The sequence below is a fragment of the Amblyomma maculatum genome, chromosome 2 (genome assembly GCF_055883805.1).
Source record: "Amblyomma maculatum isolate TAMU_Amacu chromosome 2, ASM5588380v1, whole genome shotgun sequence".
Taxonomy (NCBI): Eukaryota; Metazoa; Arthropoda; class Arachnida; order Ixodida; family Ixodidae; genus Amblyomma; species Amblyomma maculatum.
In genome coordinates, this window is record NC_139345.1 from 111,724,029 (window position 1) to 111,781,528 (window position 57,500).

The 57,500-nt window shown below is 44.5% G+C and overlaps 1 protein-coding gene across 1 annotated transcript; it reads right to left on the reverse strand.

Moving 5' to 3' along the window:
- Nucleotides 1-19,651: 19,651 nt before the first annotated feature.
- Nucleotides 19,652-47,098, reverse strand: LOC146199565 (cytochrome P450 2M1-like). Its single transcript, XM_084595077.1, has 10 exons — nucleotides 46,968-47,098; nucleotides 44,255-44,468; nucleotides 43,333-43,512; nucleotides 39,424-39,517; nucleotides 38,499-38,654; nucleotides 31,638-31,846; nucleotides 31,354-31,479; nucleotides 25,172-25,276; nucleotides 22,774-22,905; nucleotides 19,652-20,944 (listed from the first exon to the last, which is right to left on the reverse strand). The coding sequence occupies exons 2-10, from the start codon at nucleotides 44,415-44,417 to the stop codon at nucleotides 20,592-20,594; spliced, it is 1,518 nt and encodes a 505-aa protein (XP_084451203.1). The 5' UTR covers nucleotides 44,418-44,468; nucleotides 46,968-47,098; the 3' UTR covers nucleotides 19,652-20,591.
- Between the last annotated feature and the right edge of the window lie 10,402 nt (nucleotides 47,099-57,500).

Consider the following 57,500-nt stretch of genomic DNA (forward strand, 5'->3'; position numbering starts at 1 on the left):
AGCCGGAATGTATGAGCGTTGTTCATTTGCGGCGGCTGTGTGCACACAGGACAGCGTAAAAAAAAATAAAGATGGCTGCTATGCCTGGATATACGTAGCGAAAAGCACTGAATACCTCGGGATCAGAAGAAGTTAAACTCTGCAATCTTCTGCGCCATTCTCCAGTGTGAAGATGACGACGTCGAGGCACTATATGCAGAATTATTGATTGGCTTCCTGTGTCCAAAATGTCGTGACCATCAGTGGCCCTGTTGTTAAAGGTCTGCTTCTTACGTCCGTAGTTATAATCAGTCCCGTGGAACGTCTGTACAGATGAACCAATCTGAAATAGGATTAGGCATATACAAACTGCAAACTTACCCGTTCTGACAAGAAGGTTAACAGCACCCCTCTAGGAACCTCCGCTATACCCAGTTATGTTGTTCATAACGGATGTAAGTGTAGTTCATTATGGGAAAGCTTCCTCTCTTGTTCATTTTTGTTTGAGATGGGAAAATGGAGTGAATAAGCTCGGCTCACCTGCAAAATATTTGGTCGCCGAACCTAAGCTGGACATAACTAAGAAGAATGGGCCATTAATGTGGCCTAGTTTAACGTGTAACTACTAAGACCGATGCAGCGCTTACCAAATCACTACCGCAAGGTTGGTTGGGTCAGCATAAGCTAGCCGTGTAAGCTAAATATATGCTGGAATGCCGTTCTGTGGGCATTCCGTGCCAAAGCAGTCTCCTAACCATGTGTACGGCAGTATGCAGTTTCGACGCTACTGAGGCCTGATGGCTTGGAATAAACAAAGTAGCTGAAAAGATGCGCGAATGCATCTGAAGAGGAGTACGCAAACAAAAGGGTGTCAAGTATTGGCCTTTGACGAATCTAGCTGGCCTCGCAGGAAATGTCATGTACGTCCTAAATTATAGCCCAGCATCGTGTTCAGAAAGGAACTGGGCGCTCGCGGACACAGCAGCATAATAACAGTAAAAACTAGACTTAAGACTTATAGGAATTCGTGGAAAATAAATTTTTAAACCGCCTTTTACGACCGCATTTTCATACCGCGATTTATTCGGATTGTTTTGTTAAGTTGCTTAATGGAGAAAGGAAGGCACAATATCTATATCATTTTGAAACGGAAGCTTTGCTAGGCTAGGTAGAGCGGGTCTTCGCGTGGGCTTCAATGGCGTTCATTTCACCATCAACGAGCAGTCTTCATCCTCTTAGCACGTGTCACGCGCGGAGCCGGCGGCGCTCTCCCTCCCCTATCTCCATTGAATGCGGGCGCGCGAATGTGCACCTACATTAGAGCATTTCTCAATAACCGCATGGCTGAGATATACTTAGGACCTCTCTCTTCCTTCTCCTCCTACACGCTTCAAAGTGTCCGCAAGGCGCACGTTAAAGATCCCCAGGTGGTCGAAATTGCTTCGTAGCCCTTAACTACAGCTCCTGTTTCTCTCTTTCCACTTTCACTCCCACCTTCCTCCCTTCCCTTACGGCGCGGTTGAGGTGTCCACAGAAAACAAGTGTGACAGTTACCGCGCCTTTCTCTTCCTAAGAATCAATTTTAACCCGCAAGTTTCCATCCCTTACCCCTTGTTGTTTAATGTCAACCTAATCCCGCTCTCCCGAAAACTCGGACATCCCCCGTTTGAAAGACACCTTCTATGCCGACGACATCACGCTGTGGAACACTCATGACAGTGATGGCGGCATAGAAGACACCTTATAGAAAGCAGCTACCCCCACGCAAATAATTCAAGGAGCATCGCACTGTCCTGCTCCCCAGATAAGTCCGAACTGCTGCTCATCGGCCTGAAGAACCGCCACTCCATCAGCTCCCCCATTACAATTGAAATGAATGAAAGCCCAGTACCGGAGCGTGAAACCCTCCTCGTATTGGGCCTACACATCCAGAGCGATGATAAAAATCACATTGCCCTCAAGAAGCTCATACAGGTTGCAGGTGCGTATCGCACTTCATCTGCAGGGCCAACATAGGGGAATGAAGGAACGCTACCTTTCTTGCCTCATCCTTCCTAGCCGTGTGATTTACACTACTCCGTACCTGCAACTGTCCAAAAACGACATAAACGCTTTCGATGCTTTGATCCATAAGGCATAGAAAGTCACACTTCACTTTCCCCTCAACACACCAACGGAAAGATTACTAGGCTGGGGTCTCGACAACATCGTTGGGGAGCTCGGGTAGCCCACCGGCAGGCCCAATACACAAGACTCACGCAAACCTCCACTGGATGGTATATCCTAGACTCTCTCGTTTTTTTATTTAAAGCGTATCATGGAAATACAAAGAAACGTTTTGGACCCATAGCCAATGACTAGTTGTGAGTCTAAATGAAAAGTGATTCAATTTTTTTAAACAGTAGCGAACAGCACAACAAAAATTATACACAAGAAGTATCCCATGCCAGGTCGAGCGCATCAACAGAACAAAAAACGTCATTGCAGAATGTTTCTTTTTCAATGCGCAAGCGATTTCAAAACATTTTACAACATACAATAGTCCCGGAGCTTTGCCGGCCCCTCAAAACAGACAGTGATTACATTTTGAATAAAACTCCATTTGCTGAAGACAGAGATTGCATTCATCTTGCAGTACATTAAGTTAAGCTATGTATATTCAATATTTGTTAAAAGATGCGTCTCAGTATACAGGTTAACAGCCCAACCCTTCTCTCCATCTCTCGACACATCCGTTAAAAACTCCTTATCAAGCTACTTCCAAAAATATGCATCCATCCTATCATGACCAGCGTCGTAGAGAGCTCGTGCAAAGCCATTTCACCAATATTATGGAAGTGAGTCGGACGCCATATGCATAGACGCTGCATGCACGGGTGATGAAGTGACCGCAGCCGGGGTGGGTTCTCCTCACCCACCTCATCACACTGCCTTCCCCCAAGACATCTCCCGAAGCTGCAGGAATCTAAAGCGCCATTGCAATAACCATAACCCGCACGGACGCCCAGTGCACGTTAACTGATTCGAAAACTGCGATTCTGAATTTTGCAAGAGGCCGAGTCCTTGTTCCTGCTTTTAACATTCTGAACTTGCACGATGCACCCCCAACCCGCCATGTGCAGCTTATTATGAGGTTGGTTGGTTGGTTGGTTGGTTCACAGGAAGGAAAGGGCGCAGTATCTGTCACACATGCTCTGTGGACACCTGAACCGCTCCGTAAGGGAAGGGATGTAGGTGAGAGTGAAAGTGGATAGAGAGAAAGGGGAGCCATAGTGGAGGGCTACGGAGTAATTTCGACCACCTGGGGATCTTTAACGTGCGCTGACATCGCACAGCACACGGACGCCACTTCGTTTCGCCTCCATCGAAACTCAGCCGCCATGGTCGGGTTCGAACCCTGGAACTCCGGCACAGTAGTCGGGCGTCTTACCACTGCACCACTCCGGCGGGGCATAGCTTATGACGAGGACGCCAATCTTTTAGCGCAAGGTTCTTTAAACCGGGCTCAGGTGGCCTCTAATACCGGATTCAAGAAATATATCATGCACTCGTTCAGCGAGCTGATACAGGCCTACGCAGCCTCGTGTCAGCTCTACCCTAAGCTCTATGCCTCTCTAGACAATAAACATGCAACAGGTGACACCGTCCCCCACACTGCAAACATTTTTTCTTCACCTTTTACCTTATTTCACAACCATCCATCCTTCCCTACTTCTGTCTGTACCCCTATAGCCTTTTGCCTCTTCCCTCTACTAGTTTCCTTCGGTCCGGCAAAGTGTCCGCAAGGCGCAAGTTTCCCCAGGTGGTCGAAATTACTCCGTAGCCCTTACCTACGGCTTCTCCTTCTCTTTCCACTTTCACTCCCACCTTCCTCCCTTCCCTTACGGCGTGGTTGAGGTGTCCACAGAAAACGAGTGAGACAGTTACCGCGCCTTTCCCTTCCTATAAATCAATCATTTAATCCTCAGGTGTTTGCGAGGTGTCTGAGGGATACTGCGATTTCCCTTACTTATAAATATTAATTAATAATGATTAGTTCACAATTAATTTTATTATGGTTTGGCTTGGGATGCAAGGAATGGAGTTTCGATCCCCGGTGGAGACAAGGTTTATTCATTTATTTTTACCACTCGCTGTCGACAGTGTGACAGACACCGTCTGCCGACAGCCTCGGCCGACAGCTCCTGCTGACAATGATGAGAGCTTAATGTCTATTGGGTTCGAGATGGCGTAGCATAGTTTAACAAAATCGTCTAGCAGGGGAAAGATGTTTTGTCAATTTTGTTTTCACGTGTTTCGACTAGCTCGCAACACCTGCTCCTTACGTTTTGTAGTGTATTAAATGTACTTACGCTTTAAAGTTACATTTCATACTTTCGCAATCTTTTCTTAAAAGTTTATTGCTATGCACCAAGAGAACATATCACACATGTACTCGTTGAAGTTAGAAAACATTTCAAATTATTAGAGCGCAGCTCTTTGACGCCCGTTCCTGGATTTCGCGTCGTTGTCGGCCTCGTAGTCGGCGTCGACCGCGCTGGCCTCGTAACGAGCTCCGCCCCCCTTTCATCCCCCACTTCGAGCCATCGCTTCGGCAACCGGAGCTTCGCAGGAAAAGGGAAGGGGGGAAGACTCAGTTGTGAACGATGGGAGCACGAGCGCGCGCAGCAACCGCAGAACACGAGGAAAGGAAGGGGGTGGGTACCCGGAGGCAGCGCTAGCAGCGACTGACTGATGCCGCTGCCGCCGCTAGCGAGTCAAGACAACATGACTGCATAGATTGATTGGTTGATTGATTGATTTATAGGAAGGGAAAGCCGCGGTAACTGTCTCACGTATTTTCTGTGGACACCTCAACCGCGCCGTAAGAGAAGGGAGGAAGGTGGGAGTGAAAGTGAAAAGAGAGAAAGAGGAGCCGTAGTGGAGGGCTACGCAGTAATTTTGACCACCTGGGGATCTTTAACGTGCGCCGCCATGCAGAAAGAGGAGGCCTGCGTGATGGTGAGGGTGCTCTCCGGTGTCCGAAACGCCGGCTCGCTATCAGCGGATCCCGGTGTCTCTTCCCCACGGCGGATCGGTGCCACTCCGGACATGGGAAGACTGGGAGACCACACTACGCTCCAAGGACCCGGCGAAGCAAAAGATCGCAGTTCGCCGGGCTGCCGGCGTCATGGACAGATTGACCTTGAACGTCTGAGTGCGGTGGGGTTGTGCGGGGACCCAGGGGGCCAGGGGGGCCCCGAATACTCTTGCGAAAATAAATGTTTTGCCCACCTCTTCCTCCTCTTCGCGGAGCGTGCATCCCAATCACAGTCGCTTCACTCGCTAGCGGCGTCAGCGGCATCAGTCAGTCGCTGCTATCTGTTCGTCGCGCAACGTTCCTATGGGCCCACGCGCTCCTTCCCGCAACCTCCCGATAACTCAATTGCTTTCTTCATTTCTCCGACCACATACCTTCTTTCATGACAGCCAAAAACTGTTCGTGGTGTGTTGCTTGAAGGAATACGTGTGAAAAATTATAAAATGTTGTCTGCAGTTGTACATAAGTGTTTTGCTCGAAATCTTTGCCTCAATCTATTGAAAAGGTAAAACAGGTGATGCGCTGCGCTCAAGTTTCGCATTAGGAAGTAAAGTAATCATGGGTAATTTTTTGTTTAAATCTGATCCCATGGGCGCCATCGTAGCGCCATCGCATGTTGCTAACGTTATAGATTGGGGTTGGTCTATTCCTACCTCCGTGTTCTACGCCATGTCTTTCTTCCTTAATTAAGAAATATGCGAGCATGAATAATGTTTCTGAAAATAGAGGAAGGAAGGAGGAGTGTAAGGTGCTTAATGGACTTAAGATCTCAGCTGACCAGATTGCATTAGTGATACAATGTCTACCTACCTTCCTCACCAATATTCCCATTTTTCCGGACCATTTACCTCTGGAGGGCTAAACACCATACGTTTCTTCGGCAGGCTCCACGAGATTGGCGATGTTGTGCGGTGGAACAACGTTCATGGTGGTAATTGTATGTCACAGAGATACGATCTGTTTTGGAGCTTCTGAGCTATATGCGATCGTCGTAGGCGATTGACTTATTGCTCTGTGAATTGAGTACATTGCACAGGCCAATTTATTTCTGCACGATGATGCGTTTCCATGAACCACACCTCACGCAGGCTGTGAATGGCGTTTGCTCTGCGTGCAATATTTCTCCTTTAAATACGTTTAACTTTGTAATAGATTGCAATAATTTTTTTTTTCAATTATATTAACCTGATTACTGTTAGCAATAGTTGTATCGCCAAAAACGTGATGGAAGTGACTATAATTTTAGCACAATCCTTATGTAATTCTGATCTCTGCATACAAGAAAAGCAACTGAAATACGTTCGCTGCATTTACCCTACGGAGAAAGTAAAAACAAGCTTTACATATTTAAAATTTAACTGCGTTGGTTGAATTTGCACAATCGCTGCCGCTTTCTTTCTTTGCATCTTTTTATTGTAAGACATGCACTGTGCCAAATCTTTCCAAGCCTATAAACGGATGTAGTCTGCAAATTCAGCGCCGTATGCAACTGAAATCTTCTGTTCTCGAAATTTACCTAGGATTTGATAAATTGAAGAAATGAATCACACACTTGAAATAGTGAACTGAAATGAATATATTCTAGTTCACTATACTTCAAATCCAAGGCTTATGCCATGAGCATCACTAATCGACCGGTGATTCCAAAAAATACCGTTCGGTTCTCTTCCCTCTTGGCATCTAAATATGGCAAAATGCATATTCATAAAATGAAAAACGAAAGAAACGGAACTGCAAGCAACTCTAAGCGGGAATGTTTTGAGCATTTACCTGGATCCCCGCTTAACAGTACATTTGTAAGAAAATGTGAGAATCTCGGCAATCGCAGCAGATGTCACGGCTTGAAGGCTTTCTTTGTGGGTGTGAAATTAAAAAAAAATTATTCCGGCGTCCCTCACATCTTTTTTTCTAATTGTTGTTGCTGTTGTTGTGGCTGTAGGAAGAAGGAAAAGAAAATGCAAGGGCCTGATACTGGCTTTGTAGCTGAGCCACCTCCGCTGCCTGATTTATTTATTTATAGGAAGGCGCTGTAACTGTCTCACTTGTATTTTGTGGACACCGCAACCACACCGTAAGGGAAGGGAGGAAGGTGGGAGTGAAAGTGGAAAGAGAGAAAGAGAGGCCGTAGTGGAGGGCTACGGAGTAATTTAGACCACCAGGGGATCTTTAACGTGCGCTGACATCGCACAGCACACGGACGCCTCTTCGTTTCCCCTCCATCGAAACGCAGCCGCCGAGGTCGGGCTCGAACCCGGGTACTCCGGCACAGTAGTCGGGCGTCTTACCACTGCACCAGCCCGGCGGGGCCACCTCCGCTGCCTCGTGCGGACAGAAGAGAAAATAGAAAAGAAAGGAAAAAAGGTGAGAGAGAGAAAGACGCGCGCCGCAACAGCTGTTGTCCACCGCCGAAGCTGTGGCGGGTGCAATGACGGCCTACAACAGATAAAAATTCAGTGGAAGGCTAGCGCCCGCCGCAAGCGGCGGGGACCTACCTGTCCCAGCCCCATCAGGGCCGGGATCAGCCATCCTTCCGGCACCTGGGGATCTGTAACGTGCGCTGACATCGCACAGCACACGGATGCCCCTTCGCCTCCATCAAAACGCAGCTGCCGGCGGTCGGGATCGTTTCGATGGAGGATAAGATTGAGAGAAATTTGGCTGCTTAAAAAACGTTATGGGAACAGTTCTTATTCACATTGAATCAGTAACTGAACGTGCATGTAGATCATGTTCTAATTAGTTGTAAAATTATAATATACAGTCAAAAATTGCAAACATTTCACAAATTAGGCTTTTGGAAATAGGCGCAGTGAATGGGAAAATTCCTCAACGTGTAATGACTTACCGAACAGTGCAGATGAATGACTATGATTCGGCTTGAGATGAGAGCCAGGCCTCAAGAACGTTTTTAGCAATAGAGCTTGCTTTCCTATGTTGCTTTCGGAGCCATATTCAGTCAAACTACACTCTAAATTCTGATTTCTGTGTTCACTCCAGACATTCACTCCAGGTTAAAATATTTGCTTCATTAAAGTGGCTTAGATCCAGACAAGGCAGTAATTTACTTACAGTAATGATATTACTGTAATATAATTACTTTTTCCAGTAATTTGTAATGTAATGAATTATTTTTTTGATTTGGTAATTTAGCAATCTAAAGGATTACCTTTTGGTAGTAATTTCGTAGCAAAATTAAATCATTCCTTTCGAAATTACTTTTACTAAAGTGCGCCGCTACTCCTTCAATAGACAGCAAAGTAGAGTGCCGCGAAAGCAGGAACAACGTGCGGCAAGCCGAAGCCAGCGTAAGGGATCCGCAAAAAGAGACGGAATTGAGCAGAACAGTGCGTCTGAGACCTTGTGTGTAGCAGGCTCGCTTAGTGCGGCTATCCCATGGCAAACATTCTCCAAGCAGTAGGATACTAGGCGTTAAGGAAATGCCGAAGGGAGAGATGGTGCAAGAAGGCTGGTTGAAAACTAGTTGGGAGCGCGGCGCAGTGGCACACTCTGTTGCGTCGGCTAGGGCACAGTGGCCCTTGGTTACACTCGTCGCTAGGGGGCGAGGGAGCATTGGGGTTGGGGAGATAGGTGGAAGGGTCCGTGGCGTGAGCCACCGTGGTTTGAGCATTACTGAGCAGTGAGCACAATGCCGACGTCTATTCCTGGGACTGCGGAAGCAATAAATAACCTAGCGTCTTCGGGCCCTTCAAATGGCGGAGACAGCTCCGTGCCAGCAAGAAGCTGGGTTCGCCGGTCATTTCATGATCGTTCGCCGTGCCTCTGTTTTTGCTGTAGTTCTTTTTTTTTTCTGTTGTCTTGTTTTTGTAATGACAAGACCTGTAGGAAAGAGGGAAGGAATAGCTCTCTGGGACGAAATTTGGCGGGAAGACGAAATAATGTGCGTGCTTCGCGTCTGGAGAACAAGTTGTTCTTTTGTTTACTAGCTTTACTTAGTTTTTGCATGAATGTAAACTAGGAAGTAATTTAAAAGTAATTGAATCACTCAGTCGAAGTCATTGCAACGTAATTACATTACTTTCTGGGAGCAGTAATGAGTAATGTAATTTTATTACTTTTTTGCGCTTTTCAGCAAAGTAATTCGAAAATGTAATTTATATCCTTTTCAAAAGTAATTTAGTCATGTATGTAAATTAGATCATTGATGTGCTTTGCGATATATAATTTTGGTGCTTTCTAATAAAATTGTAGACACAAAGGGACAAATTCGTGAGAAACTAGTGGACTGAATTATTATGCATGGACACTAAACGCTAAAAAGCCTGAGATAGACGACTCTCTTGGTCGTCTTGACACGTTCAGGATTATACACTTACTTTGACGTAAGCAAAGCGACGTCTGGCGCAATGGTCATCATTTAGTGTTGCAATGAAGCGCATAAGCTCCACGTATACTACTGGCTTCGCGCTTGTGTGCCCTGTTCAATATTAACGTTGTCTTTTAGGCGAACTAGAAATATGAACATCTCTTTCTCACTGTCGTTTTGTTATCGTCAAGCAAGTGCTTACCCTAGCAGCACAAACCATCGGCCCAATATTGCAGTGTTTTGGTACTGTGTTGGTCCTATGTAGGGAGGACATTGCCAGCACAGGACTTATGTTAGACCGATGGATTGCTGCTTGGGTATTGACATAAATGGAATTTATAGGGCACATACTTTCAAGCAAAAAGGCGCTGGCGCTGCGAGAAGCATGCATTCGGGCGCAGTCACTATCACATAGGGAGACAAATCTAGAGCGAAGCTATACCGATGATTTTGATGATTCTGATGCTTTCTCCAGCTGGGACATGACGTCGGCGGCCAAATATCAACCGAATCTTTACATGTGGAGTATGGTACGCTTCATTTTGGCGCCCTTATTTTTTCACATTTGCATGCTAGCATAGGCAATGACTTCCGATCTGAAATGCACTAAGGTGAAGGCACAAGTGATCGAGTAGTCAGATTGTTGCCTATGAACAATACGTCATTGCGCTGTTCAGCGCAACTGCTGCATTTTAAGTGTGCCGCAATATAGCCAGTGCTCAAGTCACTCTGTTTTTGTTGCAAGTTGTTATTTGGAACTTCGCTTAGAACTTTCTGTACGCAAGAAAGAAGAAAGATTATTGCGAGGTACAACACAACGCTCTTTAGTAAGGTTCTACGTTTTCGGTACTTTTTTGTCTCATCTTTATTTTGTACCTGATAACACCTTCTAAACACGTTGCGGCACTAGCCGGATAACAAGGTTGTATCTCTGGGACTATCTTACATTAGTTTTGAAAACGCTGACAAAGATATGAAATGGCAGTCAGAAAAAAAAGTACAGTAATAAGGCATCTATAATTTTTTTTTTGCTTTTAATGATCAACGAGAAACATGACATCCATTTGTCATACGCCGTAAATATCAGCCGTACTGCAAGTATATTGTCACGATGTTTTTTCTCCTCCTTCTATTTTTTTTTTTCTGTAGAGCCTAGAAATCCCAGCTCCAAAAGAAAGACCTTTTGTTTTGTTTTTATTCTACTGTGGCTGCTCTTATCTGATTTTTCGATACTTGCCGACCGGATGGAGAAATGACTCCACGCAGCAGTTCCAAACAAATACGTAAACTGTTCTATTTTATGGAAGTATACACTCAACGTGGTCCATCTTTTGCGTTTCATATCGATCACTACATTCTCGCCATTTTCTCGAGCTTACACTCAAATATGAAAGTAGAGAGAGAGGCATACAAAGAAACAAGTTTAGTTGATGTCAGATCTAGATCGAAAAGTGAAGCTTGCGCTATCTAAATTTCACGTGTTCTGCTAAAGCATAGATGAATAGAAGCCGATGCTTCAGCTGCCACTGTCAGGACAACCTGCAACATTGCTCCGACCATCGAAACACGCGTTGCCGTTTACTCGTAAACCATTAGCATGTACCAGTAAAAATGCATTTTGATAAGGCATACTGCTAAACCCCGCCTCTAACCAACTTTTCCTAAATAAGTGATTTTAGCGCTGTTACTGCAATTACAATTACCGACTACCAATGTACCGGTAGCAGTACAGGGTAAATTTCTATCAACCATAGCAACTATACTGCCCAAAACCCTCGCAAAATATTTTTGAACGTCGCTGCTATCCCAACGCACAGGCTGTTTTTAATGAGAAGCTAATGGCACCCGAGAACTCAGATGAGTGAAACGTTACCGCTACGGCGACTTCAAAAGATTGCTCCTGATAGCAACTGGCTCGAAGGCGTCTTACGACTACAACCTATAGTACACGGTGTAGTTGTCGGCTTTGAAAAATCACCGTTAAAGTCGTAAATACTTTTGTTTGGTGTTATCCACCTGGGACATCCCAAATGTAGGTAACTCTCAAGGATAAAATATTTGAGCCTGCTGGCAAAACAATAGGAAAAAATGTATCCAAAAAGCCAAAAAGTGCTCTAGCGACAGCAAATGACTTGGCGCAGTTAAAGCTATACGCTCAAAAAGTAAAGTAGAAATTTGACCAGTGCGTGATCTGGTAGAGCTTGGCATTTCATGGTCCTCTTGTTTTCTTGTAAAAACTTTGTTTTTGATCCTTCCTTGCAGAAACGAAATATCTTGATTCGAATATGTGAAGCACCCTAAAACCTAAAACCAAAAAATATAATTCCAGTCAGTCCCATTTCGTTCTCAAACTAATTTTGAAGTTGTCATTTATAAACTAATTACTGCTCCTGGAAATCAGCGAAAATTAAAAAGAGGAGGCAACGGATTAGATGACAGGTAGCATGAAGTATGATTAAATCTGTCATGGCTATTAAACTGAGAAAAAAAGTCTCATCGAACAATTAGGTTATAAAAACTAGATTACTGACCGCACTGAGTATATAGAGATGCGTATAGACTATAGCATAATCAACAATCCACCCCTATGTAGCGTGCACATGGGGTCACAAATGCGCTGTAAAGCCTCAGAACATATATGTACAGAGCAAGTGCTGAAATATAAATGAAATTTTAAGAAAGTAGTTGAGCGATTCTGACATTTAAAAAAAATACAAATTCATGGATCAATTCAATGCTTGCCACTGCTCTAAGCTGAAAAAATTCAGTGTTTCCTAGAATGTGTCACGTTTAATATATGATGCCTCCATACCTATTCACCCAACTTCCTCGTGTAAAACAGGTGACTTTTGGACGATTTATTTCAGTACGGGTCTCCCAAGCCTGGTTTTATTCTTCTGTTTGCTAAACGCAAGGTGAACTTTCTATAATCGAGATACTTCAAAATTGAAATAGAAGAAGGACATGTTAGCTTCAACGCTACGCACCAGCGCTTGCTAATCCGAAATACTAGCTTTAAATTTAGCCTTATTCCCAAACGTGATTAGGAATGAAGCATGCTTTTAAGAGGTGGTGTGAAATCTCACTCGGTAACTATTAACCTACATTACTCAGAATTTTTTCTTCCATATAATATTTCCCACAGTGTATAAAAGACTTACACTCATGATATGCAGCTTAAAATTTGTTTTGACTTACTTTGTTGTTGTAGTTGTTTTTCTGCAACATTCGGACAGCTAATCATGTGATGGCTCTTGCATCGGGCTAAAATGATGTATAGTTGAAAAGAGATGAAATAAAATAAAAATCTGGCCTTCAACACAATCTAAATAACACCCCGCTTCGAAAAAAAATGAATACAGACATGCACATAGTAAACATTTCGGGGTTCCTATCGTATATATTCCAGCTCAATTAGATGATTGAGTCAAAATGCGCGCTGTAAAAAAACAATTCGCAACGGATCGAGTAAGATCTGATGCGTTCGAATAACACGCATGATCTCATAGTCGTATAAAACCGAAGTCGCGCAATTTAAAGCGCGGTGATGGTTGAGGATTCTTCCCCCCATAACAGCACGCAGTTGCGACATATCACTTGATTTTCTCCTCGCAGGCTACTGCTGAACATGACCGCACGCTTGAATGGGTTTATAAGAACATGGTAGAGAGTAGATCGTAAACTTTTCCCCCCAAAATGTAAGCAATCAAAAGAAAATATACAATCTTCTTTGGACATGAAGGCGCTAATGAAACTGGCATCGGATTCGTTTTTGTGTAGAGCACTAAGCAGACATCCCATATATATATATATATATATATATATATATATATATATATATATATATATATATATATATATATATATATATATATATATATATATATATATATATATATATATATATATATATATTGAAATGTGGATTTAATAGATGGTTTGAACGTCTAGCGCTGGCAGTAAATCGGGCACAGAAGGATCGGGATACCAGCCGCAGGACACAGCTTCAGCGCGAGAGAGATGGGCGCCGGAGCCCAGCGATGGTGATGGCGATGCCGCAGGGTTGTTTCTTCTTCGTCTTCTTTACATTTCCCCCGCGTGAAGAAGTCGCCATCCTGGCGATTCACGGAGAAGAGACAACCAGAGGGTTGTAATACGGCTTGAGGCGGCTAACATGGACAACCTCACGGCCGCGGCGGCGGTGGTCGGAAAAAGGATGACTGGCTCGATGGCGTAGTTAACAGGGGATGTGCGTTCCAAGACGCGATAAGGTCCGTAGTATTTAGTTTCTAGTTTCCTGGTGGCTGGAACGCATAGCCAAACGAAGCTGTCGCCCAGGAACGTCGGAGTAGGGGTATCGCTATCATGCTGATCTTTGCGATAGCCTTGAGTGGTGAAGGTAAACGTGCGAGCTAGCTGACGGCATTCCTCAGCCTTCTGTACAATATCGGACAGAGCACTGTACTCAGAGGCATCTGGATGGTATGGCAAAATTGTGTCCAGAGGACAAGATGGTTCACGGCCGTATAAGAGAAAGAAGGGCGAAAAACCAGTTGTTGCTTGGGTGACAGTGTTGTACGCGAATGTTACGAATGGCAGTACCTGGTCCCAGTTGGAGCTTCCAGATTCAGACGTAACATACATTGCGAGCATGTCCCCAAGCGTACGGTTGAAACGCTCCGTGAGGCCGTTGGTTTTCGGGTGGTACGCGGTTGTAGCCCGATGTATCGATTTGCAAGACGGCAGGAGCTCTTGGACTACTTCGGAAAGAAAGAAACGACCTCTATCACTGAGTAGCTCGCGAGGGGCGCCGTGTCGAAGAATGAAATGGTGCAGAAGAAAATGGGCTACCTCTCGGGCTGTCGCCGCGGGAAGTGCAGCAGTCTCGGCGTAACGGGTCAGATGATCGACGGCGACGATCACCCATCGATTACCAGTGGCACTGCATGGTAGCGGACCATAAAGGTCGATTCCCACGCGATCAAACGGGTGAGCTGGACACGGTAAAGGCTGGAAAGGGCCAGCGGGGTGGCGAAAAGTCTTGCGTTGTTGACAGGTGGTACAAGAGCGATTGTAGCGCCGTACGAAATTGTACATTCCCCGCCAGTAGTACCTCTGACGAATTCGATCATAGTTTTCAGCACGCCGGCATGAGCGCTTTGCGGGTCAGTGTGATGGTGGGCACAAACCTCGGAGCGTAGGTGGCACGGAATGACAAGAAGCCACGTTCTGCCGTCTGAGTTGTAGTTCCTTCGGTAGAGAAGGCCGTCCCGAATGGTGAAATGGGAGGCCTGTCGGCGGAGTGCCCGAGGATGCGTAGCCGCAGAAGTAGTGCCAAGGATATCTAGCAGGTTAGAGACCCAAGGATCTTGTCGTTGCTCGAAAGGCATATCCTCAATGGTGAGTGCTGACAAGGATGCTTGAGGAGGGGACGATGAGTTAGGCGAGTGCACCGGTGACCGAGAAAGAGCGTCGGCGTCAGAGTACTTGCGGCCAGAGCGGTACACTACACGGATGCCGTATTCCTGAAGCCTGAGAGCCCAGCGCCCGAGACGGCCAGACGGATCCTTGAGAGACGCGAGCCAGCAGAGAGCGTGATGATCTGTAACTACCTCGAAGGAGTGGCCGTATAAGTAAGGGCGGAACTTCGTTACAGCCCACACGATTGCTAAGCACTCCTTTTCGGTAACGGAGTAGTTGGACTCGGCTTTGGTGAGAGCACGGCTGGCGTAGGCGACAACGTATTCGGAGAAGCCAGGCTTGCGCTGGGCTAGGACGGCGCCGAGGCCGACACCACTGGCATCGGTGTGAAGTTCTGTAGGTGCAGTAGAGTCGTAATGGCGAAGGATTGGCGGTGACGTCAGAACATTGCGCAGTGTCGCGAATGCATCATCGCAGGCTGGCGACCAAGAGGAGAGGTTAGGGGTGCCTTTCAAGAGCTGTGTAAGGGGGGCTATGATGGTTGCGAAATTGCGAATAAAACGACGAAAGTACGAGCAGAGGCCCACGAAGCTTCGCAGTTGTTTCAAAGTGGTCGGTTTCGGAAAGTCAGCAACGGCGCGGAGCTTCTCAGGATCAGGCAGAACTCCATCTTTGCACACAACATGTCCGAGTATTGTGAGCTGGCGGGCACCGAAGCGGCACTTTTTGAGGTTCAGTTGAAGACCGGCGCGGGTTAGGCAGGTGAAGACCTGGCGAAGTCGAGTCAGGTGGGTCTGGAAGTCGGTTGAAAAGACGACGATATCAGCGAGGTAGCATAAACAGATGTTCCATTTTAGGCCGCGCAGTACAGTGTCCATCATTCTTTCAAATGTGGCTGGGGCGTTACAGAGTCCGAATGGCATAAACATTAAATTCGTATAGTCCGTCTGGAGTAATAAAGGCGGTCTTAGCGCGATGCTCCTCTGCCATGGGCACCTGCCAATATCCAGAGCGCAAATCGAGTGAGGAAAAGAATTCTGCGCCTTGCAAGCAGTCTAGGGCATCGTCGATTCGTGGGAGGGGATACACATCACGACGAGTAATTTTGTTGAGGCGGCGATAATCAACACAAAATCGTATGGAGCCATCCTTCTTTTTAACTAGGACCACAGGAGAAGACCATGGGCTACAGGATTATCTAATTACTCCGCGTTGCAGCATGTCATCGACTTGTTGGGCAATAACACAGCGCTCAGTCGGGGACACACGATATGGCCGCTGATGGAGAGGTGGATGAGCGCCAGTGTCGATGAGGTGGGAAATGGTCGTCGTGCGACCCAAGGAAGACTGCGGGATGTCGAAGGAGGAGCGGAATTGGAGTAGAAGATCAAGAAGTTGCTCGCGGTGGCGCGGCTCTAGAGCGCTGTCTACAGAATGGTCAAAAAGGTCCCGCTGTAGCGGATCGGAAGCCACACGAGTTGGGGTCAAGGCGTCAACTTGGCAAACAGGGAACGACTCATCATCAAAGGCGAACAGAAGGTCCACGGGCTCGACGCGGCCAAGGCACGCCCCTTCGATCAACATAGCGGGAGACGCAAGATGATTGGCTACCAGGAGTGTGCTAGCGCCGTTGTTCATGTCAAGGACGGCAAACGGCAGCGGTAAGTGGCGGCGGCGGCAGACAACGTTAGAGGGCACAAAGAGGACTGTCGCGGCGGTGGTAAAAGAGGCAGTGAGGGGAACCAGAACAGCGCTAACGGGTGGGATGGTTGTGTCATGAGCTACGAGGAGTTTGGCCGTAAAACGAGGACGCGGCTCGTGGAGCAGGGCATCAGACGGTGCATCCCTCGATTCAATGAGCTCTACTTGAGGACTGGCGCAGTCAATGATAGCATGATGCTTGGACAGGAAATCCCAGCCGAGAATGACGTCATTAGAACATGCGGGGAGGACGACGAATTCGATGATGTACAAGGCTGCAGCAATGACGACGCGAGCAGTGCAGACAGCTGTCGGCTGTATACTGTGAGCGGATGCGGTACGAAGCGATAGTCCCTCGAGGGGCGTAGTCACTTTTCGGAGGGAGCGGCAGAGTTTTTGGCTGATAACTGATACAGCGGCACCAGTGTCGACGAGCGCAAGAGTATCAACACCTTCAACGATGACAGCAGTAACATTCGCGGGATTAAGACGAGGACTTTGAAATTCTGTCGAATACACAGTTCGTGCCTCGCGAACTGCGGCGGTTAGTTTTCCGGCTGAGTAGCGGGTCGTCGGCGCATTGGCGAAATGGAGCGGCGACGTGGTGATGGCGAACGACGAGGCAGGAAGTCCGGAGGATCGGGGGATGCTGTTGAAGGACCCGATGGGACGGTGAACTGGGGGGCCAAATAAGGTGGCGCAGGCCGTGCAGCAAAGGCCATATTTATTCGGCGCCGGCAGTAGCGTGTAGTGTGTCCGGGGATGCCGCAGTGGTAGCAAATAGGCCTGTTGTCTGAAGTGCGCCATGGAGATCGTGTGTGAAGCAAAGGGGGAGCGAAAGCTGTTGGTGCCGACCGCATGGGGGGCGAAGCATAGGCATATGCTGGCTCAGGAGGTGAACTTGAAGTGACTTCGGCATACGTGCGACGCAGTACTTGAGGAGGAACCGGCGCGAATGCTGGAGCGTAGCTCAGTGGCGCAACGCCGGACGATGACATTGTGGGCGTGGGGAACGGCGTTGAGGGTGCGACCGGAGCTGATTGAGGAACAGGATTAGCGACGACTTCAGACACATGCTGCTGGATTGCACGGCATAGCTCCGGAACAAGGCCAGTTGGTGTCGACTCCTTAATATATGGCTGCAGAGACAGTTGTCGCGCGACCTCCTGACGTACAAAAGCCTTGATGTCTTCAGAGAGGCTAGATGACTCCCTCTCTGCGGCAAGTTCAGCAAGTGATGCTTGAGACTGGCGAATCAAAACACGCTTGTTGCGGAGTTCGTCGTAGCTTTGACAGAGGTCGTATATTTCCTTGACCGCAGTGGGGTCTTTGGCGACGAGCATGTTGAAAGCGCCGTCATTAACTCCTGTGAGGACATGACGTATTTTAACGGCCTCGGTCATGGTCAGGTCAACGCGGCGACACAAATCAACAATGTCCTCAATGTAACTGGTGAACGATTCACCGGGCAGCTGTAGTCGCGATCGAAGACGCTGTTCCGCGCGGAGTTTTCGGACGGTGGGGCGGCCAAAGACATCAGAAAATTTGGTCTTGAAATGCGCCCAGGTGGTAAAGTCGGACTCGGGGTTTCGAAACCACAGATTAGCGACGTCGCTCAAGTAAAAGATGACATTATTAAGCTTACGATTGTCGTCCCAGTTATTGTGGCGGCTGACCCGTTCGTAAGTGGACAGCCAATCGTCGACGTCGTCATCGCTGCTTCCACTGAAGGTAGCGGGGTCCCGTTGGCGAAGGGAACCTGTGCAGGTGACTGGCGGATGTAGGTGCGATGAAGTAGGCTCCGTCATTGGGGTAGTCAACGTTCTGCTTCGAAGTTCCAGGGCGAGATGGGTACAGGGAACCTCAGCTTGACCTCCACCAAGTGAAATGTGGATTTAATAGATGGTTTGAACGTCTAGCGCTGGCAGTAAATCGGGCACAGCAGGATCGGGATACCAGCCGCAGGACACAGCTTCAGCGCGAGAGAGATGGGCGCCGGAGCCCAGCGATGGTGATGGCGATGCCGCAGGGTTGTTTCTTCTTCGTCTTCTTTACAATATATATATATATATATATATATATATATATATATATATATATATATATATATATATATATATATATATATATATATATATATATATATATATATATATATATATATATATATATATATATATATATATATGGGATGTCTGCTTAGTGCTCTACACAACAACGAATCGGATGCCAGTTTCATTAGCGCCTTCATGTCCAATGAAGATTGTATGAAGATTGAAAAGCACCGGACGCGATATTCGGAGGTCGTGGGTTCGGTTCCCACCATCGGCACGTTGTTTCTTCTTCTACTTTGCGTTTAATTATCTTCCCCTGAACAGATTACATTACTGATTTATGTGATTATCAAAGTAAAAATTAAAAAAAAGGACATAAAGTACAATCCCCAATGCTTTCCTTGTCCTCGCCGACTGTTGGCTTCTTTCTTATATATATATATATATATATATATATATATATATATATATATATATATATATATATATATATATGTATATGTATATGATATTGAACTGAAACATTTAAGGGAAGGAAGATAAATAAATACAAAGTGAAACGAAAAAGCGCGCTGCTGGTTTTAATCCGAACCCATGACCTCAGAATATCGTGTCCGGTGCTCTTATCAACTGAGCCACAGCAAATAATGTCCAATAGCTTGCTTTATAGAGTACTAGTGATACCTGTAGTCGGACCTTGAGCGTAATTATCAGCGCCACCCACAAACGGTCGGGCTTTTACTGCTTGAGGAGCTCTTCGGGCATCAGCCACTTTTGACAGGTAGACTGCGTGCTCGGCTTCTATGAGCGCTTTTGTATACCTTTACGTGAAACCACGCTATGCGGCTTCTCTTCCCATCAAGAAAAAGTCTATGTGCGCTAGTCGAAAATGACTAGAAAAATAGCTATATTTCATTCCTACAGGCTTGAAGACTCGGGCCTAAAGCTTACCTTTGTTTTGTTTTTTTGCTTTCTTTTTTGATGTGTTGAGGTTTTCAGGCTGCAAAATTAGAAAGTGTTTGGAATTAATGATTTATTGCAGTTTCTCAAAACACTATCAATCACATCAAAGACAAAATAAAGGAACTAAAATGCAGTGTTCAGCGGCAAAACTTTATTGCAGAGCAAAATTCTACAAGCACCAGCCTTGGAGCGCGGTGCTGCAATTTAGTCGGGAAACGCAATGAGACAACATCATTGTAGCTTATGTTCACCTTTAAAAAAGTCCATCAGAGTGGCACGCTACATTGTGTGGAATCGATGGTGCAACACGAGTGTAAGTCAATATACAAACCAAGCAACGAGACAGGTCCGCTAATTTTGAGAACGACCTTCGCAGTTAAAGCCATTAAAATTTAGCACCTTCGAGCACCACACGCTCCCTTTGGAGGGCGGCATCTTTGCCGTCCAACATATGTGTTTCTGTGAACTGAGAAACGAGCAAATCGCAGGTCACAGAAGCGACGTGTATGGATGCCACGGAAAAGCCCTTGATATACACATGTGCTTTAAATCCGGCAAGTGTTTCCCAATTATATATTTTCAACAAATCTGGAAAACCGTGCTTAACGTATTTAACGAGTAAAGGAGGTGCTTTCTGGCGTAGAATAGCTTCTATGAAAACCAGAATTTTGAAATCAGTGAACTTTCACGAGCTATATCAAGCATGCGCACTCTAAACTATACTATCGCTAGGAGGAAACTTGCCTATCTCTTTTGCTTTTAACCCATGGCGCGGTAGGAAGAACTGTGAGACACGGCTTTATACGACCGAATAACGGCTGCTTCTTGCGCGACTGGCAGAGTCTTCGGCAACATAGCTTCGGATGTCGCTGTTTCGCGTCGGTCATGCATGTTGTGTCTCGTGGTTGTGGTGTAAACGTGCAGCTTGGTTCAGCTGCGCGTTGATTATGTGAGTGGGTTTTCCTTGCCGCATCTCGTAAAACAAAATAAGAAAAAATGCCCCTATGGAGCCCGAGGTTCCATGCCGTTTTTTCATGGGGAAACCTTAAAATCCAAGTTTTTCTTGCTCTTAACCTCTCTTTGTGAGAACTATGTTTTGTTGAGCGGGAAGTAAGAACAGGCTTGCCCCGGAGCCGCTCAAGTTCACGTTCGAAGGACTTTGCAGAGCGCTACAGCTGAGCCGTTGCAAGAGTCGCACGAGGATGTAGAACATGTCGATGTGTGCGAGCTTCTCTCCGGGACACGTCCGTGGTCCCATACCGAAGGTAAGCAGCGGAGACACGTCTTGGCGAAGCTTTCCATTGGCCGGGTCCAAGAAACGCTCGGGCCGAAATTCTTCGGGTTCCTGCCAGAGCTTGGCGTCGTGGTTGACGCCATAAATGTTGTACATTATTCCAGTGTCTTTGGGTATCTCCAGATTACCTGCACATCATGTACACGTGTGATCAGATGAGTGAAATCGGTCTACTGATGTGACAACTGCATACGTTGGGAGGTCCTTTCGCACACACAAAAAATGAACGGTCACAATGAGCAAGGCTTCCCCTTGGCTACAGATGGAAGAGGCTCAACGTTTCTTGTTATGTTCATAACCCTGATCATATATAGGCGGGTATGTCCTTCATCTCAAACGTAGTAGCTCAAGCAAGGTTGAAACAGAATAACTCCCTGAATAAATTTTGTATGCCATATATATCGTGCGCAAGGGTTCGCAGTGCTTCTCTATTGATTCCTTTTCGACTAAAAGGCCAATATAGGCTCAGTACGCTGTGATTCTCCAAGACCGTAGAGGCCGTATTCATGTCTTATCTCCAAGTTTTCTGTATGTGATCTGATAGTTGGCCGGAAGCAGAGAAAACCGCCTAAAACTAAACAAATATTTTCATTTTCTCTCCTACAGCAGAATAAATGGGTGGGGAGATTCTACATACAAATATTGATATATTTAATGCATTATCTTCCTACGCACAGCACAATCTGACTTAAAAATGGCTTATTCTGACGGCCATTAAATATAAAATGGATGTGTTGAGCATGGCATGAAACATTCAAGATTCAATGTGTTGCATCCTGCGTGCTGAAACAAAAAACGTTTTAATGGAATATGTTAGATGTTGTCTCGTGAACAGAAATTTGGACGAGGAATCGCAGTGAAAATGATATTCACCAGTTGCAGTCTTCTTCAGAAAATTACTTCAATGGGCACTTTAATACGACTTGTCTCAAGCCTGGCGTGCATGGAATCTGTGTCCGGAAAGTCTGCACGGCACGCTAATGAGTGTACAAGATGTGTGCACAGAATATACGGAAGGCGTGTACGGAACGTATGCGCAGCATGTGTCCACAGTGGCTGTCTAGCTTATGCCGAGTACAATAAGCACGTGTTTTATGTTTGGATAATTTGTCTTGGATAATGGCAGTCGACTAATTATAGGACTTAATCACCATTGTTATATGATCGAAATGGACATTTAAACTACATAATTACATCATATTACGTATTTATAAATTTTCCTTATCATTAATTATCTAATTGTCCTACAAACTAACTTTTCGCTAGTTTCGTCATATATTGTTAGCTAGCTTATGCGTAGTACAACGGCACTATGCCAACTGCAGCCCTTAGTTAATGACTATTATAAGTTCATTGAACTTTAGGCAACGTAAGTGATATGTCGTTGAAAGGTATCAACTAGCAAAATCGAAAATTATAAGCTAAGCCATGTAAAACTATGCAATACGAAGACGCTTGCCTAAGTCGGTTCAAAAAATATTGATCACAAGCAAAACAGTAGCATTCGATGCCTATGGATTACTACAACGTATGTAAACGAGTTCCTCCGGCTATTTTTTGCTTTCAGCACGTGTCCGTCTTCCCATGTGTCCTTCTTTTTCCGCATTTCAGTTCTTGCTGCAGCGTGTTTCATTCAGCTTCAAAACTCATAAAACGCATAAGCCTTATTACGCTTCCATTGGGAGGGCGAAAACTGTCCGGTCCAACAAAGGGGCGCGATAAATGCCAGAACGTCTAATATTTTTTAAGTCTGGGAGAAAAATTCTTCGTCTGGAAGAAAAATCAATGAATAGATGATCGTGACAACATTTCTTAGCTCTAGTCGCTGGCCACCTGGCTGCTCTCATGCAGCCGAAGCGCAGCGTCTTTTCTTCTTATCTTACTGGCAGCTGTACACCATTGTCGGCAACCTCATTGCCTTTGTTTCTGTAATAGAAACCGCGTAAAGAGAGCTCACCAACTTTAGTCTTCGTCGATGTGTTATGAGGCAGGCCCAGTGGAGCGATAGGGTAGAATCGAAGCGTCTCCAGTAGGCAGGCAACCGTGAAGGGAAGCTTCTCTCTGTCTGCGTACGTAGGCGGAGTGTTCCCTGGAAAAGAAAGCAGAAACAGCCAATACACTTTGGGCCAAAAGAACAGCGATGAAAAAGAAGTGACAAATTCACGTCAAAAACACATTTACTAAGACCATACTCTAAAAAGAAAAAGAAAACATGATACTGGACGGTGATCCAAACGAATAGTTGCGGACCGAACAAAAAGTGAAATAAGTGTGCCTTCGAAACGAACTTACAGTCACAATTAGGATTTTCGCACAATGTTTTGGTTCGCAGTACAAAAGAAAAAAAAAAAAAAGATTGCTCTTCTTTCAATTTTCTAGGCTATGTTTCAGTTTGGCCGATAAAAAAACAGACGTTATTTTTCTTATGTGAAAACTGCTAGTAAGAAATTTTTTCCTCTATTCGTAGAGGTCATTTTCTAGGTAGCAGCCCCTTTCTTTGTTCTTTGTTTTTTTTTTTGGTTCCCTCTTTTGTTGGCCAGAGGATAAATACGCAGATTTTTGTAACCCCATATTAGTACACTAGGGACCAGGTCGAGTACTGTGGTGTGTAAGATTCTTGTGCATCGATCGCTGCCATACGGGTTTGGCGTAGCCCGCCATTAATCTCTAGAAGTCGGCTTTTGAAGTTAAAGATTACACTGCATGTAATAATAAAAAAGCTTTTAACCTAGCAAATAGTACTAAAACGTTTTTAACCTATAATTTTAAGATCCTGATTGTAATTTTATATCTGTATCTTGCTGATAGTTACAGCCAGATGAGCTTATGAAACTTAGAAAACGCGACTACCTATCGGCGTTGCGGAATAATAAATGTTCTCCATTTTGCGCAATTATCAAAGGTGTCTTCATTCGCGCCCCAGCTGCTGCGCCCACTAGTTTAGTCTACCGCGCCTGAGCAACGTGAAAGCCTCTGTGCTTTTCTTGCTGCTGTGCTCCTCGTTACTCAAGCCCAATTTTACAAAGGACAGTGAGTGTCGCAGGACTATTTGTGCCACTGCATTCCGATATATATATATATATATATATATATATATATATATATATATATATATATATATATATATATATATATATATATATATATATATATATATATATATATATATTTGGTTTGGTTTGTGGGGTTTAATGTCCCAAAGCGACTCAGGCTATGAGAGACGCCGTAGTGGAGGACTCCGGAAATTTCGACCACCTGGGGTTCTTTAACGTGCACTGACATCGCACAGCACACGGGCGCCTTGCTTTTCGCCTCCAATGAAAAGCTGCCACCGAGGCCGGGATTCGATCCCGCGTCCTTGGGAACAGTAGTCTAGCGCCGTAACCACTGTATATATATATATATATATATATATATATATATATATATATATATATATATATATATATATATATATATATATATATATATATTGTGAGCCTTCCACGGATCTTCTTTCATTTGTACATACCATAATCTTCTTCTTTCTTTTGTACATACCATCGTCATCGTCCCGCGGCACCGGCTCCAGCACGCGCCTGGGTTCTCCGGCAAGACAAGGTACGCCGTGTCAGCGTTTTAATCTGATGGATTAAAACGCTGACACGGCGTACCTTGTCTTGCCGTCACGACTTTGGCGTCTCGACCTGGCCTTCTTTCACAATATATATATATATATATATATATATATATATATATATATATATACCGTGATGAAATGTTTCTGTTTCGTACTGAGACGAGAATATGCTCCTTTTGCTAGGTCCAAGAAACTGCTGCGGTCATTGCGAATGTCCCAATGCGAATATCTCGTTTCAACCAGAAGCCTATTTGTACTAACTATAATGCAAACTGTGAGAAAAGCGTCAACTTTCTTAATGTACAACGTATTATCCCGTTTCCTCACGAACGCCAGCACTTGCATCGCAACGCTGCAAACGTGACCTATATACTACAGTTAGTATGTTTCTGTTTGCACTTTCTTTTTTCTGATATTCTTAATCGGATGAAGAAAAAGCGCCAGATTTTCACGCTGTAAATCATTGCAAAATTTAAACAAATGCCGTCTTGCGAGATTGGGTAAAAGGTATGCACTGTATGGAAGCTGCAACGAATAAATCTCTTGGGGGACGGTATACAGGGGAATAAGACGTCCGCTCAAACGTGTCCTATAGCTGCTTTTCTTTTCTTGTATGAAATATAGCACATTTCAAGACTATTTTTGATTCGCAACATATAGGGAAACATGCCAACGTGGTGAAATGAATTGAAATAAACACCGGTTGATTGAAATCACCGTCGTTGGCTTCTCTTACCTATGCTCTCTTCAATTTCTTTCTGAATCCTCTCTTGAATCTTCGGTTCCTTCGCCATCCGTACAAAAAGCCACTGAAGTTCCCCTGCTGATGTGTCTGTGGCAGCTAGAACGATCGATGACCGAAAATAAATTAAGCTGCTAACACAGTGCTCAGTTTTGTAATAAAGTTAGCGCATTTTATGTCCTCGCACACTTAACTAAAACTATAAATGTATTCCTCAGAGCAGAATTTTGTAAGCAAAACTGGTCTTTAACCCTCCTTGTTTCATTTACAACGTATTTTCGCCCTTCCTCATCGTGCTTTACTGCGGACTTCTGAAATATTGTTTTATTTTTGCGTTTGTAGTGTTTGGCTGCAGTATATAGTGCCTTATGCAAAGATGGTAATGCTGTCGGGAACACATTCGTATGATTGGCGTTTTGGTAAAGAGAGCACTGCACTTGCCACTTCTGCAATGAATTTTTATATGGTGTAATATGGTGCGGTACGGTACAGCACTGTATGATATGGTATGATATAGTATGGGGGGGGGGGGGGGGGGGGGGTATGGTATGGTATAGTATGGAGGGGGTATGGTATCGTATCGCATGGTATGGTATATGGTACGGTAATTATGGTACGATATGGTAAATATGGTACATATTATTGAATGTCCGAAAGTTACACAGTCTTTGAAGGACGCCGTAGTGGAGGGCTTCTGAAATTCATGCACTGTGGAGGGGACTCGCGTGCCCCTTGTTTTGCCTCCATTGAAAAATGGTTATTGTTACCTGGTTCTAAACCAAGTACCCAAGTATTTGGAGTTAGCAGTCGAATTTCCCTAGCCATGAACCAACGCGACGGGATGCAGTTAGCTTGTGTGAGGTGTTTCCGGGGTAATGTTTCACCTTATCGGCTTCACATGCAATATATGTTGCATAGAGTCGAGAAACAGAACTGCAAACATTGTTGTCGAAACGCAGCGCATAGGGCCACGATCAGCCTGAAAAGTAGTATATCGCCAAAAGCAACAGCGCAAGAATCCAGATGAGAGAAAAGTTTGTCGGTCTTCGCGAAGTCGCAGCATATTACGCATATTTCGAGAGCAGGTAAAAGTATCGACATACTAATAATAGCTGCCATGCATTGCAATAGAAATAACGTTCGGGGTTTCTGTGCTTATTTTTTTTTTTTTTTGCTCATTTCGCTCACGAGAAGCAAGTTCATTGTGCATGTATCTAAATGATGTGTGACAGCAAGGAAAAAAATACTTCCTTGCGAGCTGCAAAAAAGGACACAATGTTTTGTCCATATCGCATAGCACAGTGCCCAATATTTCTATTGATGTGACAGAGCCCTTCTTAAGGTGACCGTTCGCCATAAAACGTACCGTTTTTACCAAAAGTAACCGAGAATTCCCTACAGCCAGCGGAGCAAGGGGCGCTACGGTCGTGGTCGCTCGCCGCAGCTCTCCGGCAGCGAACGTAAGCTGGCTGACGTAAGCATATGTTTGGCACATTATAGCCACAATCACTTATCCGCAATAAAATATCATGTAACCAACTAACTAACTAATTAACTAACTAGCTAACTAAATAACCACATACCGAGCTAACTAATTTACTAACTTAGTAACTAAGTAAATAAATTACTATTAGTTGTTCCCTCGCTCTCCTTCGTGGGATAAAGAGTAAGCGCGTAATAGTGCGCAGCTTCTGACTTGGTTGTGCTGCAGCGGAAGCGCTCTCTGCATAAACATAACTCGCTGAGCGCTCCTTTTTGGTTGGCGCTGTCAAGTTGGACTCTGCATTAGAATACCTTGTGCGTTTAATATCAGCATGCAGCTCCTATAGCTTTTCGCTGCTCTTTTGGAATACCGGCAAAGAGAGAGGCGTGGAACTGATCTGCAAACTTTGAAGCATTGTATCCTGCGGTTTCAAGACTACCTTAGCCACGACCGCCTTGGTTGCGTCGCTTGGTTATGCCGGAGGAGAGAAACATTGAGTCGTTTCCCTGCTGCGGCGTATTGTAGTTCTCGCCATTTAGTAACCCATGCGCAACGCTATTCGCATTGCTAATCTTCTTGCATTAACCTGTACCATCCATATTTACAATGCCTTTAACAATATCACTCTGACGCCTCGAATATACCTCACTTAATTTCACATATACGTGTGGCCATTCCTTTATGGAAACTTTTTGGAAACAAACACTGATCTGTTTTCAAGATAAACACAAAACCGGACAAGCTACATGGGGAACTCGAACTAGTATTGTGTTACTGGCTATTACCGAGCCACTTGATTGATGGTCCAGTTGCCGCTGGTAGAATGGCACCATCAGATCGTTTAAATTAACTATGGGTGTAACCTTGAAGTGCCGTACAAAGTACGTGCTGCATTCCCTGACCACAACGTGGTTAGAGCTCAACGGGAGGTTCAATGCAAATAGAAAAATAGTCATCATCATCATCATCATCAGCCTGATTATACCCACTGCAGGGCGAAGGCCTCTTCCATATTTCTCCACTTAACCCGGTTCTGTGCTAGCTGCATCCACTTGACCACTGCTAACGTCTTCACCTCATCCGCCCACCTAACTTTCTGCCGCCCCCTGCTACGTCTTCCTTCCCTTGGAATCCAGTTTGTTACCCTAAGCGACCATCGGCTATCCTCTCTTCTCACTACATGTCCTGCCCATGTCCATTTCTTCTTCTTAATTTCTACTAGAATGTCGGTAACTTGAGTTATTTCTCTGACCCACCCTGCACGCTTTCTATCTCTTAATGTTACCCCTACCATTTTTCGTTCCATAGCCCTCTGGGTTGTCCTCAACTTAAGTAGAACTCTCTTGGTTAGCCTCCACGTTAGGCAGGAGACAAGGCAGTAGGTGACTATGGCATTGGTTCTAGGAATAGCAGGGGGGAGTTACTAGTTGAGTTTGCAGAGCGCAATAACTTACGAATCATGAATACCTTTTTCAGCAAACGGAAGAACCGGAAATGGACATGGAAAAGTCCTAACGGAGAGACTAAAAATGAAATCGACTTCATAATGTGTTCAACCCCCGCCATTATGCAAGATCTAGAGGTAATCGGGAAAGTGCTATGCAGTGACCACAGGATGGTGAGGTCCCGAATTAGCCTAAATCTGAAGAAGGAACGCAACAGATTAGTAAGAAAGAAACCCATCAACGAATTAGCGGAGAGGGGGAGGGCAGAAGAGTTCAGGATCTCGCTAAAGAATAGGTTTTCAGCTCTGACTGAGGATGGCGACATTACCCTAGAGGCAAGGAACAATAATTTCAGAGATATCATTACTCAGTGCGCGTTAGAAGTAGGCGGTAGGATAGTTAGAGAGGATACCGGCAAGCTGTCTAAGGAGACGAAAGATTTGATAAAGAAACGCCAGAGTATGAAAGCTTCCAATCCAACAGACCAGATCGAATTGGCCGAGATACTAAAGCTAATCAATAAGCGCAAGGTGGCCGATATAAGGAAGTATAACATGGAGAAAATTGAGCATGCTGTAAAGAACGGGGGAAGCCTTAAAGCGGTAAAGAAGAAATTGGGCATAGGCAAAAACCAGATGTATGCGATAAGGGACAAAGCGGGCAACGTCATCACTAATATGGAAAAGATAGTCAAAGTAGCCGAAGAGTTCTATACAGATCTCTACAGTAGCCAAAGTAGTCACGCCCGTAATGAGATTGGTGGTAGGGAAAAACAGTCAGACGTTCAACCAGTGACGAAGGACGAGGTCAAGAAAGCACTAGAAACTATGAAAAGGGGGAAATCAGCTGGAGAGGATCAGATAACTACAGATTTGCTGAAGGACGGGGGGGATATCGTGCTAGAAAAACTGGCCACCTTGTATACGCAGTGCCTGGTGTCATCGACGGTACCGGAACCATGGAAGAATGCAAACATTATCCTCATTCACAAGAAAGGGGACTATAAGGACCTTAAAAATTACAGACCAATCAGCTTACTGTCTGTTACGTATAAGGTATTTACTAAGGTAATCGCTAATAGAATCAGGACAACCTTAGACTGCAATCAAGCTAAATATCAAGCAGGGTTTCGGAAACGGTACTCTACTATCGATCATATCCATACCATCAATCAGGTGATAGAAAAATGCTCGGAATATAACCAGCCCTTATACATAGCATTCATTGATTACGAAAAAGCATTCGACTCAGTTGAGACCTCGGCGGTGATGCAGGCATTGCGAAATCAGGGGGTAGACGAGCCGTACGTGAAAGTGCTGGAAGATATATATAGTGGCTGCACAGCAACCATAGTTCTGCATAAAGAAAGTAACAAAATTTTCATAAAGAAAGGTGTTAGGCAAGGAGACACAATCTCCCCAGTACTATTCATAGCTTGTTTAGAGGAAGTATTCAGAGACTTGGAATGGGAGCAGTTAGGGATAAGTTTAGATGGAGAATACCTCAGTAATCTGCGATTTGCTGATGACATTGCCTTGCTAAGCAACTCGGGGGATGAACTGCAAATAATGATTGATGACCTAGACAGGAAAAGTAGAAAGGTAGGCTTGAAAATCAATATGCAGAAGACTAAGGTAATGTTCAACAGCCTCGGGAAGGAACAGCAGTTTACATTATGTAGCGAAATACTGGAAGTAGTAGGCGAATATGTCTGCTTAGGACAGGTAGTAACCGCAGATCCGGACCACGAAAAGGAAATAACAAGAAGAATACGATTGGGATGGAGCGCATTTGGCAAGCACTCGCAGATTATGACTAGCAGCTTACCGGTATCGCTCAAGAGGAAAGTATACAACAGTTGCATCTTGCCTGTACTCACCTATGGGGCTGAAACATGGAAGCTAACCAAGAAAAATAGTATCTTCTTGCATACTTGGCGATCTATGTTCAGGAACATGAAAAAATATTTTCGAGGCAGTTACTTTTTACTCAACTTACCCGCATCCGGTTTGGCGGTGCAATCGTTACCCACTTTATCCATATTTAGCCACATTTACCAGGACAACCCAGAGGGCTATGGAACGAAAAATGGTAGGGGTAACATTAAGAGATAGGAAGGGTGTAGAGTGGGTCAGAGAAATAACTCAAGTTACCGACATTCTAGTGGAAATTAAGAAGAAGATATGGGCATGGGCAGGACATGTAGTGCGAAGAGAGGATAGCCGATGGTCGCTTAGGGTATCAAACTGGATTCTAAGGGAAAGAAGACGTAGCAGGGGGTGGCAGAAAGTTAGGTGGGCGGATGAGATGAAGACGTTAGCATGGATCAAGTGGATGCAGCTAGCACAGAACCGGGTTAATTGGAGAAATATGAGAGAGGCCTTCGCCCTGCAGTGGGTATAGTCAGGATGATGACGATGATGATGATGACCCACTTTACCAAGACATTACCCACATTTGTGTGCTAGTAAGCGGCTGCAAATGCCGCATTAGTGAATTTGACTCGACTGCTTATGTTGCAATGGCTGCAATTGAAACAGCGGGAAATATATTCTCTTGTTTTTCTCTCTCCTCGAGGTCAAGGAAGCATCACAGCCGAAGACTATGAATCATGTAATACAACGTCGCTTTTGGGAGAACCGTACCCCATCTTACTTTGCTAACACTCCAAATAGAACAGCACGTTTGTTCCAACTCTTGCATCTACGGGACCTGCGTACTGACATTAACCGCGCAAGGTGTTCTGCAAAGAGCGTATGCTTCAGAGCGCGAGTAAAAAATGAGCCTTGAGCGAGTTTTGCGGCAAGCAGCTCCCTCTCTCAGTAGCACAGTGCTCCGAAGCCCCGAAATCAGAACCCACATACTACCCGTTCGCATTTCTTCATTCTAAGAAAGATAGTGAGGAAGCAGGCTTACGTAAGTCACTGCACACCACGTGCTTCACAGTCGCCGCCGGAGTCCGGCGGCCACCGACGGCGTCAACCGCGCCGCCGGTCGGACCCGAGCCTGCTCGACCGGGCCGGCGGGGCTCCTCAGTTACTTTTGGCAAAGACGGTACAGAAAGGTGCTTAGAGTGGAGGATGGGCGAACGGTAGCAAGATGCTATTCAAAGGGTACATTTTAAATCATTTTTAGCACGTTGTGAACCTAACCAAAAATATGCGGTCCATCAATTAGGTCTGCTGTCTACGTTTAATGGCAGTCAAAAGCTCTACAGCACTGCTAAGCAGGACCAGCGTTATGCGTACCTCCAAATATGTTCAAAATGACCTGGACCATATTGCCTTTGGTCAGGTACTCCGCGTCGCCTTTTTCTTCACGGATTGCTTCCTCACGAGCTGCAAGCATTGCGTGGGTGAAGTTTCCCGTCTTTCCTGCAGGAACAAGGTACATCAGGATCAAAATTACGGACAACTGCAAAGCTCAACCAAGCCTTCAATTTCGCTTTTTGCATGCCATTCTTGTTGGTTTGCGCATTAGAGCACGCACCGTATTAACCTCACGGAGTACTCACGAGCAAGCGCTTACATACCTGGGACATAAGTGGCTTCGGCCTTTGTGTATAGCCTGTCCACAATTTCCCACATCTCCCGAAACATGGCTTCAATCTTCTTTTCGCGGCCACGGTAGAGAAGACCCAGCCAGGGCGCAATGTCGCTTGGCAGGCCGTCAGGGGACACCTCGTAGAACTCCTGGTCAATCTCTTCAAGACGCCTGATTTCCTTGCTTTCCTCCTCAATCCTGCATAACAAATCACCAGTATTAAAAAGCGCTCGTTCCTTATGCAGAGCCAGATGACTGCTGCAGCTTGAATATTGCTATCAAAGCTTATTCGTTGAAAACCGATGAACCTTCCTCTTTAAGTTTGCTGAGTACAATATAGACTACTTTTTCGTCCCCAGCAACGGGCATCTTCCTGTGCCTGACCTCTCCTTCTTTGTTCTCGTCAGAAATAATCTTTCCTTTCCTATCTTTCTTAATTTCTAACAGCAGACGGTGTTTTATACCGCATGAAGTGTGGCAGCTTAGTACAGCCTATTAGTTTATGTGTGTAATAATAGGTTGAAGAGAAGCTACAAATTTCCTAAACTCCCCTTGACAACAGCTCAGCTTAGTAAGGCACTTACGCCGAGGAACACGAACTTGGAGAAGAAACTGGTCTGGTGGGCAAAACGCGGTCTGAATTTTTTATCCAAGGTGCCAAGTATGCAACCAACTGCTTTCTTTTGTCTGACATTAGAAGTCAGGTTCACAGAAATAACTCAAAAATAAACTTAACGGAATGAATCCTCTAGTGCACAGGAGGAATGCACATTTATTCACGTGAAAAAAAAAAGAAAACAGCGCGAAAGACGCGTTCGCAAGGAGAAGTACACAATACTTAATAATAATAATTGGTTCACTGGAAGGGAAAGGCGCGGTAACCTTCTCACTCGTTTTCTGTGGACACCTGAACCGCGCCGTGAGGAAAGGGAGGAAGGTGGGGGTTAAAGTAAAAAGAGAGAAAGAGGAGCCTTAGTGGAGGGCTACGGAGTAATTTCGACCACCTGGGGATCTTTACCGTGCGCTGACATCGCACAGCACACGGACGCCTCTTCGTTTCGCCTCCATCGAAACGCAGCCGCCGAGGTCGGGTTCGAACCCGGGAATTCCGGACAGTAGTCGGGCGCCTTACCACTATGCCACCCCGGAGGGGCTACACAATACTTCTTGTGAACGCATCCTTGCCGCTCGGCTTTTTACGTACCTTGAACCGATTGGCCCAACAAGCTATGCCTTTTCAATACATTTATTTATCTATTTAAATTTATTTTTCCTACCCTCGAGCGTCTAGGTATTATACAGGGCAGTGGGGTTACATAAATCATAACAAAAAGCGGCAGTTTTAAAAAACAAACGCAATAAAATACAAAATATCTGACTAGTGAACTAGAACACAATACAAACTTTGGTTTGGTTTGTGGGGTTTAACGTCCCAAAGCGGCTCAGGCTATGAGAGACGCCATAGTGGAGGACTATGGAATTTCGACCACCTGGGGTTCTTTAACGTTCACTGGCATCGCACAGCACACGGGCGCCTTGCTTTTCGCCTCCATCGAAAAGCGGCCGCCGAGGGCGGGTTTCGATACTGCCTCCTTGGGAACACTAGTCGATTGCCGTAACCACTGCGCCACCTTTTTTTTTTTTTTTTTTATTGCCGGCTGTCATACACATAACCAAGGTTGACACACAAATTGAACTGAACACTCCAGCTCGTGATGTTCACATAAATATGACACAGGTAAAAAAGCCGTTGACCCTATTGGGGTTGACGTTGTCGAGTTAAAATTCTTTCAACTCTACCAATGGTTCAACTTTCACCACCCATGCTGGGACTGTACTCATCGCTTTGTGCATTTCAACAAAGGTGTACATACACTCGCGAAAGTAGAGCCTTGCAGGGCGAGCTTCAGGGTCAACGTGGAAGCCCGCCATTCGGGACCGCCAAAGACTGTGTAATCCTAGCAACATTACGGTGTCTAGGGGTACATCATCTTCATTATCTGTCGGCAGGAACTTGATTCCGTGTGGATCTAAAGGTAATTCTTTTTTAAGTGTTCTTTGTAATATGTCCCAAAAATAAACCCCCTCCCAGCAGTGCAGAAAAACATGGTCTATTGTATCTGGTTGTTTACATATTAGGCATTGCGAACACCAAGGCAGATAAAAACCCTTGTCTTCGAAAAATGTTTTCACCGATAACGTACCTGTATGTAGCTTAAAGAAAAACGTCTTTACCCCCGGAGAAACTGGCATTCTTTTCACGCGTTTTAATACATCTTGACCTAGACTCTCGCTGTACAAGGCTCTGTAGATAGGAAGAGGAAAAAGGTTGTTACAAATATCATTGTACAGTTTCTTCTTTTTGTCTGTACTCAAGTATTCTACCGAATAACGAGCAGTTAAAATTCGGACACTGCTTACTATTTCTTGAAAAAACTTGGAAATTCGCCCTGGAATACTTCTCGTAGAGACAAATAAATTGGGCACTGCCCGCACGAGCCTTACTTGGCACGCAGTACGTAAGAAAGGGTCTGAGACGTCACGGAGGAAAATAAAACGATTAACCAGTTGGCGTACGAATAGATGAGCAAGCCCAAGTCCACCTTCTCGAACCCGGCGAAACAAGTTATCTCGGCTACACCTTTCCCATTTGGATGCCCAAATAAAAACTGAAAAAAAAACTCGATGAAGCTTTTGTACATTTAACCTGGAACAATGGAAGTACCTGCATGACATACCACAACTTTGCCACAAAAAACAGATTGCACACAGTGGCTCGTACGAAGATAGATAGCGGCGCCCCTTTCCACTTGTCGACCTTCTCGCTTATTTCTTGAGCTTGGGCACGCCAGAATGTCTTCATTGCATTCCAAAGGTACGCCCAAATACTTCACCGGTGTTGTGACCCAGGTTACGTTGGCAAAAACATTGGGTGTCGATGACCACTCCCCATGCCAGAACCCTAAGCACTTTCCCCAGTTTACTGGGCTTCCTGAGATCGCACTGAATTCTTTCACTATCTCAACAGCCTTGAGTACACTTTCTTTGTCCAAGCATAAAACTGCTACGTCATCTGCGTACGCCAAGAGTTGTACCCCGCCAGGGTGGCGCAGTGGTGGGAGCAGTGGGAACCACTGCGCCACCCTGGCGGGGTACAACACAAACATTATTAAAGCTGTTGGAAGCAGAATGCAATGCGTAGAAAATATTTTAGCAATAAACAAGGACACCATAAAAACATTATCAAAACGTTTCACAAAAAAGGAAGGAAAAAAGAAGAAACGAGACACTTGTAAAGAAAACTAAATGAAATCACGAAACGAAAATGCAGACAGAAATTTCTGCCGAAAAAGATCGAAATTGGTTATTGACATAATATCTGCGGCAAGGTGGTTCCAGTCATTTGATGTACATGGTGATCCACTTCTAGCTATATCACTGTCACTGCTTTCAAAGCAGCATTGCGTCGGATGCAGGCGCTTATCAAAGCAAAGCGGTATATGCATGTGGGACGCTGAGGTGATGCTTCGCATGGCCTGCCACCTAGCTTTATGGAATGGCCGGGTCGGACGCAATGATGCTTTGAAAGCAGTGACCGTTTTATAGCTAGAAGTGGATCACCCTGTACGTTGCACGTACGAATAATCACGTTTCGAAATTAGTTGGGCGTGTGAATACTTTGACGGTGCCATATAATAGAAAGCGAAAATATTACCCAAAAGGGTTGATCACCGAACTACGCTAAATACAAACAATTTAGCTTAAAAGATGCCAAATACGCTGCATTGGAACTGCAGTAAAACGATGTAGGCTTGTATTTTCATTGCTGCGCAATTCAGTAACGTACACCGGTAACATCGGGAAATTCACCTATTAGAGCTGAGTAATATAAGATTGCTTTTTCTCGTGTCTTTTTTTCTTCGATTTCGACTGGCTAAGAAAGTCTTTGACATCACAGACAATGTATGTGACGTGAGACAAAGTCTTACTTAGCGGTATTCGCTGGTCGTGCTCCAGATGACGACGAAGTGCGATAGACTGCCTAAAAACGACGACGCGTGGAGTGGACAGATCTGAGCTGCCATCAACGCTAGTTGTGCGGACTGCTATAGCTTGTAGATCTGCCCGGTAACAATATAAAAACTGCGATGGATTAGTTGTTCTTTTGTGATTACATATCTCGAGCAGAATGGCAAACAACTTGCTGCGAATCCAAGCGAAGAAGTACGTGACCATACTGTTTGTGCATACATCACATTTTCTATATTGTACTCAGACGTTGAAGCCGTCATTTTCCGTTAAAACGACACACCGAGAGAACGAAAATCCGTACTATATATATAGTACGGGATTTTCGTTATTCTCCACTTTTCTGAATAGTACACTTGCCTGTCCAGGCTTAGTGAGGCGAGTGTTTTAGGAGAAAGCACACACAAATGAATTTAATGTCCCTACTTCTTTGAAGGCTTCTTGCAGCTGAAGAAAAAGAAATAGTGCGCTTAGAATATTTGGATTTGAGCTAGCTAGCTGTATCATGAACTTGCCCATTAAGGGCTTATGACGAGCTGAGCTCGTCACAAGCGATCGGCACTTTTTTTCTTATGACGAGCTGAGGTCATCATAGCTTTTCCGCAATGTTTCAAGGGGCTTTTGGCGAGCCCAGCTCTTAAAACGGTATCGTTTTAAGAGCTTTACCACATAAACCATATATGGCTGCACAGGTCCCATCGTTGTCGTTTTTCTTCAATGCGATTTGGAACACTAGATGGCGGAATTCATGCATCTCGTTTCCCGTGTTTTCTAAAACATGGCGTCATGCGTGGGTGTATCTGGTGCGGGAGATTATTCTGTGTCGGATGATAGCGCAAGTGATGACGATGCCGTTTTTTGTTCTTCAAGAGAGGAGGATAGTGATGACAGTTTTACCTGTGTGCTACCTGAAGCGAGACTGCAATGGAAAAACATCTGCAAGGAAACAAGGGTCTGGTGCAGGTGGTGCAAGAAGGCCCTATGCGCAGTGCCATGCTTCTAACGCTACCACACGGATAGTGGTCTCATCTAGTTTCAATGCATCTAGAACCAATGATGCATCGTTTGCACGGCAATTATAAGCCACTTCGTACTATCTGTACTTTCAAGAATTTATTTTTTTTATTTCTCTATGCTCCTCAAAGGTATGGAGTATTGCACAAGGGGGCAGGTAATGCCTAATAAAATATAATTATCTGCCAGAAAATGTTTTGGTGATTTTTTTTGTGTTTCAAACACGTAATGAAGCATTTTACGTCCTAAACAAATTTGGCAATTTGGGAACATACATTTTTTTTTTATTTATTTGGCCCCTAAGTGGTTAACAGTGAGAGAATGCCGGTTTAGAAAAACACAAACTTGGACAGAAACTGAGGGGCAAAATTGGAGGAATACTTAAGTTTCATCTTTGAGGGTATGACGAGGCAATGGTATAAGAGCTCCTTCCTGAACCTCTTTGCTCCGCTTTCATTCACTTTACTGAGCGCTTACTCAATAACATTCGTTCGTGCCTTTCTTATTCCACACACACACACACACACGCACACGCACACACACACACACACGCACACACACACACACACACACACACATACACACACACACACACACACACACACACACACACACACACACACACACACACACACACACACACACACACACACACACACACACACACACACACACACACACACACACACACACACACACACACACACACACACACACACACACACCACACACACACACACACACACACACACACACACACACACACACACACACACACACACACACACACACATTACTATACACTATTTAGCTTTATGAGAAACACGTCTCGTGGTAGAAATTGCCTGCTTTAAGTAATCGAGCAGGACGAAGTGCTTGCGTGGCCTGGAAGTGTCGTGTCCTATTCTGGATCAAAGCGTAGAAAATTGGGTTCTCCCCTTACCCACCCATAGGCGAAGCACGAGTTGGCAGGGCTGTCTGTTCGCAAGGTCACACAACCCGAAGAGCAGTCAGGGCACGGCACGCCAACTACCTGGCATAGCCCCGGCCGTGAGATTTCGCTCCCGACATCGAGAGCGCCAAGAGTGCCAGCGCAAGCCTATCAGGAGGATGGGGCCTTTAACGCTATGTGGCTAATATTAGAAATTGATTGATAGCGATGGGGCACCGTGCGCTCATCAAAATGAGATGACACTAACATCATAAACGGAATGTTTATAACTAAAAATGGACAAAAAAGCAGGTGTTCCCCTTACCAGGTTATTTACCCGGTAGAATATGTGCATCGGCCCACAGTTCAGGGCGCGGATCCCATACGTTACCTTACTGCGCTTTTCCTGCACAACTATGGAAGCCGTCTGTTGAGGCCGATTGCGTCGCGCGTTTGACCCGACCGATGAAAATACAATACATTTTGTTGTTTTATGAGATAAATGGCAGGTTTTCTGCCGAATAAGCATCAGCATAGGCGGAAAGGTACGCAAGTTTGATTTTTACACTGCTAAATGTCATTGCGTGCGCTTGTAAGCATCCGTTTATTCAGGGTCAGCTTTTTTTTCACTCTTATACTCTGTATAATTATAAATTGGCATTCGATGTATTAGTTCTTTAAACAGCGTTCATAAAATATGCTCGAAGAGCTTCATGTACATGAAGGACCGGGATAATCTGTCAGCCTCCTCTTTGGCTCCTTAGTTATCGTTCTGGGTGCTAGTCATTCTATTTCGCGCACCTACTGTAGTCGTTAAGGGAGTTGAAAAAAAAAAAAAAAACAGGTAATAAATGAGAACAGCAATAGTGGTCCCACCTTGTTCCGTAGACTGACACTCCTATCAGGTTGTACAGAATGTAGAAAAACGGCTTTCGTGAATCGACGATTTGCGGTCCTTCTTGCAAGGAGTCAACGTAGGAGTCGACAACGTCTGTGCACAGCTTCTCAAGCGCCTCGCTGACAGCGTACTTCCTAAAATGCATTGAACAAGTGTTAATTAGCCATCACAAAGCTAAAGTACCGAAATGCAATCAACTGCGACTCTAGCGCCTCATATTATTCGGCAATATCGCGTAAAAAATCGCCCTGCCGCGAACCGTTGAAATCTTAATTTGTTGTTTTTCGACAGCCGCAGCATGCGGCCTTATCACTGTGTTTGAATTGCACGGAAAGTTTTTGTAATCTTTCTTTGTGCATGCTGATCGTCGTGAAAAGCGGCTTTATCATTTTTCTTGTCGTACAAGATGCGCCGAGATGGATCTAGAATTATGCCAAGCACTCGTGTCCGTATCTCCAATGTCCCAGGTTGTTCAGGCCATCTTTTGTGTCTTTAGATGCTTCTACGCAAACATTAAAATGAGCGCTGGTGTGTGCAACGGGCATTAGTAATTCGACAACCTTCGATCAAGATTAAGGCTATAGCCGCCACCGAGTTCATTATCTTTTTAGCGGGCGCAAGTCAGCCCAATAATGAGTTGCTTTCCCTGCTACTACGTCTTTCTGCTCTTTTGCACCCTGAAGATTGTGACCATCGCCTGGCAATATCATGAATGCAGTACTGAGTCCAGCGCGTTTAGAGCTGTATTGATGTAACGCTCGGACAGTGTGTAATTCAGTTAAATCGCATAATCGACTATAATGAACAAAATATGCTGCGCAGCTTTAATATAGGCTAGTATGGAGAGAGCAGGATGAACGTATAAAGAGTTTTTTTTTTTTTCATCAAGTGCTTCGTACTCACCTCACGGCAAGCAGAGCCACCTTACGAAGCGCCTTCCATCGGGGGTTGTAATCTTCAAAAAGAATATCATGGTGCCCCTGAGTCTGCAAGGCTCCTAGAAGTATAACAACGAAGGGTGACGAAAGTGCTGATCTTTGTTGCAATTCTTCATTCAGCCAAAGTATGCCTTGAATGTGTTCGTTCTGACAACTATTAAGCGGCCGCAAATTATGAGCTTCTGATAACAACTGAACCACTCGGGGAGAAGACAAAAACTGGTTACGACTCTACCCTCTCAAACCCACTATAGCCGCGCTAGCGGCTGCCTCTGTTGCGTTTTAGAAGAATTTTTAAAATTTCATTGTCAGATCGAATTTACTGCAGGCAGCAACAATTCATGACAGTAATGCAAATGAGCAACATTTCTCGTTTATTAGCTTTTAGAATCTTTATATTTGTGAGAAAAAGAAACCCTTCAGCAAGTTTCAACAAAGCCAGGAAATTCTGTAATTTTAAAAGTCTCACGGAACTTCGAGGAAAAATTGAAGTGAGGATTTTTTTACAACGGCTATTTTAGCGCTGTAGCTACGAAAAACCGAGGATCGTTGACAGATGCTCACGATGAGAGGGCTTCTTTTAAGCGCAAAGAACATGACTACTTCCATAAACGAAAGGTTTATAGCGCAACAAAAAGACACTCAGAAATAGGCACAAATAGACATACAGGACAGGCGCTGACTGCAACTTCTTTCCCGAAACACCACATACAAACGTCTTCTTCTTCAACATCCTAATTCTCCCAGAAATTCAGCAACATATGCATAGCAAATTTAGGTCTACCCTACCTAACAGCATTTAACAGTCGACCTTCACAACTATACAGCGAAAGAGATGATTCACTAATACATTTTGAACCAAGTATATTTATATACGAAGCTTCTAGCTGCTCACGAACAAGATTATCCATGCTCCTGCCAAAATTTCTCATTTCTTTGAAGTTCGGTTCACATTTTGTCTTGAAATCGCACAATTTGCAATGAACAGGTAGATGTAAATTCCGATTGTTTTTTAAAGAGCGCTTATGTTCTGCAGCCCTATCGTTGACACATCGCTCAGTTTGCCCGATGTATACCATTCCACAGAATAAGGGGATTTGGTAAATAACCCCTGTGGCGCATTTGACATAGGGCTTGACATGCTTTTTAGTGCAGCCATTTCTTCGACCGGGATCGCCCATGACTCGTCCGCACATGCTAGCCAACTTTTTGGGGGCGGAGAAGACCATCCTGACACCGTGTTTTTGGCGACCTTCTTTATATTATGTGCCACCTTATGTATATAAGGGGCAACAATAGGTCTGGATCCAATATTCCTGTTTTGGTGTCTTTTTTGCAAACGTTTGTGTCCCTTTATATTTTGCAACAGCGACTCGGCTACCTCTAGGTGTTCAGGATATCCCGCTGATAGAAACTTCGTTATCTGGTTATTGAAGCTCTGTTTCAACAGATGACAGCAAGATCTTTGTAAAGCACACTTTAACGCTTGCATCGGGATCGCTCGCTTAATAATCTTCTAGTGCACAGAATCATAAGGCAGTAAATCCTTACAAACTCTTGGCCGATAGCACCAGCATACACCTATTTGTGTTAACTTAAAAATAACGTCTAAAAACTGCAAACAGTCATGCAAAGGTACTTCCGACGAGAACTTTAAGCCCTCGCCGTAATTTGAAAAACATCTTCTATTTGTGCTCGGGTTTTCTTATAAAACCCATCGTTCTGTATTTTTATGTGGATGTGGCAGACCTTTACTATCCCTCATCAAGAACTTTTTGTGTCTGTGAAAGAATGCATTGAACTGAATGGCATCATACCGTTCCAGTATAATCAGCATATGAACGTTGACATTTTAACGCGGCAGCGTTAAGGAGCTCGTGTCGCAGAAAAGCCGGTGTTGTCGGCGGCGTTGGCCGTGAGCCATAAATCCCAGCATGCACTTCATAAATAAACATGCACTTCATAAATAAAAAGCAACTTCCAAGATGGGCTGGGTGGGAATCGAACCAGGGTCTCCGGAGTGTGAGACGGAGACGCTACCACTCAGCCACGAGTTTTTTTTTTCTTTATTTCCTGGCATCGAACTCAGCCACGAGTTCGATGCCTGAAAGCGGTGCAAAAGCGCTTCTAGTGAATGCGGTGTTGCCTTAGAAACGTGCCGTAGAACGTTATATTGCGGTGTATATCGGTAATTATGAGCATGTTACTTACAGAAGTCGCAGTTATATGAGTAGCGAAGTACGTTTCCGCTACATTTCTTCTGCGCTCTTCGCACATGCAGAGCCATCTTGCGGCAAACACAGAACCCCTCCTCGCAATGTGCAGCGCTGCCCCGACACGTGGCGCGCCACTCGCCCCTGACGTTTCGCCGTGCACTCTCACGGGTTGTAGAATCAAGCGTCTTTCCTTTCTTTAGACCACTATCTTCGCTCACCCGCTTCTCCCCTTCGGGCCGCGCGGGTACCGGTGCGAGGATGTCCCAATGCCCTTGCGTTTAATAAGTTTTTTCGACGAGGTGAAATAACGCTATCGCGTTCCACTCTTGAAGGCGAAGCTTAAGCGTCCTCCAAATTTTTCATGACCCTATTGGAATTTTATCTGATTTTTACGTTTATAGGTTTTAACGACCGATTGTATTTACAGTGCTAGGGTATCTGTATTGGTTCATGTGTTGTTTCCGTGTTATGTAGCATTTTTCTTGCGTGTATTGACAGGTCCTTGTTTTGTAACCTTTGACTCTGGTTGGCAAGATTTTTAGATATGTTGACGACTTTTAAGTCATTTTGAAAAACCAACACCAGCACCAAATGCTGGTGCTGGCGCATACGATAAACATGACCCAAGAAGTGAGCTGCATAAAATGTGTCATTACCTCGGTAGAAACACGCCCTTTAATGCCGGAGTTTAGTGCCTATTGCACTCAGTGCTAACCTGCGATGGCCTCCGTTCGCATTATGCATTAAACATTTCTCTACTACAGTCTATCACAGGTCTTGCGAAGCAACCCCCGCCCTCCCGCTCTCCCCCCCCCCATTTGAACCTCACCATTTAGCGACCAAGTCTCTGTATTTGCTGCAAAACACTCTGCTTGCTCCACTCACATTGCTTTAACTATAGTGTACTAGTACACTGTACTTTAACCGATATCGGGCTCTCCGTGGCTTCAGCAGCCATCCTGCTCTTTTTTCCAGGGCGCTTGATGAACGCTGTCCTGTACAGACCATGTTCCGCGAGGTCTGCTCAAAGACGGTCGGGGTTTTAGGTGGATCCAGAAAAGGAAACGCTATCTTTATTTTATTTAAAGTATTGTTTTTTTTTGTTTTTTTTTTGCCACGGTTTCAAGCTCGGAACAAATTTATCTTTCCAGAAGTTCGGCACTAAGCACTGACATCTTTAATGTTTCAACAGCACTGTTATGACCACGTCAGATGCGACTTGCTGTGAACCTAGGCAGGCTGCATCTGCTGTTCATTGCAGCATCTGTGCTTTTTCGCGGCACGGAGAATGAAGCGGTGCCTAACTATTCTGGCTACCTAACTCTAAGCATCGGTTCTTGTGCCTTAGGACACGCGACTCGCAGAGGCATGATGATCGTACTTCTTCCTCGATTCAAACGGCTGGTTAATATCTCTTTCTCTCTTCATAGCACGCAGCTTATGTTAGATAAACGATTAAGTCTGAAACTCAATCATTGTTGGAGGAATAATAAAGACAGGCACATTGTAGCTTAAACATTAACAGCTACTTACGCACTATTTCCGGCTAATTTAACATTTATGTGCTTATTTCTTCACATTCCACGTAGTCGCAACCATTTCGGATTTATTGTGAACATCGTGTATATGCGTGAAACAGCTCTCGTGTGCATACTTACCCATCTTTGTTGGGAAGCGACCGGCGAACTCGTGCCGCCGATCCAAAAAAGCCTCGCGGATTACTGCGTAGCTATTAAGAACCACCATGGGCTTGTGGGACATCCACAGGGTGAAGACGTCGCCGTACACCTTTGACCACTCATTTGCCTGGCATGGTAAGTTCTTCACTTTGCGCAGTGCTGTAATGGGTAAAGGAACTTGTAAACAGAAGATTCACTAAGTGTTTCTTATTTCATCCAAGCTTAAAACTGGCGCTCTAAAGGTAGCAGTTATTAAGATAGGCGAAGTCTTTATTATTAACGTTGTAGACAAAGTAATGATGACGGCTTACTATGCCGGGATTTCCGCAATTGTGTTGATATTGCGAAAGAAAAATAAATAAACCGAGGAGAATCGATGAAAACTTCTAAATTGTTTGACCTCTTCTAGAATACAGACTAGCTGCATCGTGTCTTATGTACAGCTGACAATGTTTTCACAATAAACGATACCAGTATTGCCTTCTGGTTACCTCTAAGTGCAGTAAATCTTGACGGCTATATTTGAAACTCTTCACACCACAATAGTTTCTTGCAAACCATGTTTTTGGGCAGGGGCAGTAAAGCAGAATATAAGTATTGCTACAGCGGAGAGACAAAATCGCGTCCTTGTCGGCCGGGGTGTTTTCGAGCCTCATGTGGGCCTGAATGTACACTTAAGGTACATCGCCTCGCGGCCTTGACTGAGGCTAACCCTACAAAGGACGCCTGAAGAAGAAATACATGCAAAGGCCCGAAGAGAAGTTATAAATACTAGAGGAATCAACAGGTAAAGAGGAGCTTTTGTGGGTTTGAGGTTAAGGCAAAGATGGTGCAATTGAAGATGAGTGAAAGACGTAAGGAAAGCGGAAGGTTGCTTTCAAAACTCTCGTTCAAAACTTACCGAGCAGATTCCCCACCACCGGGAGTGGGAAGGGGCCCTTGGGGTACTTTGATACCCTGTGGTAGAAGTGGCCCACGAGGTATGAGATGGCGAAAACCACTGCAGTGGTGATCAATCGCCAGTCCGAGAGGGATGCGATGAGCCACTCTAGAAGGACACTCATGGCTCTGTCAATCTGTTGAACGCAGAGGGTGCTAACGACTCTCTAAAGTGCCTGAAAGGAAAACGACAACATTACGTATCAGGCGTACAGCACGTTACTCAGTTGTTTTGTTGCAATCGATGACGACAGCCGCCGGTCGTTTGTGTTCTTCAGTAATGCCTGTCATTTTGTATTTCGGCCTTTTGTGCGTCAGTTGCGGTTTCGAGAAAGGGCTGTGAATGTGCTCTTGCAAAAGGAACAGGCGCGCTTTCACTAGCCCGCCTTTATAGACTAACGCTAGAAAAGCACCATTGCCTTGGTGAAATAGAGCCACTCATTAAAAGCAATAGTTATCTTCATTGAGCTCATAAATGTCCTGATTCGGCTGGGTACTGCATACATATGACCGCATCACTTCGTCTATTAGGCGCCTGCCTCTCCAGATTCAGTCGATCTGCTCCCTACACTACACTGCGCTATTTCGTTATATTTCTTAGAATTCTGAAGTCACACAATAGTACTTTCCAGCTCCATCGTGGCGTTCTCATTTTATTCATGCAGTGAAAACGTGATAAAAAGTGTCGTTGCTTGGATTGCTGTCGCATTTCCCAAATTGTGAGGAGGTTTGTGGTCGTCAAACGTAGACGATGTCGTCTCCCCCCCCCCCCCCCCCCCCCCCCCCCCGGCTCTAGAGAAGTAAAGCGTCCCACTTGCCCTTCCAGATCGCAAACTCGATAGTGTTTAGGATCATCTGTAACGTACGTACACTTTGCAAATTCTTTAACAGTACAGCGGCACCAGGCTCACGAAAAGAGGAAATCGGGAGAGGGAACGAGGAATTAGGCGTAATCATGCTGCCTGAGTGAGTGTTGTCTCCTGTGCTGTTCTGTTCGGTCAGAAGCAACCCTTTGAATTACGTTTCATGTCGCAGTTCTGTGAGCGGTTCTTCTATCTGCTCTGTGCTTGTGGTCTTGATTGGTGCAGACTTGTAACATTCAAAGTACTACACACTCCCCTGTTCCATTTGCGGGTACTGTGTCGAGGAGGTTTCTTTTGGAAGTAGTCAATGTGCCGGTATTGAAGTGTCCTCGACAATAATTTGTTCTGAAAGTGACGAAAGCACATAATTATTGCTTATGTCAAGTTGTTTATGGCAATTATGTGTTCGTCATTACAGATGTTATCCGCACTACATGAAGCGGAACAACAAGCAGTATCATCGTCGTTTGGCTCAGATGCATACCAGCCGATTGTGTCAGGGGAAGCTTCGCACTAATCGCAACATGCTAGTAGACGAGGCTCAGTGTGTCAGCAAGAATTGTGGGCATACCGTCACCTTCACTTGCTTTGTCATCTCCTGCGTCTTCCGTTGGGAAGTCGTCGGTCGCGCGGTACTGTTAAAAAATTGGCCGGGTGTACGTGTTCGGCATATCATCAAGGAAGAAAATTGAGCAAGTTTGTGTACATTCATCTTGAGAAAACAAAGGCGCTACAAGAATGAACCCAAGGGGAGACACAGCGCTATCCATGCATGCCCATGTCGGGGCATTTATTACGTCGGTAGCTTTGCTGTAATCGCCGCACTTCGTCACGCATATAATACTGAAACACTTTTTGCCTCATAGCAGCGAAAGATGTCGTGCCTTTGAAACCGCGTCTTCCCGTCTTTCCTTTTCTTTAACCCAAGCTCATCTTACGACTTCACCCTACTGCACTTTTGGAGACATTGGAGCACACGGGAGACGGGCACTCACTCACACCGTTGAGCTCGCTGAATATCTGACATACAGATGAGATGGAAAGGTAAGGCTGATTACTCCTTACGCCAGCACACGCGTTGCACGCCATATCTTTAGCCTGCTTCGACAATCATCGGTTATAAAGTCTTATTCTGATCTTTATTGGCTATATATGAGGTATGGCTTCGGAAGTGTACGGCGGACAACGAAGAGAGGGCGCCATCTTCTTTCGGAGTAGTGGGTTCCTCGACGCCCCGATATGGACGAGAACTCAGAAAACCCGGATAAGAAAGAGAAAAAAAAATGCTTCTTAGTCACGTTAAAACGCTTTAATAATTGCAGTTATGCTAAAAATGTGGTCAAAATAAGAAGCTTTGTGATTTCCGTTTGTTTTAGGACGCAGATAATAATATTAACATGGGACTATACTCAGCTGCGCAGGGAGATATTGCGTTTCGGCCCCGTAGCTTTCACAGCGCTGACAAGAAAAGTTGCGGAGTATAGTTCAGTTTATCGCTCCAAGTGGCATTACTTAAACTACCCACTCACGAAATATTGTACTGCTGTGCCAGTGGACCTGTATTGTTATGTAGACATGCACATCACTAAGGTCAAGGACATTCCTTCGAGCTTAATAGCAGGCATTTTCACATGGTATTGAACTGAATGAATAGCCGTCGATGCCCTCATCCCGCTATGGTTATTCTAATATTAGGCAGGCGACAGCACATTCGTGCATTTACTGAGGGCGATTTTCAAGTTTAGAAGGGCAGGACATATAATACAGTGAACAGTTGAATGCACAAGGCTAATAGTGATCGCCACCACTCACCTTAGCGAAGCACGTGCGTCCTACAAAATGGCAGAAGTGAACTCTGACGTACAAATAAATACCACTCTGTTGTTTGAAGGCTTAAGCTGCTCCTAAAACTCCGGACCGCAGGACCTTCGCCTCGGCGCTTGTGAACGTGCGATTTCGCGCACCAGACGCTTGCGTATCCGCTGTGACCTTGTGCGGACGTAGACAACGCATGAGCCACAATGCCTTCTTCCTCCTCAGATGTTGCCCTTTCCTCTTTGATCTAATTTATCCCGGCGTCTGTTTCATAGCGCCTGTACGTAGTGTCCAGGCCTCAAAGACCCAATAAAGAGCCACGTGTAGCAGAATGATTCTTATCAACGGGCACTTCACCTCCCGTCTCCATAGACGTCTGTCCTCAAAGTACGCAGTGGAACAGACAAGGATAACAGCAAGATAGTATAGCCCACCCTCGCAAAGGTACAGAGCACATTTAACAATGGCAAAAGCTAGGTACCAGAATAATATTTGTTTCCAGCAGCAAAACCGATGCGATTCCACGTCCACTCGCCACGAGGACGATAAAGCTCATATTTCCGACTGCTGCTTGTTTCCTTTTTACATGAAGGATTGTGCGCATTATCACTCCGGAAAGAGGCTGGTCCAAACTCTAAAGGCTATTTAATATGTCTGCTCTTGCTGACTAGCTTTTACGAAAGGTGGAAACGATAATAGAGAAATCAACAGACCCTTTCTTCGCAGAACCTTTCACTGACTTTGGGCAAAATAACCTCAGCTTTTGTCAGCGTTTATTGAAACTACAGAGCCCAGCCTCGAGAATGTAAATCTTCATAGTGCTGTTAAAAAAATCAATAAATAATGTGAATTCATTCTCTTCAGCCTTTGTGCCTGCAAAAGTTGGTAATGTTTGTGCGGTACACTTTACATTGCAAATGCGAGATTGCGATATCTGGAATTCAAATCAATAACCTTCTCAGTGCCGAGAGGACAAGCTATTTTTAGTAGTCCAGAATAAAACTTTCGTTAAGCTAAATATATTCACGATCCTGCTATACATAAATTGGAATGTTGCTTATACGCGATAGCGTATGAGCTCGTCTGTCGAAAAGGCGTCACTGTCGCCCTCCCCGGGAATTGAGAAAAACGCGGCGGAAAAAGTAAGCAATTTAATAAACTTAATTTGTCGCCATTGCTATTCAAACTCACGTTCTCCGCATGACAGGTGGATATGACATACATAGCCAACGAATTTTATTTCCAGTGCACAATTTTGTCTATTTCCGGTACACAGGGAAAAAGACGGTGCTGTCATTGGTACTAAGTGTTATACAGGGACCGCCAGTGAGCGTGTTCCGGCGCGTGTGCTTTATTAACGCGTGTTTCGCAAGCGTTCTGATGTTATAGTGACAGTAATTTTAAGAATTATATGTTTAAAAAAAATTTAGAAATCACGGTATAAAAATGTGGTGTTACAGACGGTGTCGCTTCTACGCTTCAGGCAAAGCTTAAGCGTCCTCCTAATTTTTAGATCGGCCATTCCCTTCCTGTGAACCAATTATTAATAATAATATTATTTTTCAAGCACACGAAAATTGTGCGCGCGTTTAGAGCACTTTTCAGAAAGCGTTGTTTAACTGTTTTATGTAGAAAAAATTCTCCAAACTTAGTGGACAAGGAACAAAAGATTGAAAAACTTACAGGCATATTCATAATATACACAACATGCTAAATTGATTCTTTTCTTAGGTGTAAAAATTGAGCATGCCTATTTCCATATATTTTTTTTTATTTATTTATTAATACTGCAATCCCAGGAAGGGATTTTCGCAGGGTGAGCATACAGAAAATAGGTAAGTACAAATATTAAGAAGAAAAAAAAGTACAAAGGCCACAAATTAATAATAAGCAACAAAACACAACAGCAAAAATGAAAGGCTCAATGACGTAACACAACAAAAAAGTACACTAAGGTTTGGGGCATATAAATACACTACTATCAAGTCATCAGTGAACATGGTCAACCGGGAATTAATTAAATGAAGAAAGAGCACCAGAACGATCACAATATTAAATTCAGTTCAAAAATGGGAACCGGGAATGCATGACAGAGGACATTATGTGCCCTGAGGTTGCCGATGAATGATGTTACAGATAGCTGTAAGACTTCGTCGTTAGTAAGTTGATTCCACTCCGTTACTGTTCGCGCAAAAAAAGAATATTTATGCAGTTATTACGCTGGGTGAAAGGGGTGATTGTAAGATTGTGACGTTGTCTTGTAGAATAACCTGAAGAGAAAGATATTAGTCCATCAATGTTATATTTAAAATGACCTTTGACCAATTGGTATAAGAACTTTAGTCGAGAAACGCGATTCCTTTCGGTTATAGATATTGCCAGGGGGCGCTCAGAGTTAAAGACGACGTTGAAGTGAATCGGCTGAGGACTCGCAGGACGTATCTAAACCTTGGACCAAGTGATTCTACCTGTACCGGCTCTGTTAATCTAGCCCCAGTCGTCAACACCGTGACAATATTAAGGCAGCCCTGTTTAAGAGGTCACTTACTGATGTGCGTCCATAGCTATTGTAAACAAAACGTACTGCTTTCTTTTGTATTTTTTCAATTTTATTTATGTTTGTTTTGGTGAATGGATCCCAAATTATTGCCGCATAATCTAATAATGGAAGGACAATCGATTTATACGCTAGAAGCCGAACTCGGGGTGTGGAAAGTCTCAATGCACACCTAAGAAAAAAAGTGTTTACGGTTTGCATTATTTACAGTTTGATCAATATGTTTAGTCCAGTCAAGGTTGTTAGTAATCCATAGCCCTAGATATTTGTAGTGTGAGACTTCGGAAAGAATGTTGTTATCAAGTGAATATTGGAACATCAGTGGACTTTTCTTGTGAGTGATTCTCATATACACGGTTTTTTGAAAGTTGATAGGCATTTGCCATGCATCACACCAGGCACTAATTTTCTGAAAAGCCTCATTAAGTTTTACCTGATCTGACATATGTTTATTGCCTTTTCTTTGTCCTTGTTTTTTGAAACAAGTGGTCACCATCCAGTCCGCACGCCTGTTTTTTTTTAAGTTTGGAGTACTCATTTTAGTAAATACACATAAAAGGCAGCGAAGCAAAATTATAAAATACCGGTATTATAATAATATTACAATTTAGAAAAAATTAAATAAATGCTTTAAAATGTTCACTCCATCTTGTTATAGAGACAGGCTTGAAGGTCGTCTCGTTCTTCAGAACATTTGATATCGGCGTTTAACGCACCGGAATTGTGGGCCAAACATCTCGGGCATGCTTCTGTCCAGTGGCAGCTTACTTTCACGGGCACTTATGATTGGTCAGGTTGTCTGCTGACGTCAACAGACATCATGACGGGTCAGCGTTGGCAGGAGCTGTCACCTATGATCCTTTGAGAAGACACGATGACTGGAATGACACCCTGTGGAACCACTTGATCACGAGTCGGGCATTCCACCCCTAGGCAACGTGGCATGTTCGCATGTTAACAAGGTAGCGTTAAAGGCCCCGTTCATAGAAAAATCCCTCGCCGGCGTCTGGCGTTAGCATCTGGCAGTCGCGGTGTGAGCGAAACATCCGGACCATTGCTTTTGCAAGCGGTAGCTGGCAGCTGACATGGCCGCACACTGACTGACCGCAGGGTTGCCTGACGTTACGTTTGGCAGGAGCTGCCGACTCGGGACTCTCCTTTCATATAGAAGGGTAATATCAAAATCAATCTGCCAGAACTCTTGCATGCACATTATTCCTAAGCCACGCAGGCACGTTCATACGGTTTTGTTAAAGCGGGGATTTTTATGTGGGCGTAAAGCTTACGCAATCTTGTTATACCCTCAAAAGCGGAGCTTAGGTGTCCCGTATAATTTTTGGGGGGTCGGGCTCGAGGTATGTTCGTAAATCGCAGTAGAAACCAGAGCGACAGGGGGGTCAACGGCTGAACGTCAGCTGCCCTGCTTTCATATAATCTGGCAGCTTACGCAAATGGCTTAATTACGCATGAGAAACCAGCGGCAGTAATTAATTAGTTATTATGAGAACAACAACGTGCATTTTCGCGAGCAAGAATCCCCAAGTGAAACCAGAGAAGAGAGCGGTTAACACTGTTGCGTACCGTTGTACTGTTAAAGGCAGAACTTAAATGTCCCTCTACCCTTTCCGTTTAAATGAACGGTTACTTTTCGTTCCTGTTAAGTAAACTCTGCTGACGCCGAGCTGTCATAAGAAAAAGAAGCTTATCATCCAGCTATTGTTTAAATATTTATATGTTAGCGCATTTCTCCTTCAGCAACTGCTCATGTTGGCGATACGACTGTCCTCCACATTTTTACAGATGACGGTTGTACCACTTCGTCAGCAACAGCGACATTTTTTTTTTCATTCCGTATCAACAAATCTGACAAATTTAATTTGAGTCCTGCAACGGCGGTTACAGTGATCACTGGGGGCTTCCAGAGGCTTTCAGGAGCACCTTAGTCATCCCTTCCCTGTTTTTGTGCCCGCCTATTGATTGCCTTCTCCCATTACGCTTTGTCGCTCGATAACACCCTTTGTCAAAACCAATCATTTTTACTCACAGTTACGATGCTGTATACGATTCAGCTATTGCCCTTCCTGTGCTGGCGCTGCTTTTGGCGACGTAGTCCGCAATTGGCTCAGCATCTGTTGTTACCCTGAGCCAAACTGAAAACATTGTACTATCACCGATGCTCGCTACGAGAACTGATTTGAAATTTGCTTAACGGTCTCTGCGTAGGGCGCCGCCGAAGGCATATCTGTGAACGAAGCAGGCGAACGATAGCATGCGTTGCGGGGCCACAAACACTGCTTAGTGTTTCTCAGTTCTCGTTGTCGTCGACGATAAAATTTGCTTCAAAGAAGAGTTCAAGGCTCTTAAAATACAATAGACAAGTCTCCGTCACCACTGAAACGAATTCCGCAATCGCGCCCAGCGCGAAACCATCTATCTTCCCCCGAACCCGTAGGCCTAACCCTCTATCATTCGTCGCCAATTGTGTTACATCTTTTATTGCTGGAGGCAGTGTGCAGAGTGAATGCTGGAACTATTGGGGAGGCCATTATAGCACGACATCAAGTCTTCTTTACAGGGTTGCTTGACTCCTTAAGAGGTTCCACTACAACTTCCTACTGTCTTAGCAAAGGACACTTTCTAGGCAAGTAGTGATGCAGGACGTTTGATAGTAGGGAGGTTCTAAAAAGGGCTGTTCCTTTTCGTTTGTTTTTTCCACGCCACAATGTGCCGCTAAACTTGTCATCACGCTTCCATACCCGTTTGAATGGTATTTCCGCGGGGAATTAAATTATATTTGGTTTATTTCAGCGTCCAACAATACCGGAGTCATTGCCGCCTACAGCAATGTTTTCGTTTCTTGTCCAGCCTTCACGGCAGCCATAAAATGAGGAAAAAAATGCAGCGGAAAAACATTGTACATAAACAACGGAGAATATCAGTATTGGCGAATATTAAGGGGATGGAACGTGACGTCAAATAGTCAAGAATAAATGCTACTGTCACCGCTCTCTTCGTCCCTTAATGGCTACCTAGACGATGCTGAGCCTTCAATTCCCAACGTGCAGGTTACGAAATATACCATCCTTTTTTTATCTGCCCTACATATTATACTGTACAGGGTTAAGACTGCCGCCAAGCATCGCACGGCTATTATATACAAAACTCATATCACTATTACTAGCGGCCAGCTACAAATCTGTAAGCAGGGCGAGGTGCCTAATTGTAATTGTTTAAAACACTTTTTATTATTTTTGGCCAGCTTAATAGTTAGCACAATTAATCTTAAACCACCGCAGATAATATTATGGCTCAAAAACAAATTTATACTATAAAACGCATATGAAAATAACTGCTTTAGTGTTTAAGGTGATCGGTATACAAAAATGGGTGCTTCTTTCCTCTGATTCATTCGTCGGTTCCTGCCGCAGCCGATGCCATAACTGAATAATGGTCCCTGGAAATAAATGAAGCGCGACTCGCCTACCCTTCTCCTGCCAGAAATAAGAGTGCTCTCGCCACCTCTTGGCGAGTGGCGGAAAAGGAGGCCCTATACTACCATTAACGAACGCTGGCAGATGGCGCCAGCTATACTTCTAACCTTACGAATTCTCAAAACTATACGCGCCGTCCTGAGCGTTAGAAAATACCTGGTTTCTCACAGAGACATGCACACAAGCTAACACTCAGAGGGTTTCCATATCCTTGACCCTAAAATCATGTAATGTACCCAGTACTTCAAATAAACTCTCACATGGCAGTTTATTTGCGACACTTGTTCTGTACCAGAAGCAAGTCTTAAGAAAATCTACTAAACTAAATTACTCAAAGAAAAACTTGCGCAATAAACCTCGCAAGTCTACAAGGAAATCGTTCAGCGAAACCATGCTTGAGTGCATTAGAGTTTTGCGTGAAACGCATTAACTATGCATATAGGTTTAAGGCCGGAAGCGACCAGAATCTCGCCGCGGGTCTGGCTTCATTCAAGAGCGGCTTTAATGCAGCCATGGCATCAAGACGTTGAGGTAAGTTCATCGCTTGAAATTCTGGGAAATGTTGTACATGTACTTGCAGCAGCTGCCTACTCCGCCTTTGCATTGACAGCTTTGGATTCAAAGTATTGCGTGCTGTTGATGACGAAGCATTTGCAACAGTGTTCAGACAATGCTACTTTCACCGCTGTCTTCGTCCCTTAATTGTCTCCTAGCCGATGATATGCCTTCATATGCCAGGCTACTATGGGTATCTACTCCACGTAGAACTGAAAATTTTTTCAGGCTGCTGTACTAGCCGATTTTCTGAAAAGAATATGCCACTGCTATTGAGCAGCGAATTGACAGAATGCTGGGTTCCTGAAGGCCCTCTCCTTAGCCCGATACGTGGAAGTATCACTGTACATCCGCCGCCTTACTACTTCGTTTTTTGACGACGGTTTTTGTTTACTTTGTTATTCCCCGACAAAAAAGAGACAGCAAGCGCTGCGCGGCGCTTTCGAGGCTTTCGCTCCGGCTGTACGTATATGTTGTATCGACGCACCCCTTAAGCTGGGGCGTCTCTCTTGGTAGCCGCCTTCATTCAGCATAGCACTGCAATGTGTTAGAAGAGCTACCATGCATGCGTAACCAGGAAACAATTATTTCTTAAGAAGATTTGTCGTTCTTTCTTGAGGCCGATGTTCGCCATGTGGAAGCTAGACAACATTGCAGCTACACTTCTTTATAGAAACAGATATAGTTCTTCATTGTGCATCTTTCTTTCGACTGTCGTAGAGCATAACACCGGTTGTCGCTACAAAGATCACCTTTACCCGACAAGCATAATAATACCGGAGCTCAATATCTGTACCTGCGCTTCCATGCTGAGCACATAGTATCGCACTGACGCTGTTTGTATGAAAGAAGTATGTTATTTTGTTTGTATTCATTTCTAATTATTACTTCAATGCACGACGTAGAGGGGAGAAGGAAAAATAATGGCAGCGAGGGTAATTCTTGTAGGTATGAAATGGTCGTACTTGTTGCCATGCATTCAAACCTACCACTTTTGCGTTTATCTCATCGCGAAAGAAAGCCCCGATTTTCTTTTTCTTAATTGTAGTAATGCTCACATAGCCTCAATGAGCTATTCTTAACACTGTAGTCCTTGCTCGGAGATATCCTGTACTCGAGGAAATGTCTTCTTTGCGGACCTATTCAATTGCGTCGTGGTCATCGACGGGAATAATCGTAAATTATATGTACGCTGCCAAACAATATATACCGAGACCTTTATCCCTCTACACGTCGTCTAGGGATAACAAAAAAGTGGGACGCACACTTTAATACCATGAAAACAAATTGCTCTAATGAAAGCAAGAAAAGCAAGAAAAAGAAAAGCTAACCAAAATTATATCTGGTGTAGTTTGACCTAGAGCAAAACGTGGTCCCTTCAACCTCCTTAGGTATATTTTATATACCTTTTCTGAGGTACATTTTTCTTAGGTTAATTTGATACAAGCGCTATTCCAATGACCTGCAACCAGTTTCAAATAATCAATTATTTACAGCTTCGGATTGTTCAAACATCGCTCATTACCTGGCGACATATTTCCTTTCACAAAAGAAGAATGCTATCTTCCTTTCTTGAGCTAGAGATAAAGATTTGTTCATGACCCTCGCATCAACTGCTTATTTGGGGTGCGGGGTGAGGGACAAAGTGGAGCACCTCGAACGTCAACGCCTTCCTGCGCAATGAGTACAATAAAGTATAAAATATTCCATGGGTGAAGTTAAGTACCCTTACATGGCTAAGGTATACGCCTTCGATTCCATTCAGGGAGAGCTCGGTCGGTTCGGCTTGGTATGCTGGAGATATGAAACACTTAAATAGCACTGACCATGCATGTCCCCATACAGGACGTACATTGCTTCTGTTGTTTATTTGTGACTTTTACAATTCCATTGTATCTATGTTGAAGCCGGCAATGTACTCAAACATAAGTTTTCGTAGCTGACGACCGAAGCGTAGAGCACTTCCTGATATCTACAGGTTTAATGTAACCGTGGCGATAACACTTTAATTGCCAGCGGTGATATCCGGGCAGACAAAGACATTGCATGAACTATTACTGGTACAACTACACCAGACACATTAGTTCTGTTTGTGAATCCGCTTCTTCTCGTCTTATTGATAACTTTCCCTATTGCGCGGCATTTACAGGAATTCGCCTAGGATTACATATTTAACGCTCCAGGGTTACAGTTACCTTCTGCGCAAAATCTGGCTCCGAAGTTGTGAGTTAAAAACCACTACTATTTTTTGCAGGCGGTGGCAACTAGAGGCATGGTCAAATACTGATTCAACAGTGGGTTGCGTGACGTCATGAGGCAATATGCTATGGTCCAGTTCGATGGGTGACCTAGAAAATGAATCCAGAAGCTTTGCATTCCGTCTCATTCACGCTTCTCCTAGCCCACAAAAGCACGTTCACGCAGCTTGGTCAAAGGCCCGCATTGACCACGCCGGGTGGTCGTTCACATAATTTGCTAGGTAAGGGCTGTAAGCTAATGATCATATGTGAGATAACATAGTCACAGTTTAAGGGATGAGTGATTATGGGAATAGTGAATGGAATATGTGTAAAGGAGTATCTTAAAGGAGAGCGGGAGCCATCAACTCTGTTTGCTTATACACTTAAGAGAAAAATTTCAGCGTCCCTCTATTTTATAGCTTTAGTTTTACTTCTCAAGTTCGACAAGGTCGCGTTTTCCACAATGTGTAAACAATGGTGGTCGCCATGGCAACGGTGCGAATCCATTGCCGTACAAAGTATAACACCTGACCTTGATTGTAAAGAAATTATGAAAAATATTTCTTAAAAACGTTGCCGGGCCTGTGCTTCGAAACCGGCGCCAGAACGAACAGATCAACTTTCCTGGCCCATGCAGGCACGAGAGCACTATTCCGTCGCTACTTTTTTTTATCTTAATTGTCTTAATGTCACAGATTACAGCCTGGCTGATTTTTCACATGTGAGCCGGTTTACATGAAGCACCTCTAAATATAAAACACTGAAACTGATCACTTTTTTATAATACATTGACAAACTCAGGTACACCAAACAATAATTATCTGGCGGATAAAATACACAAAATACTCTCGGATAGGTCCGTTATGAAGATCATAATGGCGAACAGCTCTTCGGCATTTCTACACCTTATGCAAGAAAAATAGCATTATCACATAGTACGAAACACCGTCATCATTTTCAACAGCCTAAGAAGTGAATTCCATGGGGTTTAAAGGGAAATATTTGGGCAAAGTTCGCTTTACAAAACCCCAAAAGAAAATCCCTTCCCGATAACCTATAACATTCTCCGTGTTTCTGCACAAAATGCAGTTCACACCTCATGGCACAAATATTTGTTCCTCTGCCATCCATCTCTTCACAGGTCTATGGAATTTAATAAAGAACGTTTTCAAAGGCGGCTGTACAGACATTCTTTTTAAACGTTTCAGTGCATTATGATCCGGCCCAGAAGTGTATAGTGACCGGTATGCCTCAACAGGCAAAGTCATTTCAATACGATCTTTGCACAGCGTTTTCTGGCAACATTGCTTAAATATTGCATTGAAAACGAGTACATAAAAACCATGTTGCTTGAACCATTTCAAGAAAATGACCAGGCATTCCACCAAAATAAAAAGTAGTTGTGGTTTAACTCTGTTTAAACCTAGCTGAATTGCTGCAGCAACGGCGGAAGCTTTTGTTTGCGTGCTACATTATTCCCTTATCACGCCCTATCAGTGTAAGGTGCTACCTCTTCTTCTTCTTCTTCTTCTGCTCCTCCTCCTTAGCCATTCAAGGTCAAGCGTGGTGTCCGCGCTGATACGCGGTGGCTCGAGAGCTGGCGCAGTATTGATATCGCAATAAAATATAAGCATTTGACATAATAAATATTGGCAAAACTCTTGCGAAGTGTAATTGACAAATAGTA

Coding starts and splice junctions, on each gene's coding strand:
- LOC146199565 (XM_084595077.1), bottom strand. CDS start 44,417: ATGAGTGTCCTTCTAGAGTGGCTCATCGCATCCCTCTCGGACTGGCGA. Junction 43,513..44,254: donor GGTGGTGGGGAATCTGCTCG/GTAAGTTTTGAA, acceptor TACCCATTACAG/CACTGCGCAAAGTGAAGAAC. Junction 31,480..31,637: donor CGAAGCCACTTATGTCCCAG/GTATGTAAGCGC, acceptor TTGTTCCTGCAG/GAAAGACGGGAAACTTCACC.